Raw genomic sequence first — 71,521 nt, 5'->3', positions numbered from 1 at the left:
TCAAAGCGTTCAGCTCCAAGTTAATGAGGTACTCTGAATCTTCCCATTTAAGCTACATATCTTTCCGTATGTTTAATTATGTTTGTCAAAGACACAATCAACCTATGCACCTTAAAATGTGGGATTACCAAGTCTGAAACTACCAACTCAGACAAAATATTTTCAGAATATTTTTGTATAAAGAACAGGTTGTTCCGTGGATTTTGAGAAAATTTCATGACAGTTGTCATTTATCAACATAACTGAAAGTTTGCACAGCATGGCAATGATCATTTTCCTTCTTTCTGCTGTCATTTTCAGGTATTCTGGTAGTGTAGCAGCCATGAGCATGGTTGGACACATACTGGGCCTAGGGGATAGACATTTAGATAATATTCTAATGGATTTCTATAGTGGAGATATTATCCATATAGATTATAATGTTTGCTTCGACAAGGGGCAAAGGTTAAAGATTCCAGAGATTGTCCCTTTCCGCCTTACCCACATGATTGAAGCAGCCTTGGGGTTCACAGGAATTGAGGGGACCTTTAGAGCCAACTGTGAAGCAGTTATTAGTGTCTTGAGGAGGAACAAAGACATAATCTTAATGTTGTTAGAGGTGTTTGTTTGGGACCCACTAGTAGAGTGGACACGAGGGGATGGCCATGACGAAGCTGTGATTGGTGGTGAGGAAAGAAAGGGCATGGAGTTGGCAGTTAGCTTGAGTTTATTCGCATCTCGAGTTCAAGAAATCCGTGTACCTTTACAGGTATGGTGTCTTTTAAATACTTGTACTATGATCTGATGGTTCATTCTCTAATATCTACTGCTTATGATCAGCATATGTATCCGGGTGATCATAGAGTATTGTACCGTTTTTATGTCGAATTTAGTTGTTATCAGTTATTTGAAGTCTTTTAATTATTTTGCAGGAACACCATGACCTGTTTTTGTCTACCTTACCTGCTATTGAATGTGCGCTTGAGGTACGTAGGCATTCTCTTATTGTTGTCTTGTTGTTTCAATACTTTACCATGTTTGCATCTTTATCTGTTTAATCGGTGTTGTTTTTGCACTCCAGAGGTTTTCGGATGTTCTTAACCAATATGAAGTTGTTTCTGCCATCTTCTACCGTGCTGACAAAGAGAGATCTAACCTTGTACTGCACGAGGCATCTGCAAAGTCTAATGTTGCAGAGGCAACATGTAAGTCAGAGAAAGCACGTGCCTCCTATGAGGTTCAGGCTCATGAGTTTGCTCAAGCAAAAGCTGCGGCAGCTGAGAAAGCCAAAGAGGCAGCTGTATGGCTGGAACAACATGGAAGAGTTCTAGATGCTTTGCGAAATGGTTCAATTCCTGAGGCTCAAGCATGCATGAAGTTGGGTGGCATGAAAGAGGCTTTATCCCTTACATCTGCTGTCCTGGTAACAAGTGTCCCATTGACAATTGTCCCTGAGCCAACACAAGCACAATGCAATGATTTAGATAGGGAGGTTTCCGAGCTTATAACCGATTTAGAAGGTGGACTTTCCTGTGCAGTAAAATCACTCCAGGCGTATGCACTGGCATTGCAAAGAACTCTACCGTTGAATTACATAACAACAAGTCCGATACATGGCTGGGCACAAGTTCTCCAGCAATCATTAAGTACACTTTCATCAGAAACTCTTTCTCGTTCCAGAAGACAAGCATCTGACCTAATTGTGAAAGCACATGGGGATGCTCTTGATTCGGTCCAGCGAAGGTATGATGAGCTGTGTCTGATGGTGGAGAAATATGTTATCGAGATAAAGAAAGTCGAGCAAGAGTGCTCTGAACTGGTGAACTCTCTTGGCTCAGAAACTGAGGCCAAAGCTAAGGATCGTCTTTTATCTGCTTTCATAAAGTATGTGCAGTCAGCTGGTCTTTCAAGGAGAGAAGATGATGTATCACATGGCACAACTAGGGAACCCAGGTTGCAGGAAGAATTCGAAGAGAAGAAGGAAAAAGTATTATCCGTTCTACATCTTGCAGCTACTGGTCTTTATGCTGAAGTTAAAGATAAGATTCTCGAAACCTTGAGTAGTTTTAGTGGAAGAAGCGGATGGAGACGTGCAGAAGAGAGTGTGCAAGCTGATTCAGGAATCATTTGCTCTGAGTTTGAGGAGCAAATAGAGAAGTGCTTGCTTGTTGCAGGGTACATTAATGAGATTCGACATTTTATTGACATGGATGTACCGAGTACAGATAATGACCCTGCAAAGTATTATTCAGAAGGGAACTGGGCTTCAATTTTCCAGGCTGCTTTACTCTCATGTAAGATCTTGGTTGGAAAAATGACTGAAGCTGTTCTTCCCGAGATAATTAGGTCAGTCGTTTCATACAATTCAGAAGTTATGGATGCATTTGGATCCGTTTCACAAATTCGGGGGTCGATTGATATGGCACTCGAACAACGTGTTGATATCGAATTAGAGAGGGCATCCTTGGTAGAGCTTGAACAGAACTACTATGCGAAGGTTAGTCACATCACAGAAAGGCAATTGGCTCTTGAAGAGGCTACACTTAAGGGTAGAGATCATCTTTCATGGGAAGAAGCAGAAGAGCTTGCATCTCAAGAGGAAGATTGTCGAGCACAGTTAGATCAGCTCCATCAAACATGGAGTCAGAAGGATAAGCGAACGTCATCTTTAGTGAGGAGGGAGTTTGATGTTAGAAATGCACTGGTTTCTTCTGAACGCTGTTTCCTATCTCTAATTAGTAATGAACAAGGAACTGATCCACATATCTTCAGAAGCAAAGTCCTTCTGGCTAAATTAGCCGAACCCTTTTCTGAGTTGGAATCTATTGATCAAATTATATCCACTTCTTGTGCCCATCCTCCATCTTACTCGTATGGGTCGTCTAATGTGGTTGATTTGATGACCTCTGGCTATACAGTAGCAGACTTGGTCTGGAAGTTCTCCAGTTTACTAAACAATCACTGCTTCTTCATCTGGAAAGTGGGTATCATGGATGCGTTTCTTGATTCTTGCATACACGACATATCTTCTTCTATGGATCACAGTTTCGGGTTCGATCAACTGTACAATGTTTTGAAGAAGAAGCTTCAGACACAACTTCAAGAGCATATAGGTCAATACTTAAAAGAACGTGTAGGTCCTGCTTTTCTGGCTTGTTTGGAGCAAGAAAGTGAACACCTAAAAAAACTAGCTGAGGGATCAAAAGAAGTTGGCCGTGAACAGTTAAGAAGGGAAGTTGATACCGTGAAGAAGGTGCAGCTTATGCTTGAGGAGTACTGTAATGCACACGAGACTGCTAGAGCTGCAAGGTCAGCAGCTTCCACTATGGCAAGACAGTTGAGTGATCCCAAGGAGTCTCTTTGTAAGACAATCTTTGAGATTGTTCAGATGGAATGGTCACACAATATTTCCGTACCATATCTACATAAAAACAGGGACCTCTCTCAGGATTTTCTTGGTAGTGATAATAATGTATACCCCATAATTCTAAACCTCGACAGATCAAAATTGTTGGAAAGTTTGAAATCATCAGTCTCGTCGATTGCCAGATCAGTGGAGGGCCTGCAAACTTGTGAAAGGACTTCTGTTTCAGCAGAGGGACAGCTTGAAAGAGCCATGGGGTGGGCTTGTGGTGGTCCAAATCCTAGTGGAAATACTTCAGTCAAGAGTTCAGGAATCCCCCCAGAATTTCATAATCATCTTATGCTGCGAAGGCAGCTGCTCTGGACAGCAAAAGAGCAGGCATCAGATATAATTAAAGTCTGCACATCCATATTAGAGTTTGAAGCATCTCGAGATGGTGTCTGCCTGATGCCAGATAGGAGTGCTGGTGATGAAAGAAACTGGCAGCAACCGTACCTGAAAACCATATCGAGACTGGATGTTACTTATCATTCATTTACTCGTGAGTATCCATGCTTGCCACATGGTTGTTTGATGAAATATTTATCCCAAAATGTAGGGCGCTTGCAAGTTTCAAAATATAAGTAATAACGTGGCTTTCTCTTTTGTATGCCAGGTGCCGAACAGGAGTGGAAGCTGGCTGAAAGCAGTATGGAAGCCGCTGCCAATGGCCTTTTTTCTGCTACTAATGAACTTTCTATTGTATCTGTTAAAGCAAAGTCAGCGTCAGGTATAATATGGACTTTTCTGGTTAATGCATCCTACCCTTCAATATCCAAGATCAGAGCAGGCGGTACGGGTTTTAATAAAATTAAATTAATGACGTAGATTCAGGAGTTCGAGTGACAACATTTAACTAGAAGACCATGATACATGATATAAAGAAATTTCTTCCTTGAGATTGGTTAGTGTGAGGGGTCTTGGTTAGGAGAGTCTTCCCTGTTTATACATTAGGATTGTCATCTAAGAAAATTTCGAATTGTGGGGGGATATAGGGCCAACTTTAGGCTTAAGTATAATGTCCATACACTGAGTAGAGTTCATCCCTAAGCATCTGAAGATAGAATTGAAAATGCATTTCTAATCAAATATGTATACAGATGTATTATGTTTATGGATAGGGATACAATTGTGCTGACCTTTTCCATCCAGGTGATTTGCAAGGCACACTTGTAGCAACGAGGGATTATGCCCAGCAAGCCAGTGCAGCACTGTCTGCTTTTGGTCGCATTACAAGGGGCCATACAGCTTTGACATCTGAATGTGGTTCAATGCTTGAAGAGGTAAAAGTAGATCTTAAATACAATAGAAAATAATGCTTTTGCTTGGCTCTGACTGGTTCGAAGTTACTTCATCTATTATCTGATAGCTCATTGCTTCTCCACAATGAGACTACTGCTTTGTCTTGGCCAGTTCTGATTATAAATTGGAATTTGCTCATGTTAGAAACTTGAGGTGCTATCCTAGTTGCTGACATGTTCTCTTCCTGTTTTGCATTCTCTTAACTGGTTATAAGCGTGGTTTATTTTGTTATGTAGGTTCTGGCAATCACAGAGGGGCTGCACGATGTTCATAGTTTGGGAAAAGAAGCTGCTGCAGTACACAGTGCTCTTATGGCAAATTTGTCAAAGGTGCTCCCTCTTCATTCCACCCTGCGGTTGTCTAGTTTATTTGTTGGGAAATTGTACAGCCGTGAACATTTGATTGTCAACTTGGTGGTTCAAGCTCTACTATAAATCCGTCTTCTGGAGATATTTTGAGCTCTGTTTCCTTCTCTTGTTAACAAATATATTCTCTAAAGTTTGAATGCCTTTAAACTTTGACAGGCAAACGTGATACTTCTGCCTCTTGAATCAGTGTTATCTAAAGATGTAGCTGCCATGAATAATGCTCTTTCTAGGGACAGAGAGAGCAATATAGATATTCCTCTCATTCATGGGCAAGCTATATATCAGTCCTACTATTTGAAGCTCAAAGAAGTTCGTCAGTCGTTGAAGCCCTTGGTACCATCACTTACTTTATCCGTGAAGGATTTACACTCCATGTTGATGAAATTAGCACGAACTGCAAGCACGCACGCAGGCAATTTGCATAATGTAAAGTCACTGCCTCACCTATCATTTATTAACTTGATTATAACTTGAAACGTTCTAGTAACCAAGAGAACAGACATCAGTGATGTGCCTCATTTTTCGTGTCTTGTTTTCCACCGCAGGCTCTAGAAGGTCTAGGAGAAAGCCAGGAAGTAAGGTCACAAGATATTTCCTTTTCAAGGTCGGACCTTACAGATGATGCGGGTATTGTGGATAACAAGGAGATGACTATATCACCCTTAACTAGCCAATCTCGTAGTCCTGAGAATCTGGATGTTAGTGGATTCTCGTTGCAAGGCGAAGGATGGATCTCTCCTCCTGATAGCGTCTACAGTAGTAACTCAGAATCTGGGAGTACCTCAGCTGATACAAGTCTTCTTGAAAATGTTAATGATGAAGCTGGTGAGGCAGATCATGAGTTCAGCAGCAATGAAGTTGCAGGGTGTTCAAATGTCGACAAACGTCCATCACATCAGGAGGCAGATTCCCAATATCCAGGTCTCAAGGACAATGACAGTTTAATACAACATACTCCAGTCAAAAACAAGCAACCTGACGTTTTGGCGGAGGTCGAGGGGGAAATTTCCGATGTTGATCCTCAGCATTCTTCAGGTAACGAAAAGTCAGAGGAGGTGAATATTGATATTGGAGATGAAACAATTGCCGTGAACCAAGTCAAAGAGAATTATCGTAATAAGGAAGCTCTCGCACTATCTGTGGATGTTGCAACTCGCATTACAAGGAGTAAGATATACACCCTCCTAATTATATTCTCTTATACCTTTCAGCTTATTGCGTTTTTTTCAATATGGAAAACAGTTATTCTTATTGCTACTGCAAGTAACTCGTTAACTGTCATAGACTGTACAAATCAACAATTTTGTTCTTTATATCTAAACATAGGAGCATACTAAAGAACCTTTTTAAAAGGAGATTTTTTCTTAATATGTTTTTTCCTCTTATTGCCCCTAGGTAAAAACCCGTATGCATTGTCAGTGCTGAAGCGAGTTGATATGAAACTAGAAGGCCGAGATATTGAAAAGGGCAGGTATATGAAATTCCATACAAGTTGGATTATTTATTTTTATCTTTGATTTTCTCCTTTTGTAGGGAAACCGCTAATGCAGAGCAAGTTGGTTATATTCTTAAGCAAGTTGAATTTGCTCCTTTTGTAGGGAAATTACTATTGCAGAGCAAGTGGATTATCTTCTTAAGCAAGCTACCAGCGTGGATAATCTTTGTAACATGTATGAAGGTTGGACACCATGGATTTGAACCTATTTCATATTATCATGCCTCAGAGTGGGGAGAAGGGTATCCTTTGCAGTATCCGGAGATTGAGAGGACCTGGCAATATTTGGCAGTTGATCTGGAGAGTTTGAGTAAAAAGCAAAATTTTGATAATACTTCCTTGAATGAAGTCCAAACATCTTTCACACCCGAGATCCCCTCTCAGATGAAAGCATGCGCTTGCAGAGTTGGGTGGAGGACAGCGCTGAAACACTCGTGGTTTATCTGCGTCATCACTGGGAAGGCTGTACTGAATAGCATGCTCTCAAGTGGTATCTTCGTAGACGGAGAACTTGATGAACATGAAAACCAAATCAATGAAAATTCCACCTTCAGTTACAGGCTTACAGCTACTTCCTACACTGTTAGAAAGTAGTGTGTCAAGGTTTTGTGGTGGAACCTGCTTTAGGTATTCACACTCCGAACAATAACATCTTTTGAGGACATTTACCTTCATAGATGTAATCCACATACATGGATCCCATGTAAAACTACATAGAAGTGAAATAGTATAGTTGTCCTTTGTTTATAGTTAACAAGAAGAGATGCATTGATTACACAGGGAAGGGTTGTGCTCATCCACAGCAAATTTGTATCTTTTCAGTCAGTCTATGAGATCTGTTGTATATCTGTTGTTAGTTTAGTAGTTTTAGTGATTTACATTGTATATATTTACTAAATTCTGTGTTCTAAAGAAACCGTTTGATGCCTTCTGTTTGTTTTTGTGAAACGAAACCATTTTTACCTTAGTTAAGCCCCACTTGCTAAAACAACATTATAAATTCTCATTTTTCAAAAAGAATTTTTGACTCCCAAGTCCCAAGCAGCGGTATTGAGATAAAAAAGTGTGCGGCTGTTGGTCTCATGAAGTAAAACCAACACCCGGGGATCTAGGACCTGTGGGTTTTGCATTGCTGCTGAATCTCGGCTGTTTTTTTTTTCCTGTCTGCTTCTTCTGATTTTATAAGTAGTCTTATATGGTTTCCTATCTCAGTATCAATTCTCTATTTCTTAGTCTCAATTCAAAATCTTCATTCAGGAGTTAAAATCTAGGTTAAAAAAAAAAATCATGTCTGGGTTGATTGATATATGGACCGTTGAGTTCGGAAAGCTTCGTGAAAAGACAGGTAGAGTCGTTGAGCCCTTGGGCGTTGCCGCAAAATCAAGTAACAGCACACAGGTAGGTGACACGGCTGTTTCATCATCTGCCGGAATGCCACTTAACGTTATCGATAAATTTCTTCATCGGTTTCAGTCAAACTATTCGGAGTCCACTATTTCCATGGTAATGGAGTGCTGCTTCTCTCCCTAAATGTCAAACTGAAAAAAAAAAATAGTCTTGTGTGTACATAATGTGTTCTGTCTTAATTTTATCTGTCGCCTTGTAAGTATATGTAACACATGTTTGCAGCGTGTATTTTTGTATGGTGTAAGTTTGTTGGCTATGTATTGCGTGTAGCTTTGACAATGATAACAAGTTTCAAATGCAACTTTGCTCCTAAAATGTGCAAGGATTATAAGCCACCTAGAAGAGAATTCCCATATAAACTGTCGTCTATCCACCAATGTATATCCTGCTAGCTCATAGCTGACACTTCTCCTCGAGTTAAACTTGGCCTTATCGGCGAAAGTCCCATGGACAAGAAAAGGATGAATTTCGGAGCATGTATTATTTGAGTGACTGAGTGTTGCTTACTAAAACACGGTACGATGCATTATAGAGGTGGAGGGGACACCAGTAACGTGGCCATATTGTTCCTGGTCCAAATTGGTGTCTGCTGGTTCATTATAGGCTTCGCAACTCTCAACTCTAACGACAAGCAACATTTTTCACCCTCCACCATTTTAGTCTTCAGAATATTCTTGAATCGAACACAGCAGCATCCTGCGACTTGGGGGGAAATGGGAACGCTTTAACTGATTTCCTATATATTAGATACCTTTTCTAAGATATTTATTTATTTTTTCTAAAAATTTAGAAAGATATTTTTTATTTTCTTGATTCTCTTTTCTCTTGCAACCAATTGGAACCGTTTATTCCAAATAGCCTGATCTTCTAATGAGCCTCTAATAATTGGTATCGCATTTTCCCTATAAATGCTCACTTTTACTGATAACCATTATACCATTCTTCATTAGCTTACTACTCTTCAACAAAACCCAAGAAGAAACATTAATACCATTCTTCAGTAACTTGAAAGAAAACTAAAATGCCAGGTGCAATGGTAGAAGAATTTATGAGCGAGATTGTTAAAAGAGTATCAGTTGTCCCCGTAGTACTACTCCGACATCCCAAACGCTCTTCGACGTTGGACCCTCATCAGGAACAGCAAGAAAGAGAAGAACCCGCTACACGATTCTTCTCATCGTCATTTACGCCGTCAAAGAGTGGTAATAATGACAGACGGGTTCGAGTCAAGAAGCAGCACAACGAAGGTGATCGCGAGAAAGATGCCCTATCGGAGGCCACAGTTTGTTTGCTAATGGACCGATTTACACCTTGTTAGGATTAACTAATGAAGCATATATATTGCCGATTCATTTTCTACTTATTAATCGATTTCCTGTAAGGAGTGAAGTAATGAGGAGTTCAATAAGAAGACGAAATCAAGTTCATCAACACCATCAAGAAGATTCAAGACTCCTCTGTTTCGAAATGTGTATTATTCCATGTCTTCATTTAAATTTAGTTATTCTTATAGTTTAGTTCTTGTATTGCATCTTGTATATATACCAATATCTATATGTGTCAATTTTCAATCTCAATCGTGAAATTATTTTAAATAATTATGGATTCTATACTTTTTATGTATGAGCATATCAAAAGAATTTTTGCAATCGTAAAGCTGACACTTAATGGCGATTTGCGAGCTACTTTGTTTTAGGGACTTACTACTTAGATTTTGCAACTATGTAAAACCAAATTACATGTTTTCACCAAATCAGTTAGATGTTGCACACTTTCAAAATAAAAATAAAAAATAGATGTTGCACGCACCTAGTCTATCCAATATCATCATTGTACTTGAACAGAAAAGAAAGGATAAGCAAAGGAATTAATTACATAGTCAGTTTGGGCAAAAGCTCGTATTTGTACCATTTGATGGTTTGCTAATATTAAAAGACAGTGTGGTATGAGCTAATACCAAAAGGGAAAATGTTAACTTATTGATATTTATGTTTTGCTAATAAGGCCGGTTCTTACTGGCATGGCAAACCAATAGATTTGTCAGTTTTGATCCATTATGGAGCTGGCAAACAAGCAAACTATTTACCACTTGGCCAGGCCAGATTAAGTTTCCATCGAACGGTCGGAACTCGACCACGCGGGAGAGCTAGTATACACCGTTGGCGATCGAGTATCAATCGCTGAGTAATAATTTTCATTATTTATTACTAAAAGCGGACCCTTGTACCTGCTCAATTATTATTATTTTATTGGATGATATGATGAGGCGGGGGTGCAAAACGTGGTCCAAATTGCTACACATAATCAGACAGTTAAAACAATCCCACCAAAATCTAAAAGAAATATTTAATTTAATATTATATTATATTAATAAAGTGTTGTGGGAAGTACAACTGAACGGTGCACACTCCACCGAGCCATCTACACTATGTGGCTTATAGCATTTTTGCATAGTTGTGCCCATCATTTACCAGTCCACCTGGCATAGCAAATTCACATTTTTGGAAGCTCCCATAGGAACCCGCCTAAAAGGGAAAATGTGAACTTAATGATATTTATGTGTTTTGCTGATATTTAAATTTCGCCAATTAGGCCAAAGACAGTGTGGTATGAGCATATCAAAAGCAGATTCACAGAGTTTTGCCCACCCGTCTCCAAGTTTGAGATGCTCGGCCTCACCTAAGCTGAGCCTCAGTTTCTTTCTTGAGCATATCAGTTTCTTTTTCATTCCCTATAAATTCATCATTTCCCCCTCTGAAATTACACCTACTGCACGTCTGCACCCAACTTTTTTTATAGGTTTTATTTATTTTCCATCTTCATTTTTCCTATTTTCCATCTCAGCCACCCGCTCCAGATACTGTATAACCTTTTCTAGATTGGGTAAGCAAAACTTGCTCTTTTATTTTCTATCGTTAACGATGAGGTTGGGAACTAATTTTCAAATCACTATTTTTATAGGATTTGATTGAATAGTTAAACCAACTTTATTTTTGTACATGTTATGATGGTGTATTGGAAGAAAAATAATCCATTATTAAAATTTATTCTTTTTATTTCTGGGAAAACGTTACTTTCACTTTTTCAATTTAATATATTTTTAATTAAAATGAAAAATGAAAGTACCTCTTTTCCAGAAACGGAGGTAGTGTATATTTGAGGTTAATCACAATGAAAACCTAACTGAATAAAATGAGAACGCAATTATGTTCTCTCTTAGCATCTCAATTTTAGTTCATGTACAATATTTCCATTAAACCAATAGGAAAGTTCAAATGAAGAAAGAAAGAGTTCATTACCCATTGAATGGTTGATTATAGTTCTTAATACTTTCATTTTTGGGTTAAGACGATTTAATAATCATCAAAACAATATAGTCATACAAATATCTTAGTAGTGTGATGGCAATATATAAGGTGGTGTTGGCGTCAATTATAAATTTTAGTAGTGGTAGTTTGTTAGATATAAGATTAGGGTCAAGAAAGAAGGTGTTAAAGTCTGCGGGCATCCAATTCAAAACCAATTGTCAATGAATGGAGCGGTCCTTCCATATTATATTTTAAATTCATTATGCGGAAACTAGTGATGTGGGGCTATTGTCCTTTCACATCCTCCCTCACGTGTAAGGCCAGTCATTCGGCCTAAAACGTGGACCTACGCACGTGTGGGTCATGGGTGTGCAGGTGACATTAAGTCACGGTCCACCCCACGTACATGTCATACGAGTGACCAGTCATTCGGTCACGGGTGCACATGTGAACCGGTCATTCGGTCACGGTGGCCACTAATTCGGCCTACATCCCGCGTACGGTCCTAGCTTTGATACCATGTTAAAGTCTGCGTGCATCCAACTCAAAACCAATTGGAAATGAGTGGAGCGGCCCTTCCATATTATATTTTAAGTTCATTATGCGGAAACTAGTGATGTGGGACTATTGTCCTTTCACAGAAGGGAAGGAGAAGACGGTGAAGAAAATCATATAAGAGGGTGAGTTTTATTTATTCTATTTAAAAAGAGTTATACAAAATATAATATGTTTGGTTGGGAAGAGATTTAGGAAAAATAGGGATAGAAAATAGGTAAATTTTTTCTTATAATTTCACTTTCAAATTCTCAATCACTAAGTCATGAGATTTTATTTTATTTTTCCAAAAAATGCCTCTTCATCACAAACACAAAATACTTCAAGAAAAAATACTCGACAAAAAACCCACGATCCAAAGTATAGTCTGAATGAAGATAAGGATATTTACAGAGTTTATGTAACATTTACGCTTGATTCTATTTATGGTGCTCAACAATAACATAATAATCTTTTGGGAACATTCATAAGCCTTTTTGTCAGGAAACTGAGAATATTAAAAAATGTGATACTTCTAGGTTGTCAGGTCATTTTAATGCAATCAACAAAGACATGAACCTATGGGTAGCTTTGATGCTGGTAATGGCTCGTCAAGTAGCAAGCAGTGAGATGGAAAAGTCGATTTAGTAAGACACATTTCAAATGGTTAAATTTATTTTTAAAACATGTTATGTTTGTTGTAATAACTAATTTATAAATATTCAATCTGCAGCAGCGAAAGACTCGAGAAGAATGACAAAGAAAATACTCTACGAGTTTTAATCAGGTACCACATCCTCAAAAAGATGAACCAATATAACCGGATATGTTAAATGGATATTAAGTACCAAAGGGATCACCGTACGAGACTACAAATGCTTTTCAAGGGTCTCATCATTCTTTACCAGAAACAAGCTGAAACCCTTATCCCAATACTGGAGGATTTCCACATGGCAATTCTAATCTTAATGTGAATGGAGATGCTGAAATATTTCATGGACCATGTAACAAAAAAGTAAAAAAAAAAAAAAATCAAACAGAAAGGCAGCTCAAGATGCCGCAGAATCATCAACTTTAGAATACAACCTTCAAGAACTTTTTGAAAAACAAGAAAAAACGATATTGGTAAAATAATATAGCGTAAGAAAATTGTTTCAAAAATGAGGAAAGGTCGTAAGGAGGTTGACCACAATTTGTTTAATACACACATGAGAAGAATCATGGGAATTTACATGACAAAAATGAATTCTCCACAACTACGATTCTGATAAGAAGAATTTGATAAAGTTCAAGCACATAAGACGACAACGCCCAACAACAGTTGTTATTGATTACGACGAAGAAGAACACTTGGATGAGAATGAAAACAGTAATGCCATTATATTTGTTTAATATTGTTAGTTTTAAATTCAAGGTAATCTTTAGTTTTAATTTCAATTTAATAAAAATACGAGTTACACATATCTAAATTACACAAATCAAATTAAGAGTGCAACTAAAATAAGTTGATAAAGTAAAAGGAAATTAAATCATGCGAGGATTTCTTCTTCCGAATTCATCCCAATTATGCACAGTCAGATCCTCCGTCAGTCTTAAATGTGACCCTCTATTTAGAATTCTCTCTTTTACCATTATGTACTCTCTTACAAGCACACCATGAAGGAGTTAAACCTTTTTACTCAAATTTTTATTTGGATAACCTATCCAACTGGTATCCCGATGAGTCTCCTCATCACCGTATTATGCAAAATGATGCATGTGAGGATAATCATATTCGTTTCTATTGGTTTAAATGGACGATAAGGTCCACAAATTATATGTAACTTCCTCTTCAAAATTTCAAATGCTCGTTCGACATCGTTCCTACACACTGTCTTCTTCCCGTTAAAATTCTTTTTATCACGGTGCTTCCCGGCTTCGAGTATCTCGGTGCAATCTTCAACTAAAGTTGACCATGCTGGATGATCCGTTTGCTAGAAGATAACCCATGTTATAGTTATTGTCGTTGACGGTGAAATTTGTAGTCATAGCATTTCCATAGTTCATTTCTTACAAAAGTGATGTGATGCCCCAAATACTAAACCTGCTTAGCTGATAGAATTACATCCTATTGAAGAATCAAACCTAGTTTACTGATTCTAAGAATCATAATTACATAAACTGCTTCCTAAAACAATCCCATATACTCTGATATTAAGTAAGTGAAATCTCTCTCGAGTGATATGAATATAATAATATATTGTGTTACAGATTAACAAAACCATACATACATAAAGGATAAACAAACAACTTCAGTTCGCTAAAACCTTAAGCTATGAAAATGGATATCTTCGCGCGCATCGTTTCTTCTGATCACTGAAACTGAAGTGGGAACGAGTTAGCACATCATCCCAAAGGGGTGCCCAATGGAAACATATAACTTTCAAGTAATCACTAACATGCCTCACAATTCTAAAAGATAATAAATTGAAAGAACAAGAAGAAACTAATCATTCAACAATTTATGCAACACGAAGCAAGTGTCACTCTAACCTCGCCAAACTCATTGGAGAAAACGACGCGAGAGCAACCCTAATCACTAATAATAACATCGTCCACACATAGTGCCCATACAAACCATGTTTCAGAATATTACCATCAAGATCAGAAAGTTAGACAAACAAGTATAATATGAACACGAGTGATTTCTCACTTACTTAATATCAGAGTATATGGGATCGTTTTGGGAATCAGTTTATGTAATTATGATCCTTAGAATCAGTAAACTATGTTTGATGTTTCAATGAGGATGTAATTCTATCAGCTAAGCAGGTTTAGTATTTGGGGCGTCACAAGTGATTTGTGCAAAATATATTGTTATTTGAGCCCAGGAGTACAAAAAAGTATGTCCAATAATCATAAGAAGTCGTCGCTTCCAGAACAACAATTGGTTTTGATTATGGACCTTAATTACCTTATCAAGCATAAGGATATCCATGCCACACCCAATGCATGTAATCAAGGCTACTTAATATTTCGAGAAAGCCTTTCTTTTCCCTTTCAACTATTAGTCGGTCGACGTCATCCTAAGTTGTTGTCGTAAAAAACGTGGACCAAAATAGTTAACTACAGTTTCGAAAAACATATTTTCACATGATGTTGTTGAGAAGACGAGGGTACCCGAATACACCACAATCTGTTATTTTTCAATTTATAAGTCCTTTACCAAGTGTGATCGTCTATGGACAGAGTCGACACAATACAACAACTTCGGTACACACTTTGTGTGATCGTCTATAAATACAATATCGAGACAATACAACAACAAGATCACTTGTGTGATTGACTATGAATTCAAAATCGAGACGATACGACAACGAAATGTTCACTTGATAATAAGTTCGGTATTAACCCGAAACTCTATAGGATCAATATCAAATGATATGGAGTTAACATACGCGTGTAACTTACTTAATTATAATAACAATTATAATGCGGAAAAGTAAATGACACAACACGATTTTGTTAACGAGGAAACCGCAAATGCAGAAAAATCACGGGACGTAACCCAGTTTTGAATACTCTCATAATGAAGCCGCTATACAAAATCTAATACCAACTTCGTATAGTTGATACCAAGTAGACTACCCTTAGATACTTAGTTTCCTCATTATTCCCTCGCCTTCGACTTCGAGAGTCACGCACGTGAATAACAAGTCCTTTGGATCGTATTCCAAATAGCAAAGGAAAAATATGTTTGGTAACCACTCTAATAAATCTTTGCTATAAAGGCTCTTCCGTTTGAACTAATAAACTCCTTTGTATGGTTAGATCAATCTAAACTTTTGTTACCAAAATAATCACACTCTAGATTTGCAATCAACCAATATAGATCTCAAAGAGAAACTATAATGTGATGCCGATCTCAGGCAACTAGCCAATCAAGTATATCAAAGATAAACACGATTCTAGTTGGATCCCAGCCGATCAAGGTTTGTGCACTAAATCCACAAGATACGAAAACTAATAAGAATTCTTCTTCGTCTTCAAATCTTCTATTGACTTTAATTCCTGCACAATACAACTTGAATCCTCTTGTGATCAATCACGCGCAAAATGGAGTCTGTTAACAATGGATTATCACACGTCTTTAGATCCGAAGATGGTTCTAAAGATCCCGTCGATACTTTGTTCTAGTTTGAGTGACCCTTATGTCAGAAAACAAGGTTCTCAAGAATAATAAAACTAGGTGCAATCAAAGTTACAACAACCGCTAGTCAATCAAATCAATAATCAAAAACTAAAATAACAATGCAATTATCTAGTTTTCCACCAACGTTACTCGTAGATCTTCTTGATCCCACGGAAGTCTTTAAACGAGCAGTCGTAAGAGATTTCGCCTAACTATGGTAATTTCCTCTCCGAATAGACGGCTCCACCAGAAACTACACGAATGAAGTTTGCATGGCTCTTAGAATAGTTTGCAAGAAATGAAAACTCAACTATTTGTATACCAAGGTTTTTTGGACAACAAGGAAATTTCAAAATCAAAAATATTCTCAAGATATTATCATTAAAATACCTAATTTTGGTTTTCCTATTTCCAATTAATTACCAAACCATATTTCCGAAAAAACTCTTAGAAAACTTCACTATTAGTCTAGCACATTAGATAATAATATTTTCCAGAGGATATGCTTTAATTGTTGGTAATTAAGAAATATATTATGAAAATCATAATTAAATGCTTTTCAATTTTTCGGTATGGGATCACCTTGAGTATCAAGGAATATTTTTGAACAATTAATGATAAGAGTTACGTACATGTTCAAATAATGTCAACATCTGGAAGCTTCTCATCTTAGCAAACCCAAAACCCTAATTGACACACATCATGAAGAAATATGTGACCCATGGAAACTTGGTTTTTCTCATGGAACCGATTGTACCATCACTCGAAAATATGTTGTGACCGGATATAACATGATTCCCAAGATAGTTTGTGATCGGTTACACCTTGCTCCACAAAGTAGCTTGTGACCGGCTACACCTTGCTTCCCAAAGGTATCTTGTAACCGATTACAATTAACTTCCCAATTCATCTTGTGAACGGTTATACTTTGGATCCCAGAGTGACTTGTGACCGGTTACAACTTGCGTTCCAATATAGCTTGTGATGCGTTACACTTTGATTTCCAAAGTAACTTGTGACCGATTACAACTAGCTACATATCATAGGCTATAAACAGTTATACCACAACTCCCAAGTCTCAACCAAAGTTAAGATTGGTTCTACCTAGTCATCTTGTATTGATTAATTAAAATATTCAATAGAAAATCGGATCAACACATCATGATTTGCTTTTAGATTATGAAACATGTTCATATATCTACTTCCTTAAACTAATGTAATAATATATAGTTTTCAAGTTAGAAATCACCCCTATATAATGCACACATAATCAAGTAACTAATTACAATAGATTATTTCGATGTCGTATCTACGAAGTTCAAAAGATAAGCGTTATACTTCGTAATATAATTCCTTAATACTTTGATCATATTATTATGAAAAAGTCTAACACTAAAGTTTCATATGTATATATCTTTGCATGTTATGTTTTCAATCTAAAACGACTTAAACGATACATTAGGAATGGAAACAAGATCAATTCAATATTACTAACCTTAGGAGAAAGGATGATGTCGTTGTTGCAGTCCTTACTTCTTCACTTTCTTCGGGTCTCCGGAGTAATACTTGTACGTCTCAACATTCCTAGACTTTCCAGTCTAACATTAACGAATTTGACTCTAGCATTTAATCAAGCGACTCTAGATGAGTTTTGATACTAAAACATGATAACCAACCTTGACATACCAACGCTTTGTGGGTTCAACCGAGCTATGCTCTAACAGTTATTTTTTCCGTACACAGGCATCTACCGACATACCATAACCTAGAGTCCCTAGGGATGCAATGGCTTTTTGTTCAAAATTATGTCCTCTCACATTTCCTGCATCAAATTGGTGGTTGAATTAAGGATTTACCAGACAAAGCTCCTCGATAATCCTAATAAACAAGTGGTATGGCATAAAAAACGGCTTTGGGAATATTCATTAGATTACACACATACCGTTGATAAAATAATCACACATCATTTATTGATGTCATTCCTCTCGAAATATCCACTTATATCTTCTTGTCAATGATAACTGTATCATGGCGTTCGTCATCATTCTATTTTAGTCTAAATCATCATCCATTTGATCTAACTGATCGTCCACTGTTGTTGTTGTAGATAGAGTACCACAACTGTCGCGCTTCCTCATTTTTCAAATTAGGATCCATAAAGAACAATTTCTTTTTTGTTTGAAACGAATGAAAACTATGAAGAATTTTATGAATTCCCGTGAAAAAGAAAATGAATGGAAGTTGTGTGAGTTTATTGGCGGATGAAAGAAGAATTATATAGGTAGGATGAATATAAAGTCATTGGATTAATAGTTATAAATATGGTCGTACATACTTGATTTCCCCTAGCTGACGTCCTTTACATCCTTAGGAGTTGCTTCAGCCTAAGTGAAGATATTTAACTAATATACCTATAAAACATAAACTATTGATTTTCTCCAGAAAGATACACAATCAAGGTAATGGTAATCTATTAGCTTATGAGAATTTTCAAGGTAAAGAAGATATCAAGCAAACCTCAAAATGATGATAACTTACTATCTTCAAAAGGGTATAGACATCCCTAATCGATTATATCTCACAAGATCAGTCTGTACATTACTTTTGGAATTATAAATTCTGAGATGAAGAGTACTTTGTTTTTATCAATCTTATTCCCTGATCGATAATTCCTGAATGATAGTATATAAGAAGAGACAGATCTTTAGAATAGTCAAGAATTACGATAATCAAAATAATATTTCGGATATTAGAAATTATCAGGTAAAAGATAGTCTGACCAAGCTTCACGGATCCCCTGGGGAAGACTTAAAATGTCGTAACCTAATACAGTTTGACGAAAAAAAACCTACGTCTTTAGAGGACTATTCTATCTGCAACTAGGACACAAATATGCCAGGATTGAGAATCTAATTTGTTGAGAGTCCTTTATTTATAATGATGAACAAGGATAGTTAGCTTACAATCAAAGCTAAGTTTGTGAGATAGTTTCCATGTTTATGAATAGTTTGGTACCAAGAAATCTTAACTTCTCAATATATAGATTGATCTTGAAAGCGTATGCGAAGTTTGTCTTAATTTACAAACAATAATGTGCAACTATATATGTTCCTAAAAACGTTTTGTGGCCAAAGTGCTTAGCCAAGAACAATAGTTAAGTTGTTCATTAAACTATCAAGTATTCGAGGAGTTTAATAACTTTCAAAAACTAAATCAGTTTGTGAACTATCTGAAACAGTTTGTGAACAAATTGTCATCTTAGAGTTCTGAAAATTTTACATCCGTAAGTTCGCAACTGTCCAAATCAGTCATGTATATAAAAGTTAAAAAAACGTCCAGGAACCTATTAAAATCAACAAGTTCGTACATTGACCAAATCTGTTCGTGTACTCGAGGATCCAAAAGTATCAAGAAACATCTCAAAGTCAACCAATTCGCGAACCGACCACATCAGTTTGTGTATACGTGTTAATTAATAAAAAAATAATTCATCAATTCTTATTATTCATAAGTTCCAAGTACTGACCAAACCAGTTCTTGAACATAAAAGCTAACTTGAAAACCCCTTATAAACTTAATACGCAATCACAGTATATGTAGAATAATAAATTGCTCTCAAATTATTATGCGGTAGGTTCTTTATTGCTTGGTTTCATGATTCGAGTTTTATCAAGTACTCGCTTGAGATAAAGTTTTATCAAAATATTTATCATAATATTAGGGACACACTACATTGTCTCAGTGGATAGAATGATAGGTAATATGAGTAAATAAGATAGCCATTCTTCACACACCTTTATTGATGAAGTTCCCACATATGTCTCCGTTGTTCTTTGGTTTTCAATCTGCAAGGTCGACAAATAAATTATGAAACTAAACTATTATACTTTATTCCTAGTTCGAGACTGACCTTAGTAGGCTATAAATCAAGATATAATTTTCTAAATCAAGATATAATTTTGATCAACTAAATTTGAAAACCATATTGGTATACCAAAGCTTGGGAGTTTGACTGAGGGATGCTCTAACAATTGGTTAATTGCAGGAAGTATGTTTCTATAGTTGGTTGGTAAACTAGGTGTAATGGGGCCTATATGGGTTTAGTTCATTGTAGGAAGTATGTGTCTACGGTTTGTTGGTCATCTGGTATAATGATTCTTCAGGATACTTCTTTCTCATCTCACTAATAACGAATTATAGTAAGAAATTTGCAAGTTCTGTCTCTCTCTCTCTCTATATATATATATATTGTTTTTATTGGTAAATAATATGGTTTCTATCTCAGATCACTGGTATCATCACCCAATAACTTTACCGCAGTACTACAGTGATATCAGCACCAAGGTTATTAGACTCATATGAGTCATTCCAAAAATTTTAGAAACGACACGGTTCATCAATGTGCATCGTTTATCTTATAACTCGTAAATTTTCTTGAATCATAGATTCGTTTAAATGTTATGATTCACGATTCTTTTTTATTTTCAACAAAGCTCATATATGCTCAATTTTACATCTCATATGTGTTTATTTTCATTGACAAGATCACATGTTTCAAACCATCTTAGGATCCGTTTGACACATCAGGATTTGCAATGCCCACATGTAGTTAGAATGCCATGCATTAAAACTACAATTTTAGGTGTTTGGCAGGCATATGAAAAGGATATACTACAAAAATGAAATTCAATTTTAGATGTTTGGCATGTAGTGTAATGGAAATAACTACTTCGAGAATATAAAAACAAACAAATAAACAAAAAAAAAGACAAAAAGACAAAAAAGATATCAGATTTCGTGATCATTTTTTTAACAAGATCCAAAGATATTATTTGAAAGATCAAATGCATAATGCATAGATAAAGTGTGTTAGTGCTAATTCCTTATACAAAAGTGAATGACAACAAGCATTATATGTTTAAAGATTTGACCTACGTTCACCATTATGTTAATCCACCCACACGACAACGGTTCCAAAACATAGAAAAAAAACATAGTATTTATAGCTATTAAGCAAAAATCTAATGACCACACGACGACGTGTTTGTTGATGCTCCATAACCATCTTGGATCCCTTAGTTTCCACAAGTTCCCACCTTCAGAAAATCTGTAGTCACCCGCAGGTATAATATAACTATAAGCAGGCGCAAGACGAAAACATATTTACAAAATTTAGTATCAAAGATAATTGACAAACAAATTGTTGAGTTTTTCGAGTTATTACGTTTAATGTACAGGCAACAGACTCCATCTATATATATATCTATCTATATATGTGTATATGTATGTAAATAAGTGGATGAAAACTTCACCAGAACAATAATATATTGGGTCATGTTTAATGTGCAGGTGGAAATATCTTTCCTTATAATAAGGGGCCCCCAAATCACCACATGTCGACTCCACGTTCGTTCTTCATTTTGGTGAAGCCACATCAACACTTCCTTTCCCTGTCATCATAATATGATTGGATAATGCAATAATCACTCCTGTATCAGATACAACCGAGTTGGCAAATTCAAGAGTCACTACGCCAAAATTCAAAATAAAACGTACCATTTCAAAGAAAAAGATACACAAAAAAATACAACCATTAACGAGCAACAGATACAACCATTGTCCATTGCCTGATTATAAAATCACTACGACAAGTTGCATCACTTCAACCGCCTATTTTTTAGGATTGAAGTTGCACAACAATAATGAAAGATCTTTGGGCATTTTATATTTTGGTTTGAGTAGCTATTTTTTTTCAGTGTCTCAAAAGATGCATCTATTTGAATCTTATACTAAAGGACACATTGTTTGCTTGGAAAAGATACATCTTCCCAAATCTCTTACCAAAAGATACGTCGTTTGATTTTTTTCTCCATAAATGTTCCACAGAGTTGTCTTCACAAATTAACCAATAATTATCGTTCTGCATCATCCAATTGGGGTCTAAGAAGCTTGCAATAGATATGGACAGCCAACCACATGCAGACGAGGAAAAGATAATCATATGTCTCATGTTTTTCAAAGTATGTACGACACCATGAGGTAACAACATGTCGTATTTTGGATGAAACATACACTACTGTTAATTTCATCTTGGGAGACCTTCGGATTGCATAACATTTCCTTAATTGTTTCAGTTGTTTGAAGATAATATAAAATCAAGAAAAATAGATAATAAAGGCCGAAGAATGAAGATGAAGATATAATAGTTTGCGCTAAAAAGGACGAGAACATGAATTATTTCAAGGTAATGGTTTTTTGTTATTCACTCTATAAATTGCCAAATACTTGTACTGTTTGATAATATTATACGTTATGTAATTAACGAAATGGATGTAAAAGTTTGCACTAACGTTCCGCACTTAGAAGATCTGGAGGAGAGTGATGAATGGCTAGAAAGAGATGCAGCATAAATGGATGATGATTAATCTCAATTAGCAACTCAGAAAAACAAAACAATGCAAATTTTTGTTTTCGCTGTAACTTAGAAACCAAATATTGATATCATCGGTGAGGAAGTTTAGGGGATTGTGTTGTCTCACCAAAATGTAGAAGTAGTGGCAGGAGGTTGGGCAAGATGAAAATGTTGGTTTTGGCAAATATGGAGACACCATTGGTAGGATTTTAAGGATGTAAGAAATAAGAGTAAGAGGAAGCCTACTTGTTAACTGCAAGTGCACGGTGTCGATTGTAGATTGTGCAAGAACGGGTCATTTCCACAGGGACTAGGGTGTGTAAGTTGAAGTTTCCTAAGCTGTTTTCTAAGCTGTGAACTAACTAAACAAGGATATGAAAACTAACAGTGAATTGAACTAACAGAATTAAACAAGACACTAACAGGACATGAAACAACAAACTAAATGAAGATGAAAGAAGTTGTGGATTAAGAAGATCAGTGAAATAAGGGGTTTGATTTCACCCTAGTTCATGCTATGCATTTTCTTATTGAAATGTTAAGCACAACTATAGTTCTTTCCAAAGTACTAGATGTCTTTTTAAGGTACAACTAGTCAAAGGTATGTGAATTCAGCATGAAGTTGCAGCTTAAACTAAGTTCAAGTGTTCCTAAACTTGTTTAACATTCTAAGGCTTTTGTCAAATTATTACACAACAGGGCTAGGGCAAATGAGACTATCCTAAGAACAAATCATAAGAACAAAACATAACATAAACATGAACATGAGCTTGATGTAAATTGTAACAATCACACAATCAAATTCAATACATGTTGGAGTTCTGAACAGCTAAAATTAACAATGCATTTGAATTGAGAATCATGGAATTGAAAAGATTGATAACCCTCAAAGCTAACAGTTCATGGAAATAACAAAACTAAACTATTCTACTGATGCTCTGGCTAATCCAGGCATAGCTCTACAACAACACCCACAAGTCCTATTTATACCCAATTTACATAATTAGGGTTTACAATTTTCCCCCAAATTCAAAACAGGGCAGTTAGGGTTTCTGATTTCTCACCTAATTAGATGGGACAATTGCTCCATCTCTTCGACCCACTCTTCTTCTGCTCTTCCTGCTCCTCTCCATGCATTCCAATTACGTCTATAGACTCACCTATTTCATCAATTTCTCACCTAGGGTTTCAGGGAGAGGTGAGGTGAGAAATCGATGAAATAGATGGCTAGAGAAATAGGGTGATGATGGGTTTTAGTGGTTGGAGTGGTTGTGATGTTTCGGTGGAATTTGGTGGCTGGAAGAGACGAGGGTGTGGTGGCGATGGAGTTGGTGGATCTGTTGCAGAGGGATGGGGGAGAAGATGGAGAAGAAGGTGGTCGATGGAAAATTGGGTAAGGTCTGTTTGGCTGACGGGTATAGGTGTTAGGTGCTCGGGTGTTGGGCGGTTGTAGCAAATTGGATGAACAACGAGGATGAGCCGTGGGATGTGGAGATGATGGATTGATCTAACGACGAGATGGAAGGAAGCGAGGAGCGACCGTTGGATGCGGAAGTACAACGAAACTGACGGCTCAAGATGTAGTTAGGTGCTATAGTGTTTTTCAGGATCTTCAGATTTTGATGCACTATGATGAAGCGACCGTACGATGCTGAGATGATCCAATCCGACGGCTGAATATGAAGTCGGGTATGGATATTGGAAATGGGTTTGGGTGAGGGTTTTGGGCCTTGGGTATGCCAAGCCCATATATTCTTTAAGAACAATTCTTCCTCTTCAAGCCCAGTTCTAGCCTTTTGGTCTTGCGCACAACATTCTTCACGGCTTCCTTGTGTGATTCCTCTAGGCTTCCACCACTTTTCTGCTCTTTTTGCTCCGCTATTCATCCAAACTTTATTTATTACCTAAAAATGCAAAATTAGTTAATAAAAATATTTATTCTTGAAAACCAAGAAAATACAGAATATGGGATAAAATGTAGAATTAATGCACAAAAGATGAGTTAAATGCCAACAAAAAGATATAGAAATATGCACTTTTTAGCACTCATCAACCATGAGAGTATGTTACATGTGTATGAACAACCGGAAAATGAAATATCTATAAAAAGATGGAGTTCTGTCATTTATTATACAGGAAATCAAGTACCTACTTCTCTGAATCTAACAAAGAAAGCATAACCATGAACAATGGTTTCTTCTTCAAACCTTTCCAATTTCCCAATTGCACCCTTTGTAAAAGTAAGATGTGTATTGGAACCAACAAACGATAGCGTGGATGAAATTAAGCACTACATTATTTCGACGGTCCGAGGAGACACATCATTTGTTGAGTTCATACAACATTGCCCCGATGACAAGATTCGTTCAACATCATGATGTTTTATATTATAATAAATTTCTGAATTCCCTGCAATATCCAGAAATCCAGGATTTAGGAGATCATCACTCGCAACTTAAAAACGGAATTCCATTTATGCTATTAGAAAACATAAATGAGAGCATGGGTTTTTGCAACGGAACCAATTAATTGTAAAAAAAAATTGGTAAAAGGGTTATTGAAGCAGAGCCGCAAACTTACCTTTTTTATTAAGAAGAATGCAATTTCCTTTCAAACTTTCAAAGTATGTTTTGCTGTGACAACCAACAAAAGCCAAGGTCAAACCCTACATCACGTGGGCATAACCACTTTTTACTCATGGATATGGCAGTAAGGAAGTGTCTAGAACGACATCAAGAGAAGGTTTGAACTTTGAAGATTCTGATAAAAAAGAAAATGCGAAGTATTACGTCTACCAATCCAATTTTGGCCACCTGAACCATAAAAAAGAGAAGGTTTGAACTTTGAAGATTATGATCTCGAAACAACCGGTGTGTATGCACCGGGATAGATGCCTGTTATTATGATAAGCATAATATGCAAGATATTAAATGGCCAAACTCTCCTTAAGCTTTGTTAATAACTAGATGATCGCTGCAAGGTGGGACGACCGACCGAAAAAATTAAAGCAAAACTAAATTTTGTACTCACAATTTAGTTCCTCCATAATGGCATGGAGTCGGACTTGTAAATTTGTAAAGCGAAATTGTAAAGCACAGAGATGACGTGGAAGGTCATCAGGGACATCATTTTCGGGAAAATCATCAATATTAGCTTCATTGATTTCTATATCATCATAATACAGATGATTCCTTTTCAAACACCACAAAGCTTTTCGAACAAATTCTCGACATACTACAAATTCCTTTGTTGATCTACTACCAGTCCTGTTCACAATTAAAATCGCATCCAAGTCACTTGGTTTATGCGGAAGAACCTTTGCAATTTTATTCACATCCTGTACAAAGTTGATCACGTTTCCTCCGTATTTGTACTGGTATCCTTTAACTCTATACACAGACATCATCGGGTGGACACGAGCAATCAAGAGATTCTCGAGATCAGTTAATCGAGACAACTCGTATGACACGTAACCTGTATCCATGTTATTTTCTTTCCTAAACAACAAAACTCCTCCTGGGTGTTGCTATTTGTCTTTCTCACAAAAATTATAAATCCTTTAGCTGGAATATCAAACAAACTTCACTAAACAGCAAACAAAGATATCGTATTTGTTTCTTTCCTAGGTTGTTTACCATAAAAAAAAAAGATAAAATCATAAACTTAAATGAATGCCTGAAGTGAAAATGAAAGAAAAAATTCAATTATACAATAAGAAGTAATAGATAGGGAAATTACATACAACCTTCCCTTTTCTCTTACGAGATGCATCACAATGCAAGTTCTATGGGAGTTGCATTAGGTTGGCTTGTTACATAAGTTGACACTGAACATTGGGAGTTAATCTTAAAGATCTACACAAAGATGTTGTTGCTTCCAAAGGTTGTTTTTCAAGCTTCCCCTTTTTATAAGCTTGACGATGCTTTTCAGTTATCTCCTTCTTCTTTTCTTCAGTTAACGAAAATCGTCTGGTTCTTTTTGCATTGCGATCCTTGTCCAATTGAATCAGTTTTTGGAAACTTGTTGCACATGGTGAACAATCCAAATTATAAGCCTACATGTTAATTTTATGGGATGAGCCCGTTTTTTTTTTCTTCAAAAAATGGTTTATCTTACAACTGGTTTCTTCGCGATAAGCGCATTATTATCATTTTGCAACTGTCTTTTTTACTCTTTGTTCTTCTCAGCTAGCTCTCGAAGTCTTGGACTTCTCATCTACGATGGTAACAAACAATGGTTAAGGAGAAGACAACGATTTAACCGACACAAATTCTGAGGACTTTAGATGCAGATACAAAATCTTTGCTTAAGTGAAAGCTTGAAATCTCAATTCAATCTTCTGCGCCAGGGGAATCCTACTTCTCCAATCACACAACTAATTATGATCACTATTGAATCTTATTTCTCCAATTACTTGTTTAAATAACAGAAAAATACAAAAATCGAATCTACACTACAAAATAACATGGCTTGAGCTAAACAACAAGCAATTTATTACTACCAAAAATCAGAACAAAGTGACAAAAAAATTTGATGAATTCCCCGCTACCTAACATGAACCTTTCAATTAATCCCTAATATATAGGAAAAAAGTCAAATTGGAAAAAAAGTCATGCTTCACATTGGCACAAAGTCACCATATATAGGGTCCTCTCTTGCTTCGCTCGATCGACCCAATTACGTTGATCATGAACATATGATTCAACATAAGTTTCAGTTTTCAAAATTAAATAATGAGTCACTTCGCGATTCACCTTTTCATAACTTTGATTGGCTATCAAAAATATGTTTTTGTATATTATGGTTTTATTACGCAATCAGTATCTTCAAACATAAAATTTGCAAAAGAGGCATGTTAATCTAGAAGTTTTGGTACTAACCTTCCTGGAAAATTGGAAAGGAGCATCAAAATTTTCGAAAGAGCCTCATCAAAAATCATTTTGTTGCTAATTTCCTAGCAATTGAACTTACTGAATATGTTTTTTTTTTGAAAAGAGAATATGTTTTTTTAATAGTTAGTAGGGAGATTAATTAGAAACTGATCTAGATGAGCTTGTTTTAAGAATATATGTATGACATGTATTTTAAGGGTCGTATTGTGTTTAACGTGGTAGTAGAAGATCAAGAGGTTAAATAACAGGTTTGTAACATAGCCGAGTAGATGGAGACTGGCGATGCCGATAACCACTTCAGTGAATTATTAGTAAAATCTACTAATTAGGAATTTTCTGACTAAAAAGCTTAGTAAGGATGACTTTAACATATAAGTACTAAAAATAAAAAAGTTTAAAAAATCCTGAAAAACTCGTTAACGTATTTACTTTATCTTAGTATGTTTATTATGTGCACCAATATTAATTGTAGGTCTAGGTATTCAGAGGAGGTTGGAGCTCAGCTTGGTGCTCGGCTTTCAACCATTGCTTTGACGTATGAGTTTAATTAGTTTTTAATTCATAATAAACTTTTTATTGTTATTATTTTTAAAATTTGAAGTTTATGTAAGTGAACTTGGTTGTTTGATATTAAGTTAATTATAAAATATGTATCTCATTTATTAAAATCATAATTTCCTATGATATGATTTTTCTTTTTCACATATAAATATATGCAAATAAGTTTATTTCTTACATCAAATTCTTCTTCTTTTGCGTACGATTTTTTAGCAATGTGTTTGAATAGTTTGGTATACCGATTCTTTTTGTTTGTTTCATTAGTTCATATTTATTAAAAAAAATGAAAGTTTGAAATGTTATATATTAATGATTTTGAACATCAAATTTATTCCATAAAAAAAGAAACATCGGAGTTATCTTTTCTACTCCCATACTCTCCTTACATGTTATGTACATTCGTAAATATGATCGACAAGAACAAAACATGCTCCAATTGAATTCTGGATTCGCTACCTTTTTTTTTTATGGAAGGAGGTTGAATTTTTTGGTTTTAACTCAACTACAAAGCATGGTATGTCCAACAAATTATTGAGAAATTGGTTAAATGGATCATATGTAATTAATCCGTCAAGTAGTTTTATTAAAATTTTATTGGATAATTTTCCAATTGATAAATTTGATGTCAAATTTGACTTGGTATGATTACACCGTAAGAAAAACAATAACTAAATGATGGGTGTATTATTCAGCAGATGAAATATACTCACAATTGAAAAACTTTAGTTCAAGCCTTCATTCATACCAATAGCACGTGTGAGAGAAAATACTTTAACACACGCCAAATGGTAAATAAAAAAGATGGTGAAATATCATTTGGGAATCCGCCATCATTTGTAGGTCATATCGTTCTTTTGATCTAATGAATAAAATTATATTATTCCACATAATTTTGCATAATATGGTCATTGAGTAAACCCGACGTCATCCAGAATATACGAGTAGAATAGATAAAGGGTTGAGGCCTGGTGTACTAGTTAGAAATGGATTTGATATAAAAGTATATTCAGATACCATTGACATAATTCAAAACAATGGTATGTGTTATAGGTTAAGAGCATGACTGCACTGAAATGGAGAGGGTACCTAGTACGCCACCAACTTTTTCATTTCGACAATTACTTGTACAATCAATAAGTATGGATCAATTAAAAGATCTCTATTCTTGATTGTAAAACAAGGTCAAGTTAGCATGTACCCAAACTGTAGACAGACGAAATTCCAACAAGAAAAAGTCATGTAATCTATATTTCAAGACACAGAATCACAAGAACAAGTATTATATGTTCTTTTCAGTTTGATCTAATAAAACTATCTGGGTTGACTAAGCTACTGCTTCTGAGATTTTAATTATAAAGATAAACTATATAATGAGGAAATAAAATAAAAGGAGACACTTGAAATCTTTATCGTGAGGAAACTACCATGTTGTAGAAAATCATGGGACCTAGTCCATGTTGAACATTATATTGTATTTAACCACTACAAACACTAACCTACTATTAGACTTCGAACTACAATGTAGTTAGGACTGAATTAAATATCCAAGCAATTCAGAATCAATCTTGCTCTTTTACGTCTCTTAGATCTCGCATGACCCGGCGCACTTAATTTCCCTAGCTGGAGTCTTTTACGGGCTTAGAAGTTGCTTCATCCGTAGTGAAAACTTTTAATGATTATGCCTCTAATAGATATCCTATTGGTTTCCTTTACAAAGATATTTAATCAAGGTAATCAAATTCTTTTTTCTTGTGAGAAATCTTCATGGATAAAGAAGGTATTAAGCGAACCTCAACAATTAGGATAACTTACTCTCTTCAAAAGGTTATAGAGTTGCCTAATCAATGTTACCTCACAAGATTAATTTTAAGAACAGATTCGAAACTTGTGGAATGACAAAGTCTGAGACGAAGTGACATTGTAATTTCATCCAATCTTATTCCCTATCGATATTTGTTGAATGTGTGCATAGATGAACAGACAAACCTTAGAATATTTAAGAATTACGATGATCAAGATAAGATTCCGGATATCAAGAACTATCAGGTAAAAGATAGTCTAACGGGGCCACAAATCCGTTAGTAATGACATCAAAAGTCACAACTAAATATAGTCTCTCTAGAAAACCCTAGGTCTTTAAAGGACGAATCTAGCCGTAACTAGGATATAACGTGCCATGATTGAGATTCCAACATGTACAGAGTATTCAATTTATAATGATAAACAAAACTAAATAGATTATAGTCAAATTTAATTTCGTAAACTAGTTTATGTCTATGAATTACTTTGATACCAATTAATATCAACTTCCCAAAATAAATTGATTCATATGAGCATGTGAGAAGTTTACCTTGATTACAAAGAAGAATTTGCACACGCGTATTTATCGACATAAACTCTATGCATCAGAAGGTCAGCCCAAGAACAATGGTTAAGTTGTCCATGAACCTTCAAGCAATAATGACATGTAATAACTCTCAAAGGAAAAATCAGTTCGTAAATTGAAAAGTTTGTGGACAAATTATCGTCTCGGAGTTCATAAATATTTTACATTAACAAGTTCGAGAAATTTACAAATCAGTTCACGTAATCGAGTTACAAAAAGTATCCACGAACCAGTTAAAATTTGGGGATTTAAAAGTATCCAGGAACATCTCAAAATCAATCACTTCGTGTATGTGAATTAGTAATATATTTATTTATCAAGTATACTATCAATAAATGTTGAAAGTTTGTGTCTTGACCAAATTATTTCGCGAACATGAATATAACTTGAGGTCTCCTGGGAATTTCTTTCACAATTATGATATATATAACAATTATTTGTCCACAACCTATTATGGATAAATCCGAGAACTTCCATTGCTTGATTTTATAATTCAAGATTGTCAACTACTAGCTTGAACTAGAAATTCCTTCTTTTCAATTTTCATCATAATATTAAAGTCACGACACTGTCGGTAGATAGAATGATAGAATATGCGTGTAAATAGGATGTTCAGTCTTCACATGTCTTTGTTGATGAAGTCCTCACATATATATTCATTGGATGAATTAGAAATATTTTTAGAGTATGTGAGAATAAAAATGAGGTTGGTATATATATATGAACTTTGGAAACCATCTTATGATCGAGTGTCCAAGCTAAGCCATCGGCACAAGCGTGGCCGCTCGACCATGACACATTCGCTCGGCCATGTTATAACCTTGATAAGCAAACCATCATATACGATGGTTTGGTTTTTACTTATATCTACAATGTGATGGTAATTAGCAAATATGCTTATCTTCTTAAACATTGAATTATCCTCTATTCGATGCTGAGATGGCAACAGGCGAATCTAGTTATTTGTTAACTTACTGGATTCTGGATTCACCCTAATCTGAATAAAAACTACCTATGGGTGGGGTGGGGTGGGGTGGGGTTGGGTTGGGGGGGATCTTATTACTTTTGCATCGACTATGGGCATGAAAAAGTCGAAAACAGACTTGGTTAAGTGGAAAATTTGACACTTAGCCAGGCGAAGTCGAGTTTATACCAAACGGCGGAGTCTCGACCGCTCGGTTGAAACCATATCGAACGGTGTATTCTAGACCGCAATCTATGGAGACTCCACCGTTCGGTCCATATTAGATCGCCAAGTAATTCTGATCCAACGGGCATAATCCCCCCCCCCCCCACCCCCCCATAAATACTCAATTCCAATTTTACTTTAACTCACACCTTTTCTACTCTTCACCCTTCTCACATTTATTGTAATCTAAAATAAATTTCCAAATCCAACTTACTTCACCTCCCCTACATATTACTTGTATTGTGTAATTTTTTGAATATGGATTCTCAATTGACCAAGCGTAACAAAATTAGGGGTACAAAATTTACCATAGCCGAGGATGAAAGCCTTTGCAGAAACTATATGTTCTTTACACAAGACAATGTCAATAGTTCCCAACAACAATGTTTCCAAGTGGTGTGATAACATATTTCAGCAATTTCGTGTGGAAACTATGAAACCCAGCGATCGTGATGCAAATGGATTGTTCGGTCGCTTCGTTACAATTAACGCCCAAGTTGCCTTGTATGTTGCTGCTATAATGCAAGTTGTTCGTGCTCGAGAGAGCGGTCTTGTCGATGCTGATGTGGAATGAAAGTGTCAAGGTGATTGGTACCAAAAGGATGAGAAAAGTTTTGATTATGAAAGTTGTTATCATATTTTGAAAGTGTTGCCTAAATATAATCCAGATGTGTTAGCAAGTTTGCAGCATGTACCTGCAAGGTCACTGTACACTTCTTCTCCTTCAACACCATCTTCACAAGCATATCAATCATCTCAACCCCCTCCGGAGAATCTATTTTCTTCACCAAACACCACAACAATTTCAAATTCCAACTTGAATATCAATGATGCGGTTAAGAGAAAACAATTAGGAAGAAACAATGCAAGATCATCGAGAAAAGCTGCACAAGAAGGAGAAGCAACTGAAAGGTTTTTTGGAAACTTTAATGGACCATCAGAAGATCGTCGAAAAACAAAGAGCAGTTGACTGTCAATTCATGACTAGGGAGACGGAAAAACATCGTCAAACTCCAAAGAAATTTATTTCAGACTATGACAAGAATAAGATTATTGGTGCAAATACCTCAACATGACCCCTGGACAATTGATGGTATGGGAGATGGAGATAGACAGGTTAGTAGAGGAGTTTGAATAAAAACATTAAAAAAAAAAGAACTTTGGAATTTTTTTTGAAGGTCAACATGAAGATGATGCATCCGACAACGATGAAGTAGCGCAACTTCATTAATTAATGTATTATATTTAATTTTAATGGCAATGTAAGAATTCAGTTAAGATGAATGAAGTTGTAGTAGTTTTTCATTAATTGGATTTTTGAATTACATAAAACTTGACAACATCCATTGAAATTAAACATTTATATTAAAACTTGGCAACATCCAAACAACCCATTAAAACTAACATCCCATAAGAGTTATGGGAAACTCCTTAAGAATTTGGAAATGCGTTTCATATTCAAAAAAAGTTCCTTTCCATCTTCGCCTTTTGTCTTGTGTTTGTACTCCAATTCAGCACTGGTATCACTTTTAAGACGATAATCTGTCTCATAGCTATAAAATCCACAAGATCTTTTTTGATAGTCATGAATGGAAAAAACAAGGCAGTTATATCCCGGTTATGAAGATTACCTGTCTTTGTGTAGAAGATTTCATAAATTTTACCCCAATAACTCACATTGGGTAAAACATTCATTCGTCGTTCTTCACCTCTCTTTTGGTAGTATATTACATAGTTTCTACAAAGAGATAAATATTCATCTTCAGTAAAGCTAGGATCACCCATAAATTACCCAGAAACTAGAGAAAATCTTGAGTGAGGGTGTGATTTTGAAATAGATAAATTGGTAGGTATATATAAAGATTTTTGGCGATAGAGTATAAGCCGCTAGCGATGCATTCTAGGCCGGTCGGTGAATACTAGACCATTACTTCTAGTAAAAAACATAAACAAGAACTTTAAACGTTTCAAACAATAACCATAACTTGAAAATTTAAAACAATTCGAACAATTACAAAATTAAATACGAACAAACAACTAAGCTTACAACAAACAATTTAAAAAATAAAATGATCTAACATTAATCAATTCGTCCTCCACTTTTTCCATACTCACCCACATATTCGCTCTGAGATCTTCCCTTAACTTGTCGTATATACATCACTTTCATCTCAATATGAGTAGTCATTTGCGCATAGTTCCTTGCAGGTAATCCTCTTTCTAGTTGAATATCAGGACTTAAGTAGTCATCTACATGGTTAGTCCAATCCTTATTAAGACAGATTTCTTAAATTACCATGTTATTCATAATTATGCAAGTCAGCATAGTCTTATGCATTTCACGAGCATTTAGACCACGATAAGGCCCAAATGATAGCGAATTTCTGCTTTAGAACTCCAAAATCCCATTCCACATCCTTCATCAATTCCATTTGTCTAATATTAAAATACTAGTATGAATGATCCATTTCACCGGCAGGGGGATGACACTAACATCGAACTAAAATTGACCATTTTGGATAAGTTCCATTTGCAAGATGATACCCATGAGTGTAACATGACCGTTGATTGGAAAATTTCCTTTAGGACTATATTCCATACTTTAAATCTTCAAACAAAGGCGACTTGTGTTAAACATTTATATCATCCTGAGATCGCGAAAGACCAAAAAAAGAGTTTCATATACAATAATCATAAGAAGCAGTAGCCTTAAGGATAGCCGTTGATTTTGCGTAGTGACCTTTATACTGATCGACCCAATAGGTAGGGCATTCAGTCCATACCCAATGCATGCAGTAAAGATTACCCAACAGTCATGGAAATCTTGTTTTCTGATTTTGCTTTAATATTTCTTTAACATCTGCGTCAGTTGGTTTTCGTAAATAGGTTGGACCAAAATGATTAATCATTCTTCGCAAAACAACGAAATATACTTGTATCCAGTTGTTTTCCCATATGAAGGTACTCATAGTTAGAATCCAGAGGTTTGCTATATTCTAGAATCCTTAAGGAAAAAGTAACCTTTTTGTTATAGGCTATGACCTCTAAAATCTTAGTGCGTTATACTGATAATTAAATTGAGGTTCTACCTGACAGAGCTTACCAATAATATTTAGCAACAAATACCGGGGCATGCGAAATCGCTGTTGGAAATCTTCATCAGAGTACAAACTACCGGGAAGAAAATAATCATGTATCAGCTTCTCGTGGAAAATCATCCCGACCCCGGTACGTATATCTTCTTATGAATACTTCCCTTGGTTCTCGATCTCTAGGTATCTGCCCCGATGAATATAATTACAAAAGTGTTGGTTAGTTCTCTATCTTCATATGACTCATCGTCGACTTGTCACAACGCCTGAATGAACATTCGTTGTTGTTCTTCAAACCGATCCATATGAATATGCACCTCTTAGTCAGAAGAATCTATTGATTTGAAGCTGAAAAATAAGTGAACCAAGGATTAAGGTGCAAAAGAGTAGGATGATAGCGTATAATTAGTGAAAAAATGAGATGTGATTAAATTGAATTCAATGGGGTGAATTTATAGGGAGAGGCAGATATAAATAGCCGTTACATCATTATTTATTAAGCCGACGCGATCGAAGCTCGACCGCCAGAGGTTCTCCGCAGTAAAAACTCGACCGCTCCACAATGACGCGGCCAGTTTGTAGGCCAGCGGGCATGGCCTGACATATGAGTAGGTTAGTGTCACACTTTCAAACACCCCAGAAATTTTCTGCGAAAGTGTAACCCCGCAGCACAGTGGTTCTGTGAATAAAACTTCACCCACCTGCACTTCAGTCTTATAAGTTTGCACCAATGCAAACAGCCAACTCTTCAGGTTAATAACGGAAGTCTTTTTATCCTTCTTTCACTTCTCTAAACTTCTCAAATGCATCCCATAATACATTCAAACAATGCCATACTTTGCTAACAACAATCAGCCAACCAAGAACACTTAGAACATGACACAATCACTTCATTTTGTTGCGTCAAAGGGAGAAAATACAAAACTTTCCCACTTAGGGACTTACACAAATTTTTTCACCTTGAACCAAGCCTTAGCCTTACAAAAACTCTCATATTTTGAGTCTCTCACTCACATATGCAAGCCTGCCGAATTTTCCATGCCTTAGGACAATTTATACTGCAGCTTTACTTGGTCAAACCGTGCACAACCGTTGCACACGCCTGGGACAACCATCTGTACCATGGAGCAGTTTTGTAACCGCCAGTAACTGTGCTAACTGGCCAGTTCTCTTCCAACTCGCGCCAATCATCCAACACATGTTCTCTTGCAGTTAGGAACCGTCTCCCACGCTTATAAACTCCTTTATAACCGTTCTACTTCATCATGCATCACTGGCATGCTTGTGAATCTCGTAACCAACTTGTAACTTCACTTGAGCTGTATTGCACCACTGTTGTGCTTTACTGAATTCTGCTACACGCCAACGTTCAGCTCTCTTGGCCCTGCATGCTTATCACTCTAAGCTAATGCACGGACAATCCTTATGCTTTAATCATCGAGACCAACTCCTTAAGCTCACTCTAGTTACTCATGCGTCATATATGCTTCAGTACGCCAATTAGCTTGACAGTAACAATGCCGCTCTTGCATTACCGACTTGTTTGTATTGTTCAAGCTTTGGCCAACCTTGAACTAATGCCATAGACCAACTCTTGATCTATTATACCTCCTTGCATCATCCTTGAGTTTGGGCCAACTCAATTCCATAGATACGCGTCAATTCCAACATCGCATGTTGCATTTGTCACTTTGGCCTCGTCTTGCATTTACCTCAATGAAGCCTCATTTGTGTCGTCCAATAAGCTTTATTCCTTAGCCAAATGTCTTTACAGTGTAGCGCCACCTTTGCGCTCACTAGCCCTGCAGGGTGCCACTATCTTAGTGCTTGACAGTCTATACAGTATACCACTATTATGGCTTTTCATTGCGCTGCTATAGCTTTGCATTGCACTATTACGATGGAGTACCGACTTGGCCTGCAACACTGTAACGTGCAATCATTGTGCGACACTTGCCGCCATGTCATAGTTAGCCACCCCGGAGCCTAGTTAGTAAGTTCGCGAATGATTCGCGAATCATTCCCGAATTTTTCCGTACCACGAATTTTACCGTTTTATTCGCGTACGTTTGCAACTCCGAACCCAAGATGCGTATTATGTGGCATTCCCGGATTATTCGCGAATCGTTCACGAACTTTACGTATCCCGAATGATACGTCCGCTTAATTCGCCAAAAATTCTTTAGCTTTTATGTTTCCAAAGGCCCTATTTTTTGGGCTTTACTGCCTCCCAAGCATACAGGGCCCAATATTAGACGTTGTTGTAATTTTTATGAAACAAAAATGACAGAAGAGATTTGAAGGTGAAGGTGAGAGAGATCTAAACCACCATACCACGTCCTCTTTGATGACTAATGTTGTATATATTATTAATATCATCATATTAAGTTTATTTTTTCTTTAAATAACTCACATGTATGCATAAAAATTAGTCTATGACCTTATAAATATTAATTATTTATTATATATAAATACCGAATTTTCAGATCCGAACTCACATTTATAAATCGAATTATACACGTATGTATGCCGTTCCGAATTACTGACGAATCACGTTCCATTGACCGAATTTTGGACCGAATTTGAGTTTTACAAAACCGTATAATACTCGTACGTTTGCCGTTCCGTACGTTTGCCGAATCTCGAATTGCTAACTAGACCCCGGAGTCGGCATAATACGCATGTAATTTCTAGTATAAGTTTTCGTTGTGATTTTTGGAAAGAAATACCAAACGGGGTCTGAAATCTGAATTATAGTCCGAAACTGAGTTAAACCAGAAAGTCCAACCGATCTCAATTTGAAGTATACCGTAATTTTTCCGACCAAACACCCACTTCCTTTTCTGTTGCAGTGCTTAGATAACTAGGTTAGATTCGTTCGTTAAAATTTGAAGAGAAAGAGAGAAAAAAAGAGAAACAGAGATGTCTTCTCACGGTAACTCTTCTTCAGCTGCAAGCGATCCAAGACAACCATCAACAGCGAGACCATACAAGCCTCCAACAGTACTTCCACAAGATCTACCTTTTGATTACTCTGGTTTCATCGCTATTATCTGTGGTGTCACTGGTGTTATGTTCAGGGTATGATGTTATTCTTATTTCTCTTTTCTTTATAACTCTTCCAAGAAATTTAGGGATTATTATTTCATAATAAGGCATTATTCTCCGAGATCGATAGAAATTTAACCTTTTTCGGAATCATAGTTGCGGTTAATTATAGTTGCCAGGTGAAAAAATATCGAATTTTAGGATCTGGGGATAGCCTAGTTAATTCTTGTGATCTAGATTTCGATCTACTTTTGGATTTCTTTTTTCTACTTTGAGGATTTTGCTTCTTAATTTTGATATAAGTTCTCAATGAGTTATGGAAGATCAGCGCAATTCATATCTCAAACATTTGCCCCAATTCTGAACTCTATCTTCTGTGGATTGTTTCATTTCACTGTGGTGTCTTTGTATTACACATTATACTTCTGTTTCAGTATGAACATTGCAACTTGACATATCAATTAGCTGTGACCATTAGAAAAATTATTAAGTTCTCCATCCAAGGATCTTGTCTGTGCTACATTATCGTTGTACTATCAATGTACCAGTAGATTTTTAATGCTAAAAACTATAAAGTGCTGCCCCAATGTATCAAAAGTCAAACGATCCTCATCAGTCATACCCTTGTTAATTGGTGTGACCATGGTAGACAAATTCCATGGAAGAGTATATATATTCTTTTTTGGACTCGCTGAGAACAATGAACTATTAGTTTGCTACTTCTCTTCTAGGGAGCACTAGCTACTCTCTCAAAATTCAAGCTCATTTTTTTCGTCTGCTGTATAACAATTTGAACTTTTAATCAACTGTTTAAGCTCACACTTACCATTGATATATTTTGCAGTACAAACTTTGCTCTTGGCTCGCTATAATCTTCTGTGCGCAGTCACTGGCAAGCATGAAGAACTTTGAAAATGATCTTAAACAGATATCCATGGCCATGATGTACGTATAGTTCACCTTCATAATATATCTCTACATTTATATGTTATATATCTCTTCACAATCTGCCATAATATCTCCTCTCTTTACTCTGCATATATATATATCCATCTTGATTCAGTTTGCAGATAAAAGTCGTGGTATATGCTATAGTTCCTTGATATTCGATTTTTCTCTAGTAGGACGTAGACTTTGGAAACATGGTGCTTCCCTATGCCAAATATAGCAGATTTAGATGATATGTTATTCCTTCTTTTGATGATTGTGAATCCTGAACTCCTATTTTGCTTGTCTTACGAAACTCATCCCACGTAATGACCTAGTTTTGCAAATGTATGCTTTCATTTGCTTTCGTTGAGAAACTATCAGCATATGCTACCGATGCGAAAGAATTATGTCTGAGATTTTTCTCAGTGGGGTATTTGGTTTTCTTATGTACAACTAGTTCCTTTTTTAGTTTTTTATGTGTACTCTCGTTGTGGTTGTTTCTTGCCTGGAATACATATTCTGTGGGCATTCAGAATGTCATAGGAATCAATTAATCTCTGGAAAAATAACATGATGCTTCAAAGTTGAATTCGGATTCTAAAGAACGATGATGTGATTGAAGCTGTGCTCTTATAGATTTTATCAAAGTATGAAATGAAAGGTGTCGCTGTAACATTGAGTGAAAAAGGCCAAATATAGTAGACAGATAAGACGTATCCTAGCATAAAATCTGTTAATAGGGATCTGTTATTTGATTAGGTGGAAATATATAATATGTGGCTATCTGAGGCTTTCAAGTCAAAACTACTATAGTTGTCTGTTTTTAGAGGACAAGGATAGTTTTGAACTTCAATGTTGGTAATTGTATCTTGGAACTTTTTCAAGAAGAAATTTATTGTAGTTTTTAGTTTAGGGGATCTGAGAAGTGGTATTACAGGGTCAGGGAATATGGTGTCTTTGTTGTCTTTTTTTTTTTCCTCCTAAGAGTGTTGATGAATAAGAACTGTTCAGTTGTTTCACGAGAAAGAGAGAAAACATAAGCTCAAGGCTTAGGTGAGTTGAGTGCAGGCAAAGTGGCACCTTAGAAGTTCAAAGAGGTATAGGTTTGGATCCACTCATCCAAGAGATGCTGCTTCAGTTTCAAAAGAATACAAATTTAGCATGTCATGATATCAACATAATATAAAGAGCATTAGCATACACAATGAGTTCGACCTCCTTCACAATAAGTGATGCAAGTTTTAGTTGCGAGAATCTTATATCCATGTAATTTTGGGTAGTAATGATTGCAGTCCTGAAGTGGGATGTGGATCACGATGGATAGACCTTCAACTATTCAATCTCTGGCAATGGCGTGTTGTACCTTCTAGGATTCCTGCCTAGTATTATTTATTTCCTATCACGCAATCCCTTTCTGATATTGCACACATGATTTCGTCTATTTTGAATTTATATAGTTCATTTAAGGGTATATAAACTATGCATGATGAAGTGTTCCCCGCAGAATCTCAAACGTTGTTGTGGTCTATTGCAGGTTTGCTATCATGGGATTGGTGACAAACTACTTCGGCCCTGCTCGACCAGGCACCCAAAGTTAACCTTCACAACAGTGCTGGAAGTTTCAAGGCTGCAGACATATCTAGCTCTCTCGATGACTGTCTTCATAATTTTTTGATGGATATTAGCACTAGAATTAATTTCTTTTTCCATTTGTAGCGTGACATGAATAGTTCAATCAGCTGATTGTGTTAAACACATTTATGAAGATTATCCTGTGTAAATTGGTGCATGATCATCAAGTAGTACTGAAATAATATGCTTAAAATGGATTCGAGACTACTGTTTAAAAAAAATAGCTGGTGATTTTGTGGAGACTTGACAAAAGTTGGCAACAGTTCCTTGAATATGCAGTTTGGAACAGTTCCTTAATTTTGTGTTGATGAAAGATCGGGCGTCAGAGACATGTTATACCTTGCAAAATTTCAAATTGTTATGGGTGTCTTGGTATTCAACCAGCCTGAACCAACAAAGGTCTCTCAAGTAACTTTAGAACATCAAGTTTTAATTTTTTTCCAAAATGGCATATCAAAGACTCTTGGATTACATGCAATTTGCACAACTTGTGTCAATGTATCAGACTCATTAATGAGTATATGACTGTAAACAATAATCCCCTAATAAGGTGTGTTAACTGCCATCACCAATCCGCAATATAATGACAAAAACAGTTTCTGAATACTGCCGAGAGGCTCGGTGAAATAGACATGTCTGTGAAGATGCAAAATACCTGCACCTGGACAGAAAGACCCTATGAAGCTTTACTGTTCCCTGGGATTAACTGAACAGTGTGAGAAAAGAACACAAAACGACCAGCTGGAAAGAGATTCCTAGCGGCAGCTCATATGCATAAATTTTTTCACTGCCTTACCAAAGAGATGACTATGCCCAAAGTTTTGTTTTTTCCATGGGGCAGGTAAGCCGCAAAGATTACCCCAAGCCTACAAAACAACTCTTCAATTATCTCTTCTCCGAAGTGACTCGTCAGCGAGGGCTCTGATATGGCTCTTAGGCTGTTCACCATAACATCAGCATTGCTCCTTCCATCTAACTTCCCATCATCACCAACACTGTCCAAAGTCACTTCAAATGTTTCTAGTCGATTAATGATAAATGACCCTTCACGCAGTATTATAGATTCCTCCTCTGAAGAAGATGTTATATAAAGAGGTACATGAAATGACTCTAACTTTTCTGCTTCAACTTTTCCCTGCATCAAACCAAATTAGTGAAGTGGAAACATGTATATAACAGCTTAACAAGAATCTGACTAGCATACTTTATAACCTGTCACCAATTCAAAACCATAATTACATTTTACCTGTGATAGCATGTCAGAGAGTATGTTTCCCACGAGCTGCCAGACGAAACAATGTTCATTGCTGCAAGAACGTACATCATTTTCCCTACCAGAGGTTGTCAGAACACCATTCGTCCTGCCTTTACTACCTCCTCAGATCGACATTTCAGAAAAAGCTGAAGACTTTCTCGAATTGTTTCAAGTATGCTTCAACTACAGATGGTGGGCTTGATTCCACCATGTAAACATTCCCCTTGTTAATCTTCTCAATCCCTTGAGGAACCTGTATCAATTGGAAAAGATGTTTGTCTATGGTCAGGAAAAAAAAGAGCAAGAGATGGGAACAAGAAGTATACAATGTTTAAAAATAGGTATTAAGCACCCAAGCTAGCTAGCTAACCTGAGACAACCAATGTAAGAAGAGTGAATAAAATGGAGACTGTCAGCAGGAAAAAGTCTGCCGTAAAATGACCCAGGAATCCCTGCAACAAAACATGCCTGTTGTCTTTGCTCGCCCTCATGTCCACCTAATCTGTTGTAGGTTTTCTCGAGTTGATCGTAAAAACCTTGCAAGGACTTGAAAGTTGAGTTGAAATCATTGCCAGCAAGATCATTGAGGAACACGAGAATTTCAGGGTGTGTAGAAGCGCGACTCACACCACCTGAATCGCGAACAAGCGTCTTGAACACAGTATTCATGACGTACGAAACAACCAATAATGCATTGGGGCCTGAGGAACAACTCATATCTGCAATACAGATGCTCTTACTAAGATTGGGTGCTGGAGAAGCTAAATACATTGTATTAATAATCTCTATTATGGTTTCCTCTATGATGGGCTTTGTGATCTCTACACCTTTCCTCTGCAATGGAGTACTCAAGGTAAAATTACAGTTATCATCATGCAATCACTAAAACTGATAATTAATATGCGCCAAGCGCCATGTACTGTCATTGTATAAAAGGTGAAGAAAGTGATAAAGATGAACCTGCAAAGAGGAGTTGGAAGAGTAACTTGTTTCACCATCGCCACCATTCATGTGAAATTGTTGGTTGACATCCATTTTCATAATAGATGAGGAGCAGCAGAATACCTGATCAAGCAGAGAGGATATGGAAAGCTAGAGATCCTGATGTAAACCACACTTCTAATGTCAAATATAAAGAAGGTGATCAAACACTCTCTTCTTCAACACCTGCAAGTTGCAAAAAACTAAGAAAGATAAATCATGTGCAAGCTGTGACAAAGAAGTGCAGTTGACTAGACACATTTATTAAAAAAGAAAAAAGGGTCCACAGAGCTCATGCCCCAAACGTTATTTCAACTAGTTCATTTTTTTAGGTGTACTCTAGTTAAGGCCTGCCCTGAACCAAAATAATGGCGTGAACATAAGTTACATCGGAGAGCGTGCACTTTATCTGGATTCAGGAGACAAAATGTACTTCTTGTAAAACCCTAAACCCTTTGGCGCTAACAGTTCATACAAAACAATAAAAACGAAAATTTGCCGGATTTTATTCTTCTCACTCTGGGGTTTATAGATTTCTTCTTATTCAAAGTTGTCGTTAAGGGTTTCCGCTGATGCAATCCTTGTCTCAAGTATGTTGTGATTCTCGACTTCATTTTCAACTTCCATGGAATTCCAACAAAACCCACTATGTTTTCTCAAAATCAAACTTAAAAAGACCCAAAAGGTTAAATCTATCATGTTCTTTGAAAACTTCATATGGGTTTGAGTCTGAAAGAATTGAAAGAGGGGAGAAACCGGAAGCGTTCAGTCTTCCAGTTGTAATTCGTACTTCTGGTAAATCTTCTCGTTATTTTTGGGATGGAACCCAATTAAAATTGGTATCTTTTGATGAAACTCCTTCGAATTCTGATGAATTCGATTATGGGTTTCGTAAATTGTACCAATTTTATACCTCCGCTGTTCGGGATTTCTTTATTCCTCAACAAGTTCAGGAAAACTACATGGAATATGTGAAGTGGAAATTCTTGCATGCGGTTTTCAGTTCTGCACTTCGAGTTCTTGCTACCCAGGTAATATTCGCTCCAGCTATTGGGTTTTACATGAATTCTGTAGACACAACATGAATGGATGAATTTGTGGTTTGATTGATTGTCTAGGCAATGTTTCGAGCAATGGGGTTTGGCTATTCCAAGTCCCTTCCTTCAGCTGCGGCATTGAACTGGGTACTGAAAGATGGGCTGGGACGGCTCAGTCGATGCATTTATACTGCCAGCCTTGCTTCTGCATTTGACACTAATTTGAAGGTGAGATCCTGCCAAATATAGTATCGATAGTAAATTTGATGTCCTATGTACTGAGTAAGCAACTAAGCGTGTCCTAATGTGCTTTGTTTGCCTCATTTAAGAGGGTCAGGTTCTCAACGTCCATCATGTTTACATTAAGTATTGGCGTTGAATTGCTGACTCCTGTTTTCCCCCGCTATTTCTTGCTTCTTGCAACCATGGCCAACGTTGCGAAACAAACTAGCTTGGCTGGTTACTTGGCAACTGGTGTAAGTCCTCTATTTAGTAACATTTTGAATTCTCAACATATCGCCTCTAATCTTTACCATAAGAGAATAAGAGTATTGTTAGGTTCATTTAGCTTCCTCCATAAATCTAAGATTTTTATTGAATGAGCAGTCCGCTGTACATCGAAGTTTTGCAGTGGCCGGTAATCTCGGTGAAGTTTCTGCAAAATCACAGGTGTGGTAATTAAGTAAATTACTTTAATTGTGCATGCTATACTTTCAACTCCAGTACTCTGAATCTTCTTCTGTTTGAATTGGATTTTCAGATTCAAACAGTTTGCTTTGATAACGTCGGTCTCATGCTTGCAGCATTTTTGAACTTGTTGTGCAAGAATAATGAAAGGTTATCCTCTTTAAGTATTCGGTTTTTTCACGACCAAACTATAAACTCTTACTTTCTGAATTCAGTCTATAACTTCATGCTTACTTGCTTTGGTTCAGAAGGTAAAATACTTCTTTTTTTTTGCTTATAAAATGATCTCATTGCATTTTCTTTTTGAATATATCCCTCCTCCTAATTGGCTATTCGTCAATGTGCAGATTACTAGCTGTACTTCCCTTTGTTGTGTACCCAATTTTTTCAGCAATCGACCTTTTAGGAATCTATCAAGGGCTCAAGCATGTACATCTACAAACATTGACAAAGGTTTGTCTTCTTTGGAATATTTCTTTTATACCTGCTTGACAAAAGAAATAGGACATTTGATGGCTTGAAATTTATTATTCTTGCACTTGGGAGTGTCAAGGATGCTTGTACCCAAACCCCTAAAATATCTCTACTGACTTAGTCTTGATATATGAATGACTCTACAACAACTTAGTCTACTTTTCCTGCATAATCTCCAACTTAATTTATGGTCTGTTGAATCTGGAAACTATGTACATCCTGTAAGTGTATTGACTATAAATATATGAATTCAATCTCCACAAGAGTGTGGAAGATTTTCCTGCGAAACTAAATTGGTATCTCGCCATAAATCCTAAAACCACACCAATTTTCTTCCTAATCAATGGAAGCTAACACTTCTACCCTACAACAGCTACACAACAATCACCTCATTAACGTCAAGCTTAATGACACAAATTATCTTCTATGGAAAAACTCAACTCAAACCACTTCTCAGGGGTTACAAATTACAGGGATATGTTGATGGAAGCCTAGCAAATCCCCCCCCCCCCCCCCCCCCCCCCCCCACGTATCCTACCCAGTTCTAAAGAAATAGATCCCGCATATACCAAATATGAAGAAGACGGCCGAATCTTGTTAGGATGGCTACCATCCTCTGTAACTGAAAGTGTAATGACTCGTGTTGTTGGCTTATCAACATCACAAGAAGTCTGGAAAGTGCTGGAGGCTCGATTTGCACCACAAACAAGGGCACATCAGATGCACCTCCGTAGAAAATTACACAATCTAATCAAGGTAACAAAACCATGCAGGTGTCTAAGCAAAGGTAACAAATAATCCTGCATGGTTTTGTTACCTTTGGAGAGATTGTGTGATTCTATTTGGAGGTCTCCATGCACATTATGCCTGCATTAATGCGGGGTTTGCCTGTTTTTTGATATTTGATTGTATCTTGTTGGACTAGCAAATACTAGAAAGGGTAGTTGTTCTAGTTTTGGTAAGAGATTCTTAGTTTTGAATCCTTAATATGTGCATTTAATATTCAGGATAGACTTGAGATCATACTGGACAGGTGGGTTCACTTGAAGCATATCCCATCACCAGCAGAGGTTAGTAAGGAGGAAGGCATTGATTTTCTGTGGAGAAAAGGTGAAATTATTCTGTGACTTCATATGATTGAGCTTTTATTTCATCATCGCTGCTTAAAAAAGAGATTTGATTAACCATGGAGCTTACATATGATTGACGTGCTTCGCATCAGGTAGAGTGCTTTGGCCAATTAGAATCGGTTGTGTAGACCCCAAGGATCCAATTCCCAAGATTTCAATGTTGACAATGCAGTCTTTGAGAGGGAAGGATTCTTACTTCATATGCTTGGAGACCACCCCAAAAGGTTTCAGAAGTAATAAGCAGGTCAGTGTATAAAAAGAAGCTCTACTAGCACAACACTTGGAGCAGTTTTGTTGCACTAAGAATTTTAGTTTGTTACTCATCTCCTGTCATTTCCCTCTTTTCAGCAAGGTGTTCTTCTCTGTTTACGTGAAGGATGTTCTGTTACTGATATTATCATGGGTTTGCTGCAGGTAAGGTGAATTTATATAGATTGATGCAACCAAGAATTATTATAAGTGTCGTATAATGTTTTTTGTAGCAACAGTTTTGGTAATCTTTTCCTTTGTAAGTTTTAATTTGGGTATGTGTCGTAGGCATGTTATATCCGTGAGGAACTTCGCCGCAGAGACAAGTGGAAGCAAATTATGGAAACCAATGTTGTGTCGGAGTCTCTTCTTAGTGAGTGGTTTAAGATGGTTGAAGATGTCAAACGATGTGCTTGTACATTAGAGGATGTTGAACTATTAACGGAAGAACTTCACAGATCTGGTTGGTCCGTCAAAAACATCTTGTTGAGTGTGCAGGAACAGGTCCGCTATAATATGTCATAGAAAGGAAGCTTGGGATTTTAAACGAGGCAGTGAGTTCATACACTAATCGAGTATCTTGGCAACACCCTTCTCATGCATGGAGGTAACATTTTTGCCCATTAGTGTTAGTTTTGGTTGCGAAAAACATGTATATATTTTCACTTCTTAACCTGCCGGCCCAACCCAGTAAGAAGAGAAACTCATCTTTGTTAAAAACAAGGATGAATCATTCTGTCATGCTTTAAGGCTTGCATTTTTTGTTTGTGTGTACTAAAAAAAAGAAAAAAACTTTTATCAAAATATTCATCGGATCCATGACATGATTACCGTAACATTTTTCCAATATAATATATTTGATAGTCCCTAGATTATTCACATGGTTTGTTTAGTTTATCCTTGCGCAAATAGCGTTCAGGTTCAGTATATATGTATATCTGTTTAGGATCTTCCTTGTAAAGATAGAATCAGTGTTCTTGAGTCCTTATCAGTTTGTTCTTCTCGGGTTTAACCTAAACCAGAGACTGCCCAACGGAATCATCCACTGTTCATCGAATCAATTTCTTTCGTTTAATTCTAAGATTTTGCAAAATGAGTTGATAATTAGCGGAATAGCCGAGGTGGTCTTGGAACTGGCGGTACATCTTAACCTGGTTAGGTTGTCAGCCATATCTAACCCTTATTTCTAAGTTGCATCACCGCATAAAACCCCACCACCCCGTCCATTCCATTTTTTGAGAACTTCCAATGGTTTTATGTGTCGGAAGTACTGAAATAATTGGGTTTTGATCTCGGGTCGCCACCAAAGGTAGAAAAAAGATATATATTTAGGTTGCCGTTAGTACCCCATGTATGTGCACATGGTCTGGTATGGTCAAGTATGGAGATCCCCGATAGTCCATCATGACATTAATGGGATCAAAATTATTGGACCCAAGAAATAGATATGTGGAATTAGTTTGAGTTGAATTAGACCAACACCTGTGCTAAAAGAGTTCCATCATCACCAGAGGATCTGAACCATTGAGTACTTGAATTTGTGAGTAGAGTGGGACCGAGGTGAAGTGTTTCAGTGTTTGCATGGTGTCTGCAAGTCTTATTATTGTCAATTTTAACATTTAATCTTTGAATAATCACACAATATCTTAAATTATTCTCATCTGGTAACGTGAATCCAAAAGAGTGTTTTTGTAATATTATTAAGAAAATGGCCCTCTTGTTTCTTTTTTCTCTGTTTTTGTTTATCAATTTCTCGCTGTCATTTACATCAGGAAACCTAATAAATTTATATATGTATGTTTTCAACAAAATCTCAACAGACATCCAAATCTGAGCTGCCCTTATTATTCATTCTCATGTACTGTCCTCTCATCTAACTTAGTTTGCAGTCTTCGCTTTACTTTATGTGGTCTTTTCCCATGTAATGTATCATTTGTTTTTGATGTGGTTTGGCACTAGGCAGTTAGGCTAACATCTGCCTAATATGTTTTTCTTGTTCATTTCTGCTGAAAATTTTGTCAAGAGAATCATGCTTTAATTGGTTTCTTTTCCTAGAATGTCTAAAGCTAGAGTTATTTATGATCTAAACAAGTTATAGACAAATCAGATGCAGTTGAATCAGACTAGGACGAGCATACACAACAAACTCCACTGGAGACCATCATGCCAAACATGGGTAGGTAGATAGGTAGGTAGATAGGTAGGTGGTACTAGTACTAGTAGTTTATCTAAACTCAACTATGACAATGAGCACTTTTTGGTACATGTATTCACAAATTAGACGAGACATAGTCAGGTTGGGCTGCGCTGCAGAAATCAATCTCTGGAGTCGGAAGCAAAAACCAAAACAATTTACTTCATAAAAACTTAACTATTATGTGTATAAAATTCATTCCGAAACTACGATCCAAAATAATTTCTAGCTTTTCAACTTAATTAATTTCGTATAGTAGTAAGCAACAAAAATGTCGATTAATCTGTCCCTCTTAAATATGAACTGTTTAACAAGAATACAAAGTCTTTAGCCGTTTGGATTACACGCTTCATATACTGTTTTAAAATGCATACAGTATTTCGCTTGGGAGGCTATCATACTCCAAGAAATAATACACGCAATGGGGAAAAGGAAACAAAAGAAAGAAAATCTTCTAGCTATGAATTTTCGTTGCAATTCTTGGATACGAAGAAAACTCTCATTTCATAAAGACAAGATACAAAAGTGAGAAGAATCGATTACTTTAATCCAAAAAAGAAAGATATCCAGAAACGACGTAACCACTAACCATGGCTATATTATTCTTATATCTTTAAATCAAAATTTACAGGATTCCGTTTTCAAAATTTTGAAAGAAAACGTGACAAAGACTCACTGCTTTCTTCTTCTAAACATTCAAAATTCATTCTTTTCTCTGCAACTTCGAGGTGATTGAAATTAGAAAAGGAAGAAACCCCAAATGTATTCTGGTGATTTCTGGCAAACCCAGCAACACTCTTCAGCTAAAACTAAAGGAATTCATGGCAGAATTAGAGAAGAGGATACTTCTTATTCTACTATTTTTGAAAGAATGAGACCTTCACCGGGAGGTAAAGTTGTGGTAGCAGTTAGAGCTGCTGAGAAAGACATTTCTAAAACAGCATTAACTTGGGCACTTACTAATATTGTTCGTCCTGGTGATCAAATTACTCTTCTCGCTGTTATTTCTACCGAAACCAGAGGTAATTTCACTTACTACTTCTCACTGGATAATTTTCTGCAACACCCATTCAAGGATAGTATGTTCTAATTGTTATTCTTCTGTGAATTTGGTTATCTGAAGGTCGGAAGTTATGGAATTTTCCGATATTAAACGGAGATTGTGCTGGGAGAACTCGAGATAACTCGCCTGATAGGATGTATCAGATCTCGGATTCTTTTTCTCAGATGGTACTTCAATTTCACAATCAGAATGAGGTAAAAACTGAAAAAATCAAAAAATTATCAACCTTCTTTTTTGGTTTTACTCAGTAGTACTTTTGTTATGACGTGAATTTTTATGTTTTTATTAGCTGAAAACTGAAGTCAATCATTCAATTTAGTTGGTGTTCTGACATGATTTTTGTTTGTTCAGTAGTTAGTTTGGTAAGACTCCGAGCAGAATCTGACAGCAGTTGTTTAGAAATGCTATAATTATTTTGCTGAGAAAGTTGATTAAGAAGAATTAAACTTGTTTAAGAGAAAAAGGTCTGGTTAAACTATAACTTTAAAATTCTAGCTTTTTTGTACTATGTATAGGTCGGAATAAAGATTAAGATGGTTTCGGGCTCGCTTGCTGGAGTGGTGGCAACGGAATCAAAGAGAGCTGGAGCCAACTGGGTCGTATTGGACAAGTAAATTAAAATAATGTATTAATTTAATTTCTGTTTAATTATTCATGTTGCTTCCTAATCATTTGCTAAGTATTTTAGTTTCAATCAATTTTATTATATTCTTTAATCTTAATATACAAGTAGAGTAGGTAGTAGAGCATACTCCCACATGATTTTTCTCGAAAATTAGTTTGATTCAGGTGTACATTAGGTACATTTCCAAATGGGCAAGCAAATTTACTAGCGGGTTAAACAGTAAGAACTTAAGGTGTTTGGAATGGAGAATGCCGTAAGATTCTTAGATATATGTGAAGTTATCAGTGTATGCAGTATGCGAGAACATAAAGTAAATATACAAGTAGATATTAGGTCTTTATCTGCGCCCGACTCCATTGATTATAGAAGCCGATTAGGTGAATTACTCTGATGAGTACTAATGAAACTCAGCTATTAAACTAATCTTTTGAGTCATACTTTGTTAAGGTTGATATGAGTAACATGGATATTGTTGTGCTGTCACAGACACTTGAAGCAGGAGGAGAAGCTTTGCATGGAGGAACTCCAATGTAACATTGTGGTGATGAAACGTGCACGACCCAGAATTCTTAGACTTAACTTGGGAGGGTCTGGTGAAATTGAGTCATCTTTTTCTCCGACAACAGAATTAAAAGCCAAAGAGTCGGAAGGTAATAGGATTAGGCATTCAACTCCAGTAAGCAGCCCAGATGAACCAACAACTTCCTTCACTAGGACAACCACTGAAGGAACTTCCCTATCTAGTTCTGAAGCTGAAGCGTCTCCGTTCTTTGTATCAGAAAGAAACCCACTTTTTGAGATTAACAACGCAGGGAAGCCTAGATCTATACATAGACGTGCCGACTCAGATCATTCACTTTCATCATTTGGATCCGTCAAGGAAGATTTTATCTCTTTAAATTCGAGAGTGCCTGTGACTAAAAGTAATGGGAATAAATACTGGTTTCGTCCAAGTCATACTGTTGATGAACAGAAGAACTCAACTATCAAAAACAACAAGATTACTTGCAACAATAAAACTCTCCCTCCAAGGACACTACGTGAAAAGTTTGTCCAATTCGATAAAGAGAAGATTCAAGAACCCAGGGTCAACCAATCACCGCCAGCAGATCACATTTTCAATGAAGATGTAAGAGATGCAGTCTTTTTAAGTAGAATTACTACAGCTCCTCCACCTCTATGTTCATTATGTCAACATAGAGCACCCGTCTTTGGGAAACCACCGAGGTGGTTCTGTTACAAAGAGCTTGAGAAAGCCACAAACGGATTTTCAGAGGCTGATTTGTTGGCAGAAGGTGGGTTTGGATCAGTTCACCGAGGTGTCTTAAGTGATGGTCAGGTGGTGGCTGTGAAGCAACTGAAGATTGCTGGGTCTCAGGGGGAGGCCGAATTTCGTAGGGAAGTTGGGGTATTAAGCTGCGCACAGCACAGAAATGTTGTGATGCTGGTTGGGTTTTGTATAGAAGGAGATAGAAGAGTCTTAGTTTACGAGTATGTGTGCAATGGCTCTTTGGACTTCCATTTATACGGTAATCTCCTTCTCACTTTTCTCTACATTCTGCAGTGTAGGATGAAACCCTTATAATATATCTGATATAACTATATCCCTGGATGTGCTCTAAGCAGGGCAAAACAAAAAACCGCTAGATTGGAAATCACGGCTTAAGATTGCAATTGGCGCAGCAAGAGGTTTGAGGTATCTTCATGAGGACTGCAGGGTGGGGTGCATTGTGCACAGAGATATGCGCCCCAACAACATCCTTCTCACCCACGATTATGAACCCCTCGTATGATTCTTTCTCTTTCTACCTGACTCATCTCTGTTGTAAAGATGGTGCAATATCAGAAGTATAACTATCAAATTAACCGTTTGGTTTTACATTAGGTTGGAGATTTTGGTCTTGCAAAATGGCAACCAGACTTGGAAGATGGTACTGAGCAGCGGGTAGTTGGGACCTTGGGGTGAGTAGATGCAGATACTATTGAAACTTTTCTAGCCTTTGATGATGCACGGATTTGCGGATAGGACTCTGGATGTTTCTTTTAACATTGAATGATAATAGCCTTTCATAATGTCTGTCCAGGTATCTTGCACCAGAGTACATAGAAGGCGACAGAATTACAGAGAAAGCAGATGTATATGCATTTGGAGTAGTGTTAATGGAGCTAATTATTGGTCGAAAAACCATTGGAATGGCTCGTTCTAAAGGGCGACAGTTGTTAGTTGAATGTTCCCGCCCTCAGTTGGTACCAGAAGAACAAAGCCAAGACTTAGCAATTAACCATCAACTGCTAGACCCAAACTTGGATTCCAACCAAATCCAAAACTTCTCGCATCAACTGAGAGCCATGGCTCAAGCAGCTTCCTTGTGCCTACGGCGAGATCCAGAGTCTAGACCCTCAATGTCAAAGGTAATGTTCACTGCCAACGTAGACACACTCCATTCCGTATTTATCAATTTCCTCCTGCAAACCCTCCAGAATCTGGTAAAACTGATCTTGGATATGCATTTTTCCTTTTTATCTTTTAGGTTCTGAGAATACTAGAAGGAGGAGATTCAATCATTCCACTGGGTAGTGATTCAGACTCCATAGGTAGTAGAAGCCAGCGTTTGCATGGTCTCAGCTCACGCGTGAGAACAGGATCAAGGGGAGTTCATTCCCGTAAGCTGTCTCATTGAGATAGGATTGAGTACGAATATCAATAAGAGTTTATACATACAGGGATCACAGTTTTTTTAAATTTTTTTTGAAGTTGAACTTGTCAGTGATTACTGATTACAGTAGCATTAGGTTATAGTATCATGTAAATTTTAAGTTGCATCGTGTGTCCTCGAAGGCCTGTAAACAAAATTTGTTTAGCTTTTTTTCTCATCATTGTACAGATTTGTTCAGTCAGTTTAGAACTGCTTTAAAAATTTGTACTAGTATACAGTGGAACTACATGATTCTGTCATTGCTGCTCTAAAAGTCTTTTTACTGCTAGGCAACTCGACCGGGTGATCCAATCCCGGAAGTCATAAATTTTAAGATGAAAAAAGCTATAATGGCAACATCCGCTGGTCAACGAGAATGGACCCACTGACTTGTTGGGTGTAACTCCCAATTAGTTCCCTGGAGTCTGGACTACTTTGTTTAAGCTCTTTGTTTAACTGATTCTGCAACTTCCGTAAAGTCCAAAGGGAGGGTTTTGGCATTCAGTTGTGTAATTTCTCCTCGGTCCCATTTTCTGCTCGGCACCAACTGACAACTGTCCTGTTTTCCTTATGGTCAAATCCAGCAATTTCTATCAGCGAGTCAAGCTCAACTAATAAAGAAAAATTTCTTGTTTGGTCCTAAGCCCATAAGGTTATTTATAGTAGGATCTAACCAGAATTAATTAAAACATGGAAATGACCACAATACTCTGACTACCAAACGTGTGTGTCTACATGCTCATTATATCGAGTACATATCTGCTATACTGTTTATGAAATTCGAGTACATATCCATTACACTGCTTACATAATTTGAGTACATATCTGCTACACTGCTTACAAGTTAAAAAAAACAGGATCTCTCTAGTGCTCCACTCCCATTGGACCACTTCCTCCAAAAAGCGCCAACACTCTTAACATCAGACATATTGAACCTGTAAATGTGACCAAAATGTAACAATTAAAACACAACAACAATCCATATATGAATAACAGAACAAAAATGAATAGTACAAGTAATATGACAACATCAAGATTAATACTACCTAACGATGGTTCAATTTTATTTCGGTATTCCATATATGTACTGACAAAATCATAAGAATTAACTGACTAAAATCTATGTATAAAATAGATTCAAAGAGCAACTTTTTCAGTATTCAATATATGTACTGTTAATTCACTGTCTAAAACAACTCCATGAATAAAAATAACTAAATCGAGAGAGTCTTATTTCAGTATCGCATATATGTACTTGTGGATGAAACAACAACAAGTGATAAAACTAAGAATAAAACATAATCAAAAAGCAGTTTGCATCAGTATGCCACGTATGTACTGCTGATTCATGAACTAAAAAACAACTGCATGGAATGAATCTATAAAAAAACAGAATCGAAAGAGTATTATTTCAGTATGGAAGATATGTCCTTATGGATCAAACAACAACAAGTGATAAAACTAAGAATAAAACAGAATCAAAAGTAGTTTGTATTAGTATGCGACATATGTACTGCTAGATAATACCCCTGAAACAATAAACAAGCATGATTTTCTTAGAAAATAAGGAACGAAAATAACAAGAAAATCAAATTGAGAGTTCAAATAAGCTAAAAACATCATAATCTAATCAAAAAATCGAATAATTACGATTAAGATTCATACAAACAGTACGTCATATACGTACTGATGGTTAATACACAAGCAAAACATATAGATGCATAGTAAACATAAAAAATCAGTACGTCATATACGCACTGATGGTTAATACACAAAACCAAACAGAAACAAAACCAAAAGCCAACAAAATGAAACTAAAATATCAGATCTCCAAATGAAACGAACGTAAAACATGATTTTATAACTAGATCTGGACTATTTTCATCAAAAACCACCAGTACATCATATACGTATTGATGATTAATACACAAAAGCAAACTAAAAACAAACCAAAGACCAACAAAATGAAACTAAAAAATCAGATCTACTAATGAAATGAACCTAAAACATGATTATGTATCTAGATCTGAAGTATTTTTATAAAAGTTGAAGTAAAAAAATTAACGAATCAAGAATAAAGATCGTAAACACACAAAAAACCGAGTTCAATTCCTCTTTCCGTAACCCAAAAATCTTAATTCTTAATTTCTCTCCAAGAAATCAAGAGATTTGGATCTCAGATTAAGATTGAATCAAGAAGAAACCTGAATTAAAGATCAATAATAGGTAAATCAACTTACAAGTTACAATCAATCGAAGCTTGATTTCCCAAAATCGCATGATCTCAATAAAACATTCATTGCCAGAGCTCATTCGAGACGAAAAATGATCAGAGAGAAATGAAAAGAAGGTTATGATAAGAATTTTTCTTATATTCCTACGTATTAAGGATATTATTGGTATTTCGACCAAAATTTACACGTGTGCTAGGACCTGTTGATAAAAACATGGGTCCATAATTTTCCTTTTTATAAAAGGACCCCCGGTTATTGGGCTTTAGTGGGTGGACCTGCCACTAACTAATACCATTATAATAGGATCTATAGGTAATTCCTACATTAAAAAACCTTCAAAATTAGCCAGATCGACATTATCAAAATTAGTAGTATTTCGTCATGGACCTCAAATAGGAGACAAAGATAGAATCTGTGTGAGCAAGGCATTGGATAAGTTTTACGAGCAAAAGGAGGTTCCAAAATAAACCCCGTAGACTAGGGCACTCCTCACTCCACATGCTCGATACATTTCCCGGTCTATTCCCTAAGTCGGGCACCCAAAATAAACCTTCATGTAATGTATGCATACGTGGTCCTCTATAGTTCTAGTCTAGCATTTCTAACAAAATATCTATGGGATCGATCTACTACTAATCCAAGTTGAGGTGTGTAAAGTGAAAAAGGAAAAGAAAAAGAAAGAAAAACAAGTACATGGGAAAACAAAAGTTGATTAGCCCGTCTTAGTGGTTAGCTCATCATTACGTAGCTTAGATCAGGAACAGTCTTATGAATGAGCTAGTTAGATGCCCTGCTGGAGTGACACATTTACAATACTAGTAGATACAGTACGTAATCAAGTTGTGTTAAACAAATGGAATTAGCAAGGAAATTAGAAAGATTTCAATGAGTTAGGTATACAAAATCCGACTTGAATAGTTGCTAAGATATCTAAACGAAAGACCATGACATAACTCTGTGCTTTACGTGGCAAACCAATATATACCTTGGTTCATTTCATGATCTCACAATCATACACCAATTAACAAAACCTTAAATGAATTCTTTCCTACACCTGTATGTTTAATAGTTAATCACGTGTTATTTCTAGATCCTTGGTGATATCATCATATTTCTCCGCACAAAATATCTGTCTGAAATTGAGAAGTTAACACTGGTATTGATACTTAATCTCGCAACATAATCCTAATTAATTATAATTAAATATAATTAAGCTCTAATACTGAATTTTATAAGCTCTTAATTTAATTGACATCTCGACGTGTTTACTAAGCGTCATGTACACTTTTCAGGCAGCAGCCCACCCCCCAAATCTAAAAACGCCGATTCAATTAAAGATTTTGTTCAATTCGAAAAGGTATTGAATGGAGAAACAAAACACAAAATTGGTTAAAAAGACCAAAATTAATAATTCATGGATGAAAAGGTTATTTAGATTTTGATACTGTTTAAATGGACAAAAATGTAAACAGTTTCATCCTACCCAATTTTAAATACTTTTTCTTATTTTTAATTTACATCAGGATACATCTTTGCTATTTTTTAAGTTTAAGTCAGGATGAATTCAGTTTCATCCATGCTATTTTTTTGGTGTCCATTTTACCCATGCTAATTTTTACTCGTCCATTTGAATCATGTTTTTATTTGGACAAATGACAAATTTTTCGTAATAAAAAAGAATATCCGGAAAAAATGAAACATTAAGTTTAACGCATACAAACTTACTAATTTAGGCCAATATTTAGTCCACACATCGGAATGAAGGAGGTTTACGTCAACTGGACCATATCAACGGTCATCCCGCCCCAGCTAATCTGGTATACACAACAACTCAGACCTAACTAGTCAAAGTCAAACATACACGTTCCAACTGTAAATTTAGGTAGTCAAATTAAGCTTCGGCTTCTCATTGAGCAGTTCGATCACAAACAAACCACTGCAAAATCTTGCAGAATTTACTACTCGCCGGCGAAATTCTAGAATATTCACACCACAAGTTTACTGGTCTAAGAAATAAATACTCTAGTGAAAGTGTAAACCGCCCTAAACCAGTGACCACATAGCCACAACCTCCTAGTCCTTGACACATAAACACGTATAGACGTAAAGTAAGCTTTTAACTTTTGTAACGGTCAGTAGTCAATACACAGTCATAAAATTCTCGAATAAACCATGCATGCACGTTTAAATTGATCCGCAATTTTCCCCTTTAGACTCGGTTTTAAGTTTTAATTTCGTCCCCTACTAGCTCCCAAAATTCAATAATTAAGTAATCAAGTCTCATCCTTACACGTGTCCCTTCTCTCGGCCATTCACATTTCAACACCTCTCTCTACCCTACATGTACTCGTTTTCTTATATATAATCAGCAACATACATTTCTCTTTTCTCGATCTATCATCTCCTCCTCCAATCTTTACTTCTTCTTCATCACCATCTCTCATTTTTATTTGTTAGCTATCTTCGCTTTGAATCATCAATATCAATTGTTATTTTAAGGTTTCAGTCCAGGTTTAGATTTTAGTCTTGTATAGTATATACTAAGTATAGGACTTGCCTAAATTCTAAGAAACATTTGTAGATATAGTAACTTGTTTAACATGAGAGAATCAAGAGGAACAAAAACTATGTTTGCACAGACAAGTAGTGTTCCGAGATCCAAATTCGGTAGTTTCTTACGTTCAGACCCATACAATAACAATAACAACGAAGACGATGAGCAGTTCTCCGTTCGCAACAGCAGCGCTTCTGCAACGAGTACACAAGGAGGCTATTACGACGACGAAAATCGATTAAGTGTTGAAAGCTCTCCTTGGAATCAAGCTTCTCCGTGGAACCAATCAGCTGCTGCATCTCCCTGGAACCAATCAGCGTCTGTATCTCCGTGGAATCAGCCGTATACTTCTCCGTTTCATAAATCTCCTTGGTCTAAATTCGCAGCTGTTACTCCATTAAACGATTCTGATGATTGTAATCACGGTTTAATTGGGTCTCTTGTTCGAGAAGACGGCAATATTTATTCTCTTGCTGCTGTTGGTGATCTTCTATACACCGGTTCCGATAGCAAGAACATCCGTGTTTGGAAAAACCAAAAAGAATACACTGGTTTCAAATCAAATAGCGGTTTAGTTAAGGCGATCATCATTGCAGGTGAGAAAATCTTTACTGGTCATCAAGATGGAAAGATTCGTGTTTGGAAAGTTTCAGCGAAGAATCCAAGACTTCATAAACGCGTAGGAACATTACCAAAGTTGAAACATATCGTCAAGGGCTCCATGAATCCGAGCAATTACGTCGAGGTTCGGCGCCATAAGAATACAATATGGATAAAACATTTCGATGCTATCTCTTGTTTAAGTTTAAATGAAGATCAAACCCTTCTCTATTCAGGCTCATGGGATAAAACACTAAAAGTATGGAGAGTGTCGGATTTCAAATGCTTGGAATCGATTAACGCTCACAACGACGCCGTCAACTCCGTAGTTGCCGGTTTCGATGACATGGTATTCACGGGCTCAGCGGACGGCACAGTGAAAGTTTGGAGGAGAGAATTACAAGGAAAACGCACCAAACACTTCTTCGTACAGACATTACTAAAACAAGAATGCGCCGTGACGGCGTTAACCGTAAACCCGGCATCATCCGTCGTCTATTGTGGATCATCTGACGGAATGGTACATTACTGGGAACGGGAAAAACAACTTACTGAATCAGGTACTCTCAAAGGTCATAGACAAGCGGTTCTATGTTTGGCAACAGCTGGGAATCTTGTATTTAGTGGATCGGCCGATAAAACGATATGTATGTGGGTACGAGAAAATGGTATTCACATGTGTTTGTCAATTTTGAACGGACACAGCGGGCCTGTTAAATGCTTGACGGTCGGAAAAGATCCAGTAGCAACGGCTAAAGATGAACGGCAATGGATAGTGTACAGTGGTAGTTTGGATAAATCTGTTAAAGTTTGGAGAGTTTCTGAACATCCATCAGAATTACAAAATCAACAAACACAAGTAAAAGAAGAAGAAGAGCAACAAATGTACGGGATGCTTTCACCATCAGCTGATTCAGTGCATTCATCACGGTTCAGTTTCTCATCTTCTTCTAATCATGCTAGGTACTAAAATTTAGAGCGAAAACCTTTGTTTGACTTTTTGTAAGGAAAAAAAAAGGTGTGAAATTTTGTGTTGATTAATGTACAATGAACTGTGTAATTAACACTTTTAATACAATGTAAAATACTTATCTGTAATTTTCAAGTATGAAATTAATGGCAGTGTTCAATTTTTCAACAATGGTTTCCCTTTTCTTTGGATGATGTCAACCAACTGTCTCTTGACTCTTGTGTAGTTGCTTTTCTTTGGAGCTGAGGTTCTATGATTGCCATGATTTTTATGGTTCTCTTTAAATTTGAGCGAATTTTAAAATGAGGCTATTATTTGGGGGACAACATTGCTTGGAGCCACTTAAGTGATGCAGAGAGATTAGGACATACATGGTGGTGGTGGTGGTGGTTTTGGAAATTTGAATGTTCCATCTCTTATTATTTGTGGCATAGCCGCATAAGTTGTTGCATTTCCTTTAATTAGCATAAAAGTCAGCGCGATATAACAATACATGGAATGGAAAGGAAACTTGAAAGTCAGCGTAACGTACACATCTCTGATCTTTCTCCTATTCAATCTCCTTAAGAAGAAAGTCGCCCCCGAGTAGGGAAGAATGCACATTACAACTTGCAAGTGCTAATCTAGTTAAGCTGATAGTATTACTAATTGGAAATCGAAACAAGTTTTTTGTTCTGCCTATCGGGGGTTACCAACTGCAACTCGAGCCCTATGTAAGAAAACAAAAATTGGAGACCTCAAAAGTGATTTTACGAAAAAAATCAAACAAAACCTAACAAAGAAAAATAAAATAAGAAAAGAGAGGACCATGCAAATGAAATACAACGATGTCATTATCAGGTTGGTTCTTCTGGATAAAAAGGAGGACTGCCACAGCATTTGCTTGAACCTGAAGTTAACTTCAAAAAAGGGGTACTTTAAAGTTTTCTCAACCGCCCATGTTTGGCCTTTTCTTCTCTATGTTTTGATTTTTTTTGGATTCCCTTTTGGATTTTGGTACTTCTCTATACACACTGCACAGTTTACACACTATCTAGCTAATTTTGCTTAGGACTCAGAAGGACTGAAAATACGGCTAATGGAAACAAATATTGTATAAGCATCATACGTAAAACTTAAAGCCGACGTCATTGTAGTACAGTGGTAAAATTATTGTGTGATGATACCAGTGACCTGAATTCGAAACTCGGTAACATCAGATTCTTTACCGATCAAAAATAAAATAAAAATCATATTGAGGGAAGGCAGAAAAATTCCAGGGTAGGCAACTAGCATAATCGGGGTTAGAAGCCCAGATTTTCAAGATTATTAAGCTTAAAAGCCTTCCAAACACACCCTTGCGGTAGGCTGGTTCCGCTGGTGTTTTTGGAAAAGGCTGAGGGAAGCCATGATCTCGATTTCGTCTCTTTCATAAATAGAGTTATTTTTGGGGCTGCAAAATTTTTCCTTAAGGACTGACAAGAAGACAAAATATGATCATTCAGAAGTAAAGTCGATAATCTCTTTTCATACTATTTTTTATAATGTTAGTGACTGCTGAGTATAGGTGATCTTCGTATCATATCCTATATATCAATTCTCATGTTGAGATGATTGATCAATGTTCGTTTTTCCAACTACTTAAAGAGATAGATTTATTATAAAAAAAAGCCTGAAAATGTTGGCAGTTAGAGCATTTTGAAGTTTCCTCACTAATATATAAGACATTTCTTTGAAATTAAAAGATTTTTGGTTGAATTTCCAAAGAAATTGTTGTTCTTGAATCTTTCAGTTTTTGCTTTGGCATACATTCCAATTTGCAGCAGCAAGACCGGTTCTAAATCATACGTATATTCAATGTTGTGTCCACTCAACTTCGTTTTCCACTGGAAAGCCACCCTGCACCATTTAGTTCAAGCAAATATCTGCATTTCCATCCTAATGATTCTCCTCTGGCTTCCTTATAGTTTTCTGCATCATCTATCAAAGTTAGTGCATAGGCAGAATCGGAAATAACAATAGTCACGGATATAGCAATGTTTATCATGCATCTCATAAAACCAGGAAGTTGGGCGCTAAAACAATTTTGAGTGTGTATTCATGTTAGAACCGATCCTAGCTTTTGTTGGAAATCATGGTAAAATCGGTCCCTACCTAATCTGTACGAAGGAGTGGGGAAAACTGTTTTCCCCATAACTTCTTCGTCCAAACTCGGAATAACCTCATTCTTTTTGCGTTGGTTTCGTAATTTAATTTACTAAAAGATTGAGGTAATTGTAATACTTGATTTTCTGCTTCATATTCATTGTGTATTGCAATTGATTTCATGGGATAAACCATAGTGTTTCAATCATATATATTGGCTCAGTTTCTTATGGTTAGTGACTCTTGAGTATAGCTGATCTTCGGATCGTATCCTAGTAATTGCTATATAGTATAACATATGAGTTTTCGGTTTTCGGCTTTTACTATTGGCACGTATTAGCTAAAACTGGTTTCAACCTTTTTCTGGTAAATGATGTTTTGCTTGTTATTCTTTTGTTTTTGCAGGGGAATAACAACTCACAGGGGGGGAGTTCTTATTAAACTAATGCTTAATGATAAGTCTTTGTGGGGAGGGTGGTTGTGAAAATTGATGGAAGAATTATGCTTATAATCTTTCCTGATATGAAAACTAAGTCAATTATGATTTTAGTTTGTCATGTCGAAGCGTAAGGTAAAGATTTTTGTGTTAGTTAATCGTCTTCCTGTTAAGAAAAATTGATTTAATTGCATATTCTTTTCTTTTGGTTAACGATATATGGTACAATCGTTATATTTCCATTATTTTGTATGGGTTGTTATGTTTCAGTTGTTTCCGGTTAAGAAAAACTTTGTCGATTCTGATTTTTGTTTTTGCTTAACGAAAAAAGGATCATTTGTTTTAGTCCTTTTGATTCCTGATAAGTAAAACTAAGTTAATTCTGATCTTAGTTCAAGCTTATCAAATTTAAAATTCGATTACTCAAGTCTAGTCGATTCCTTGATGAGAAAAACTTGTCTTGTCTAAAAGAAAATACAGTATTTTAAGAATAGTTGGAATCCGATAAGAGAAATTGAGTTAATTCTGATCTCTTTTTAGTCTTATCGGATAAAGCAATTATACATACATAATCGGTTCGGTTTTGTAACTAAGTTATCTTAGTGGACTAACCGGACTAAGAGAAGATTTCTTTGGGCAATTGTTTCCTTGATAACATACTAAAAAACATTACTTAGGTAGTTTCGATTTTAGTATGGTTATCTAAATGGTATGTGAAACCTGCGTGCTTAACTCTTATAGGTTGTACAAGTTCTTATGGAGTAAAAAAGTGATTTATGATTGTTAGGAAAGGACATATGTGCTTAAATGTCATATCTAACGAAAGAATAAAGCATAGACTAAGGGGGAGAAACATATCATCATGTTGTGTAGTATTTCATATTACAAAAGGGTAATAACAAAGATGTTATGATTGAATATATTCCTAGCTTACCTTTAGGGGGGGTAAAGCTTTTGTTATTCAAATGTCAATAACGTCATTTATTTTTTGAATATGTGTAGGATATTGTGTTGTTGAAACTTGGAATCAAGCGTATGAAGAATGAGTTATTTTGTAATTCGTATATCTCCATATGTATTAGAGTTTTGTCACTGAAATTAACAAAGGGGGAGATTGTTAGAGCATTGCTCGGTGAACCCACCAAGCATTGGTATGTCAAGTTTGGTTGTCATAGTATCAAATCTCAATTAGAGTGGCTTGATTAATATTACTAGAGTCAACTTCGTCTAGGTTAGACTAGAAAGTCTAAGAATGTTGAGACATATAAGTATTACCTTGAAGACCTGAAGAATGTAAAGACGTATCGACTACAACGAAGACATCATCCTTCCACTTGAGGTTAGTGATACTAACTTGACTTGTTTCCATTCCTATCGTTACTTTTAAATCGTTTAAGATTGAAAACATAACATGCGAGGTTATATTTAATACTTTAGTATTAGACTTGGTCATATTATTATGATCAAAGTGTCAATGAAGTATATCGAATTACGAAGTTGTCTGAGGGTGAAAACAATTTATGCTGATTTTGGTAATTTCGGGTGTGTGGGTGAGAAACGAGTTTAAACCCTAAACAATATACTGCAAAGGAGTACTTTAGATTCGAGAGATCAATCTGTACAAATCCGTCCTAAACCAAGAAATGACCGTTCCAGACTTGCTTCGGTCACAAAGTGAAGGAGAAGGGTTGGTTTTGGGGAGGGAAGCGAAGAGAGTGTTGAGACCAGAATAGTTGATTCTGGAAGAGTAGTTGTTTCACGACTTGTATCAGAAAGTGGGAAGCTAACAGATGGAAAGCTAGCAAATATTTTTTGAGTGTTGTATCCTCCTGACCTGAACTTGTTGTTCGGTGGAAATAGGTAAGACTTATTTATACAAGTCGAAGTGAAACGTACTCTGGTCTCGTAAGAAATGGAAAAAGGATGAGTAAATGGGAGGAGGTGGTAACTGGTAACGCCTGGAATTGATGTTCCATAAAAGAAAGCATTTCACCATTACTCCCTGTATTTACTAACCGCCTCATCCTTATGACACTGTCTTATAACGGGCTAGTGTACGCCGCACGATGTAAACCGCCAAACCAATACCCAATGAGCATCCCCCAGTTTGTGACATGTGTTGATGTCTCGAGTGTTTTCGTGGAAAACATGTAGCATGTTGTTGTTCGGCAAGTTGAGCTTGGGAGACTTGCCGTCTCGGTGGTGACCTTCGACAGTCGAGATTTTGCATCTTGAGAGGAAGGGTACCTGTTGATTATTGCAACCCTTCATTTGGTAGCCATTGGAATGAAATTATGGACGGTACGGCTTTAATATGGCCTAGTTTAGGCGCGGCCAAAAGTTAGGGTTTTGGCATTGTTTGGGCGCGACCAAACTAGGGCTTGGCGTCGGGCCAAAGGTTGCCATGCGTTAGCTGGTAACGTTGGACGGCTAAGATCTGCATCTTAGATGGAAAAGTGGTCGTTGATCTTCGCAAGCCTTTGTTTTGGTAGCCGCATAGGGAAGGCCGGCATGGTATGGCGCTGCAAGGTGGTTGGCATGCCATTGGCACATGTTGCATGGCTGGCATGCCTTGGCGCGGTTTGGGCGTGGCCAAAACAAAGGTTTTGGTGTTGGGCCAAAGGTTACTATGCCTTGGTTGGCGACCTTGGACATCTAAGATTTGCATCTTAGATGGAAAGATGGTCGTTGATCGTCGCTAGCCTTTATTTTGGTAACCGCATAGGGAAGGCCGGCATGGTATGGCGCGACAAGGTGGATGGCATGCCATTGTCACATGTGGCATGGACGACATGCCTTGGCGCGGTTTGGGAGTGACCAAAACTAGGGTTTTGGCATTGGGACAAAGGTTACCATGTGTTGGTTGGTGACCTTGGACGGCTGAGATTTGCATCTAAGATGGAAGGGTGGCCGTTGATTGTCGCACGCCTTTGTTTTGGCAGCCGTGAAGGGAAGGACGGCATGGCATGGCTTAGGCGCAACAAGGTGGATGACGCGTCATGCCATTGGCACATGTGGCATGGTCGGCATGCCTTGGCGTGGTTTAGGCGCAGCCAAACTAGGGTTTTGGCATTGGGCCAAAGGTTACCATGCGTTGGTTGGTGACCTTGGACGGCTGAGATTTGCATCTAAGATGGAAGGGTGGCCGTTGATTATCGCACGCCTTCGTTTTGGCAGCCGTGAAGGGAAGGCCGGCATGGCATGGATTAGGCGTGGCAAGCTAGATGGCGCGACATGCCATTGGCACATGTGGCATGGTCGGCATGCCTTGGCGTGGCGCAGCCAAACTAGGGTTTTCGCTTTGGGCTAAAGGTTACCATGCGTTGGTTGGTGACCTTGGATGGCTGAGATTTGCATCTAACATGGAAGGATGGCCGTTGATTGTCGCACGCCTTCGTTTTGGCAGCCGTGAAGGGAAGGACGACATGGCATGGCTTAGGCTCGGCAAGGTGGATGGTGCGGCATGCCATTGACACATGTGGCATGGTCGGCATGCCTTGGCGTGGTTTTGGCGCGGCCAAACTAGGGTTTTTGTGTTGGGCCAAAGGTTACCATGCGTTGTTTGGCGACCTTGGACGGCTAAGATTTGCATCTAAGATGGAAGGGTGGTCGTTGATCATCGCACGCCTTCGTTTTGGTAGCCGCATAAGAAAGGCCGGCATGGTATGGCGCGGCAAGGTGGGTGGCATGCCATTGGCACATGTGGCATGGATGGTACGCCTTGGCGCAGTTTGGGCTTGACCAAAACTAGGGTTTCGGCGTTGGGCCAAAGGTTACCATGTGTTGGTTGGTGACCTTGGACGACTGATATTTGCATCTAAGATGGAAGGGTGGCCGTTGACACATGTGGCATGGCCGGTATGCCTTGGCGAGGTTTGGGCGTGACCAAAACTAGGGTTTTGACGTTGGGCCAAAGGTTACCATGTATTGGTTGGTGACCTTGGACGGCTGAGACTTGCATCTAAAATGGAAAGGTGGCCGTTGATTGTCGCACACCTTCGTTTTGGCAGCCGTGAAGGGAAGGCCGGCATGGCATGGCTTAGGCGTGGCAAGGTGGATGGCGCGACATGCCATGGCGTGGTTTAGGCGCAGCCAAACTAGGGTTTTGGCATTGGGCCAAAGGTTATCATGCGTTGGTGATCTTGGACGGATGAGATTTGCATCTAAGATGGAACTGTGGCCGTTGATTGTCGCACGGCTTTGTTCTGGCAGCCGTGAAGGGAAGGCAGACATGGCATGGCTTAGGCGCGACAAGGTGGATGGCGCGGCATGCCATTGGCACATGTGACATGGTCGGCATGCCTTGGCGTGGTTTAGGCGTGACCAAACTAGGGTTTTGGCGTTGGGCCAAAGGTTAACATGCGTTGTTTGGCGACCTTGGATGGCTAAGATGGAAGGGTGGTCGTTGATCATCACACGCCTTTGTTTTGGTAGCCTCATAGGGAAGGCCGGCATGGTATGGCGCGGCAAGGTGGTTGGCATGCCATTGACACATGTGGCATGGCATGCCTTGGCGCGGCCAAAACTAGGGTTTGGGCCAAAGGTTACCATCCGTTGTTTGGCGACCTTGGACGGCTAAGATTTGCATCTAAGATGGAAGGGTGGCCGTTGGTCATCGCACACCTTCGTTTTGGTAGCCGCATAGGGAAGGACGGCATGGTATGGCGCAGCAAGGTGGTTGGCATGCCATTGGCACATGTGATGCGGCTGGCATGGCATGCCATTGGCGCAGTGGTGCGGCTGGCATGGTTGGCATGCCTTGGTGCGGAGGTGCGGATGGCATGGTATGCTGTTGGCACAGTGGTGTTTCTGGCATGGTTGGCATGCCTTTGCGCGGTGACGTGGCTGGCATGGTCTGCCATTGGCACAGTGGTGCGGCTGGCATGGTTGGCATGCCTTGGCGTGGTAGCATGAGAATTAGGGTTTGGCATAGATGATGTCAGTCAGTATTAAGGGTTATGCCGTGGAACATGACCCATATAAAAAAAAGGGTACCCCGGTAGTTCTTACGTAGGCATGCTGATTGATTCAATAAATGTGTTAATGGTCATAGTGACGTAGTTCAGATGTACAGTTTTACGATTTTGACCCTAAGATAAAAACCACCATCAACATTAAGTCCCCTGCTTAGCTCGGAACAGGAGCATTGTTGCGAGGTAAGCATAAGATGGTGACAGGCGAGGACAAAATCGAAATGACAAGTCGTGAAAAGATGGTCAAGAAGACCCGACTAACCTTTTTCGAGAGGTAAGGAGAGTTCGTGATTCTCGTGTTGGCGGCCTTGCATAGATTATACTTGTGGTGTTGATGGATAGACCTTGAAGTGGTGAGATGTAGATTGTCGGCTTGGAATGAGAGCCGCAGGCGTTGGTCGGCTTGGAATGGAGGAAACTGGCTTCGGTCAGCGAAATGGTGTAAACTGTCTTCAGTCCGCAGAATGGTGTAAACTGGTTTCAGAACTTAGGCTACCAAACGATGGTGATGACATTGGAACTTCGATTATCAAATGGTAGTGATGGTGCCTGGCAACTTTTTCGAAATCAGGGTTTGGGATGCCGAAACCCTAATTAGCGCTCCTTACTAAAATCGTTGTAGAATTCTCGTACGAACTCGGATTTTGACGGTCTGCCCCTCCATCTGACCGGAAAAGAATTTCCTATCGCCTATCAAGGGAATATTTAGGTTTTGAGGTCGCTTAGGAGGTGAAAACAGCCCGACAGTGAAACTCAGGAAGAATTCATGAGGGATGTTACGGGCCCGGGGTAGCATAGTCGCGCCGAGTCATCTGTTCCCGTTCATGGAGCAAGAAGGGAACTTTATTCTGTGCAAAACTCTAGAAACTCCGTCCGTATGAAAAGAGGTATTGACCTTCTTCTGTTTTCTGTTGCTCGTTTGTATCCGCACTTTCTTCTGCAGTGTCTCTCCAGTGGATTTCAAAATTTACCAAACTCCATTGCATTCTTGGGACGGATGGATGGAATATATGTTCGGCAACGATCATATCAGGGTTAATCTTGTCGGTCCATCCTCGGCTTTAGGTTGTTCAGTGCCTGGACCTTCTGATCGTGATGATGATGTGCTGTGAATGCTTGTATGGTCGAAAACTTCTGGCGCCCCCGGATGAAATAGGGAGACGTTCCGTTGCCGATGTGATGCTATCAAGTCTTCCAGGAATTTGTTCCAAGCGACATCCTTCGAACCATCTTCTGAATCTTGGACTATCGTATGGAATGAGATGTGGTAAGAAGTCCCCAGTTATACTTCGGTTTGATCCGATGGCATGGATGAATATGTGAATGTATCTTTGTGGCGTTCTCTTGAAGTCTTCGGTGTACATGTACGGCTTCGTGTTGAGAAATTCCTGCGGCTCGTGAAACTTCGACAATGATTATGTTGAAATCAAAAATAACCTGGTTGAGGGGAGTGAAAGCGTCTCATGCTGGTAGTCCCCATGTGTATCCTATTTTCATTGCATCGCCTTGAATCCACGTCCATGTGATTTGATACTAGCTTATCGTACTCTTCTGGATGTGTCGCTGGGATGCTCAGGATATCGCATGGACGAAATATTATGGATAGAGAAGATGTAGGAATGAGAGAGTTATGTTGTTTATCATGGATCCCTCTGTTTATTCAAGAAAATGTTTCAGCCGCGTCTCTGGAGTTATCTCATGAGTCTTTGATGGTCGTCGATGGACTGCGAAGAGAAGTCCCCAATCGCATTTTTCTTCAGTTTCTGAAGTTGTTTTCTCTGAGCAGGCTTGGGATCCTCCGTGGCCTCGTAAAGTGTTGAAGGCGTCTTCTAGACAGAGAGGTGATGATATTCTTGCGCTATACCCTTGAAGAGTAGATGACCTTGTTGCGGCTATGGCCTTTTGGTTGACTGTGTCTTCTGAGCTTTGACAATGAAGAGATTTCGTGTATATCCTCAGTCCTCAAGTATGGTTTACATGTTTCCATCTTTGTAGTGATTGCTGTTGTGGTGAAGCTCTAGCTGGTGTCAACAAATGAGCGGCAACAATTCTTGGTAGCAGATGTAATCAGAAGAGACTACATTGTCATGGTAACAAAGTAGGTTGGCTGGAATTGTATGGGCATCCGTGGAAGTAAAAGGATTGGTTGGAGTTATATGGGCATCCGTGGAAGTAAAAGTATTGGCTGGATGCGTAAGCGAGCAAACTGTCCATGACTACGAAGATTGGTTGGTTGTGATCATGATCCTTGTCATGAGGAGCGTGGTGGTACGACCCTTTGCATGAAGAAGCGTCGTTGAAGCAGCTTCGGCTCTTGGAGAAGATGTTGAAACTTAAGAAGCCGAACGCTGAAGCCTCGTCTTCGGATCTTGGAGAAGCTTATGGAGAGAAGGCTGAAACGGAGCGGCTGCTGGAGCGAGCATTGAAGCGGAGCGGCTTCCGGAGTGATCGTTGAAGCGGAGTCGCTACTGGAGGATGTTGAAGCGGAGAGGCTGCGTTAATCAGTGTGCTGTCAAACTGGACACCCTTTAAGAGAACAATGGTTAGGAGTCCCCAGTTCCATCTATCAATCGTGCTTTCCAGGAGAGGTTGGGGTTTGGGAACGACTTCTCTGGTTGGAAACAGTAATCTGCTTCCCTAATGCAGTGCGGTTGAGGGATGCAAATATGCCTTGACGTTGCGCCTTTGGTAAATATATAATCTCACATAAATGTTTCATCATAGACTGCACGATTTTGCGGGCAAAGTCCCCAGAAATCATGCATCTCCTGACAGGGAAAAGAGTCTTTGTGAACTCAGGGGGTTGCTGATTTTTCTTTGCTTCGATTTTGGAGAAGTCGTTCCTGATATTTTCTTGTAATGAAATTAGATTGCTGATTCCCTTCTACTGGGCGTTCAAGAGCAACACTGGAAGGATGCAAGATGCTGGCGTAGGGAAGATGCAAGTTGCTGTAAAGATGCAAGCTGTTAGCTATGGAAGGATGCAAGCTGCTGGTGCTGGAAATATGCAAGTTGTTAGCACTGGATCGGCTTGGAATGGGCGCTGTCTTGGCGTGGACGCTGGCTTGGCGCGGTTTGGGCGTGACCAAAACTAGGGTTTTGGCGTTGGGCCAAAGGTTACCATATGTTGGTTGGTGACCTTGGACGGCTGAGATTTTTATCTAAGATGGAAGGATGGTCGTTGATTGTCGCACGCCTTTGTTTTGGTAACCGCATAAAGAAGACCGGCATGGCATGGAGCGGCAAGGTGGTTGGCATGCCATTGACACATGTGGCATGGCCGGTATGCCTTGGCGAGGTTTGGGCGTGACCAAAACTAGGGTTTTGACGTTGGGCCAAAGGTTACCATGTGTTGGTTGGTGACCTTGGACGGCTGAGACTTGCATCTAAAATGGAAAGGTGGTCGTTGATTGTCGCACACCTTCGTTTTGGTAGCCATGAAGGGAAGGTCGGCATGGTATGGCTTAGGCGCGGCAAGGTGGATGGCGCGGCATGCCATTGGCACATGTGGCATGGTCGGAATGCCTTGGCGTGGTTTAGGCGCGGCCAAACTAGGGTTTTGGCGTTGGGCCAAAGGTTACCATGCGTTGGTTGGTGACCTTGGACGGCTGAGATTTGCATCTAAGATGGAAGGGTGGCCGTTGATTGTCGCACGCCTTCGTTTTGGCAGTCGTTAAGGGAAGGATGGCATGACATAGACTTAGGCGCGACAATATGGATGGCGCGGCATGCCATTGGCACATGTGACATGGTCGGCATGCCTTGGCGTTGTTTAGGCGCGTCCAAACTAGGGTTTTGGCGTTGGGACAAAGGTTACCATGCGTTGTTTGGCGACCTTGGACGACTAAGATTTGCATCTAAGATGGAAGGGTGGCCGTTGATCATCGCACGCCTTCGTTTTGGTAGCCGCATAGGGAAGGCCGGCATGATATGGCGCGACAAGGTGGTTGGCATGCCATTGACATATGTGGCATGGCATGCCTTGGCGTAGTTTAGTGTGGCCAAAACTAGGGTTTGGGCCAAAGGTTACCATGTGTTGTTTGGCGACCTTGGACGGCTAAGATTTCCATCTAAGATGGAAGGGAGGTCGTTGATCATCGCACGCCTTCGTTTTGGTAGCCGCATAGGGAAGGTCGGCATGGTATGGCGCAGCAAGGTGGTTGGCATGCCATTGGCACATGTGGTGCGGCTGGCATGGCTGGCATGCCTTGGCGCGGAGGTGCGGCTGGCATGGCATGCCATTGGCGCAGTGGTGCGGCTGGCATGCCTTGGCGCGGAGGTGTGGATGGCATGGTTGGCATGCCTTGGCGCGGAGATGTGGCTGGCATGGTATGCCATTGGCACAGTGGTTGACTGGCATGGTTGGTATGCCTTGGCGCGGTGACGTTACTGGCATGGTCTGCCATTGGCACAATGGTGCGGCTGGCATGGTTGGCATGCCTTGGCGCGGTAGCATGAGAATTATGGTTTGGCAGAGATGATGTCAGTCAGTGTTAAGGGTTCTGCCGTGGAACATAACCCATGTAAAAAAAAAGGGTACACCGGTAATTCTTGCGTAGGCATGCTGATTGATTCAATAAATGTGTTAATGGTCATAGTGACGTCATGTCAGATGTACAAATTTATGATTTTGACCCTAAGCTAAAAACCACCATCAACAGAAGTATAACGTTTATCTTTTGAACTTCGTAAATGCGACATCGGCATAATCTATGTAACTTGTTACTTGATTGTGTATTGGATATAGGTGTTATTTTATCCTAGGAAACTATGTTTTATTACATTGGTTTAGGAAGTATACATACAAACTTGTTTCGTAGTTGAAAGAAATCAATAAGATTATGGTTCGGTTTTCATTGAAGATCAATTGATAACCAATCCTGACCTAGGATGAGAAGTAAGGTAAAATTGATCCCTATTTGTGTCAGGAGTAAAGGTGGAACCTATCCCTACCTATATAGGGAGTCAAGGTGTGACCGATCCCTACATATGTCGGGAGTCAAGGTGTGACCGATCCCTACCTGATTATTTTATAAGGTAGTATTGATCCTTACCTATCTATCTTTTCAAGGTAGAACCGATACCTACCTATCTACTGTTATAATTATGGTAGACACGGTCCCAACCTATTTG

The 71,521-nt window shown here is 37.9% G+C and overlaps 6 protein-coding genes across 7 annotated transcripts in view; 5 read left to right on the top strand and 1 right to left on the bottom strand.

Annotated features, from left to right (window-relative positions):
* The window catches only part of LOC113289342, a 14,950-nt gene extending 7,475 nt beyond the window's left edge, over positions 1-7,475 (top strand). The window contains exons 5-15 of the mRNA XM_026538578.1: positions 1-28; positions 301-748; positions 912-965; positions 1,061-3,884; positions 3,999-4,112; positions 4,535-4,665; positions 4,921-5,013; positions 5,209-5,478; positions 5,598-6,219; positions 6,448-6,523; positions 6,651-7,475. The exon at positions 1-28 is cut by the window's left edge and continues 1,026 nt beyond it. Coding sequence (XP_026394363.1) covers positions 1-28; positions 301-748; positions 912-965; positions 1,061-3,884; positions 3,999-4,112; positions 4,535-4,665; positions 4,921-5,013; positions 5,209-5,478; positions 5,598-6,219; positions 6,448-6,523; positions 6,651-6,750 — 4,760 coding nt within the window. The 3' untranslated portion in view covers positions 6,751-7,475. The remainder of the gene's footprint in view (positions 29-300; positions 749-911; positions 966-1,060; positions 3,885-3,998; positions 4,113-4,534; positions 4,666-4,920; positions 5,014-5,208; positions 5,479-5,597; positions 6,220-6,447; positions 6,524-6,650) is intronic.
* Positions 7,476-37,241: 29,766 nt separating this feature from the next.
* Positions 37,242-40,366, top strand: LOC113289341 (protein Asterix-like). Its single transcript, XM_026538577.1, has 3 exons — positions 37,242-37,577; positions 38,389-38,489; positions 40,009-40,366. Exons 1-3 carry the CDS (start codon positions 37,419-37,421, stop codon positions 40,070-40,072), a joined length of 324 nt encoding a protein of 107 aa, XP_026394362.1. The 5' UTR covers positions 37,242-37,418; the 3' UTR covers positions 40,073-40,366.
* A 152-nt stretch (positions 40,367-40,518) lies between these two features.
* On the bottom strand, positions 40,519-42,440 carry LOC113289340 (3,7-dimethylxanthine N-methyltransferase-like). Its single transcript, XM_026538576.1, has 3 exons — positions 42,322-42,440; positions 41,732-42,195; positions 40,519-41,614 (listed from the first exon to the last, which is right to left on the bottom strand). The coding sequence occupies exons 1-3, from the start codon at positions 42,400-42,402 to the stop codon at positions 41,545-41,547; spliced, it is 615 nt and encodes a 204-aa protein (XP_026394361.1). The 5' UTR covers positions 42,403-42,440; the 3' UTR covers positions 40,519-41,544.
* Positions 42,441-42,794: 354 nt separating this feature from the next.
* On the top strand, positions 42,795-46,756 carry LOC113286194 (protein root UVB sensitive 4-like). Its single transcript, XM_026534881.1, has 10 exons — positions 42,795-43,373; positions 43,461-43,607; positions 43,709-43,855; positions 43,986-44,048; positions 44,140-44,216; positions 44,414-44,519; positions 45,548-45,650; positions 45,763-45,914; positions 46,019-46,084; positions 46,208-46,756. The coding sequence occupies exons 1-10, from the start codon at positions 42,915-42,917 to the stop codon at positions 46,442-46,444; spliced, it is 1,557 nt and encodes a 518-aa protein (XP_026390666.1). The 5' UTR covers positions 42,795-42,914; the 3' UTR covers positions 46,445-46,756.
* A 1,623-nt stretch (positions 46,757-48,379) lies between these two features.
* Positions 48,380-52,766, top strand: LOC113289339 (inactive protein kinase SELMODRAFT_444075-like). 2 transcript variants are annotated; one of them, XM_026538573.1, is made up of 8 exons: positions 48,380-49,135; positions 49,237-49,370; positions 49,692-49,786; positions 50,288-51,330; positions 51,428-51,588; positions 51,687-51,763; positions 51,886-52,213; positions 52,333-52,766. In XM_026538573.1, exons 1-8 carry the CDS (start codon positions 48,874-48,876, stop codon positions 52,480-52,482), a joined length of 2,250 nt encoding a protein of 749 aa, XP_026394358.1. In that variant the 5' UTR covers positions 48,380-48,873; the 3' UTR covers positions 52,483-52,766. The 2 variants fall into 2 exon arrangements, with proteins under 2 accessions (XP_026394358.1, XP_026394359.1); XM_026538574.1 differs by lacking the exons at positions 48,380-49,135; positions 49,237-49,370 and adding an exon at positions 49,484-49,538.
* A 4,369-nt stretch (positions 52,767-57,135) lies between these two features.
* Positions 57,136-59,023, top strand: LOC113289338 (protein JINGUBANG-like). The gene has a single exon (XM_026538572.1). It carries the CDS (start codon positions 57,332-57,334, stop codon positions 58,853-58,855), a length of 1,524 nt encoding a protein of 507 aa, XP_026394357.1. The 5' UTR covers positions 57,136-57,331; the 3' UTR covers positions 58,856-59,023.
* The last annotated feature ends 12,498 nt before the right edge of the window (positions 59,024-71,521 follow it).

This window comes from Papaver somniferum, chromosome 6 (assembly GCF_003573695.1).
Source record: "Papaver somniferum cultivar HN1 chromosome 6, ASM357369v1, whole genome shotgun sequence".
In the NCBI taxonomy this organism is placed as follows: domain Eukaryota; kingdom Viridiplantae; phylum Streptophyta; class Magnoliopsida; order Ranunculales; family Papaveraceae; genus Papaver; species Papaver somniferum.
Note: the sequence above shows the minus strand (reverse complement) of the source record. Positions and strands in the feature narration are given on the sequence as shown.

Coding starts and splice junctions, on each gene's coding strand:
- LOC113289341 (XM_026538577.1), top strand. CDS start 37,419: ATGTCTTCTCACGGTAACTCTTCTTCAGCTGCAAGCGATCCAAGACAA. Junction 37,578..38,388: donor TCACTGGTGTTATGTTCAGG/GTATGATGTTAT, acceptor TATATTTTGCAG/TACAAACTTTGCTCTTGGCT. Junction 38,490..40,008: donor CAGATATCCATGGCCATGAT/GTACGTATAGTT, acceptor GGTCTATTGCAG/GTTTGCTATCATGGGATTGG.
- LOC113289340 (XM_026538576.1), bottom strand. CDS start 42,402: ATGAAAATGGATGTCAACCAACAATTTCACATGAATGGTGGCGATGGT. Junction 42,196..42,321: donor CTTCCAACTCCTCTTTGCAG/GTTCATCTTTAT, acceptor ACTCCATTGCAG/AGGAAAGGTGTAGAGATCAC. Junction 41,615..41,731: donor TCTTACATTGGTTGTCTCAG/GTTAGCTAGCTA, acceptor CAATTGATACAG/GTTCCTCAAGGGATTGAGAA.
- LOC113286194 (XM_026534881.1), top strand. CDS start 42,915: ATGCAATCCTTGTCTCAAGTATGTTGTGATTCTCGACTTCATTTTCAA. Junction 43,374..43,460: donor TTCGAGTTCTTGCTACCCAG/GTAATATTCGCT, acceptor TTGATTGTCTAG/GCAATGTTTCGAGCAATGGG. Junction 46,085..46,207: donor TTATCATGGGTTTGCTGCAG/GTAAGGTGAATT, acceptor TATGTGTCGTAG/GCATGTTATATCCGTGAGGA.
- LOC113289339 (XM_026538573.1), top strand. CDS start 48,874: ATGTATTCTGGTGATTTCTGGCAAACCCAGCAACACTCTTCAGCTAAA. Junction 49,136..49,236: donor TATTTCTACCGAAACCAGAG/GTAATTTCACTT, acceptor GGTTATCTGAAG/GTCGGAAGTTATGGAATTTT. Junction 51,764..51,885: donor CGGGTAGTTGGGACCTTGGG/GTGAGTAGATGC, acceptor ATGTCTGTCCAG/GTATCTTGCACCAGAGTACA.
- LOC113289338 (XM_026538572.1), top strand. CDS start 57,332: ATGAGAGAATCAAGAGGAACAAAAACTATGTTTGCACAGACAAGTAGT.